This window comes from Macrotis lagotis, chromosome X (genome assembly GCF_037893015.1).
Source record: "Macrotis lagotis isolate mMagLag1 chromosome X, bilby.v1.9.chrom.fasta, whole genome shotgun sequence".
In the NCBI taxonomy this organism is placed as follows: domain Eukaryota; kingdom Metazoa; phylum Chordata; class Mammalia; order Peramelemorphia; family Peramelidae; genus Macrotis; species Macrotis lagotis.
This window is the reverse complement of record NC_133666.1, coordinates 1754481-1826391: the sequence shown is the minus strand read 5'-3', so window position 1 is coordinate 1826391 and position 71911 is coordinate 1754481. Positions and strand designations below refer to the sequence as shown.

General features: G+C 42.5%; 1 protein-coding gene and 1 long non-coding RNA gene across 8 annotated transcripts; one reads left to right on the top strand and one right to left on the bottom strand.

Annotated features, from left to right (window-relative positions):
- Positions 1–13842: 13842 nt before the first annotated feature.
- Positions 13843–56125, bottom strand: LOC141500689 (uncharacterized). Of its 3 annotated transcripts, XR_012472000.1 has the most exons (6): positions 55487–56125; positions 21734–21881; positions 19965–20078; positions 19116–19199; positions 14145–16242; positions 13843–14058 (listed from the first exon to the last, which is right to left on the bottom strand). It is a non-coding gene; the product is annotated as an uncharacterized LOC141500689 (long non-coding RNA). The 3 variants fall into 3 exon arrangements; XR_012471999.1 differs by having other exon boundaries at positions 13843–16242; XR_012472001.1 differs by lacking the exon at positions 19965–20078 and having other exon boundaries at positions 13843–16242.
- On the top strand, positions 54774–70870 carry LOC141500688 (selenide, water dikinase 2). 5 transcript variants are annotated; one of them, XM_074204088.1, is made up of 8 exons: positions 54774–55043; positions 57059–57162; positions 58272–58379; positions 61127–61281; positions 62610–62700; positions 63803–63902; positions 69331–69504; positions 69931–70870. In XM_074204088.1, exons 1-8 carry the CDS (start codon positions 54785–54787, stop codon positions 70152–70154), a joined length of 1215 nt encoding a protein of 404 aa, XP_074060189.1. In that variant the 5' UTR covers positions 54774–54784; the 3' UTR covers positions 70155–70870. The 5 variants fall into 5 exon arrangements, with proteins under 5 accessions (XP_074060189.1, XP_074060190.1, XP_074060191.1 ...); XM_074204086.1 differs by having other exon boundaries at positions 54940–55043; positions 69295–69504; XM_074204089.1 differs by lacking the exon at positions 69931–70870 and having other exon boundaries at positions 69295–69512.
- Positions 70871–71911: the final 1041 nt, after the last annotated feature.

Here is a 71911-nt window from a genome sequence, read left to right as displayed (position 1 = left end):
GGAAAAAAATGGGCTTCAGTCTGTGTTCTGATCCCATCAGCTCTCTCTGGGGGAGATGGCATTCTTGATCCCAAGTCCATCACGGAAGTTACTTTCCTGTTTTTCCGTAGCTGCACTTACTGATGGTCATTCCCTCCATCCATTCCTCCCCACTACCAATTATTCTATTTTCTCTCCTTATCCTCTGTCCCTCTTCAAAAATATACTGTGGGGCAGTTGAGTGGCACTACAGTGGACAGAGCACTGCCCCTGGGGCCAGGATGCCCCAAGCCTACATCCCACCTCAGAGACCCAGCAACCACCCAGCCCCTCGGTCCTGCACAGGCTACTCAATCCTAGCACCTTGCAAAAAGTAAAGAAAATGTGTTCTATCTTCTCCCATGATCTACCCTCTCTCCCCTACATCCCCCTCCCCTCCCCCATCCCCTTTCTCTCTTTTTTCTTCTAGATGTCTATACCCCATTGAGTGTGCATGCTGTTTCCTCTCTGCACCTCCATCTTTTGACACTGCTCATCACTTTCTCCCTGATCCTCTCTTTAGGTCTTGAGGACACCCTCTCTCAGTTCTCCATCTCCCTCTCTTGTGGCTCCTTCTCTGTCTCCTTTGCAGGATCGTCCTCCAGATCACACCCTCTGTGTGTGTGGGGGGGGTGTGATGGGGGGGGGGGGTGTTCCATGGTTCTGTCCTGGGCTCTTTTCTCTTCTACTCTCCCATTTCCCCTGGTGATCTCATCAGCTCCCCCAGATGTAAATATCCTATCTATGCTGAGGACTCTCAGATCTAGTTGCCCTGCCCCAATCTCTCTCCTGACTAATCTGCCATCTCCTCGCTCTTTCTCACTCCCCAGATCCGAGCTGTTGTTGAGGCCTGGCCATATCACTTTTGCTGCTTCTCTCCAATAGCCCCCCTCCTCTCCTCTGACCCTGCCCTGCCAGGCCTTCACCTCAGGCCTGGACTATTGCAGTAGCCATCGATGGGGCTGTCAGCCTCAAGTCTCTCCTCATTCCAATCCATCCTCCATCAGCCACCAAAAGGATTTTCCTAAAGCAAAGAGCTCACCAGGTCATTCCCCCGTTCACACTTGGTAAATTCCAGTGGTTCCCTATTGCCTCCAAAGTTCTCAGTTCGGCATTCAAAGTCCTTCCTAACCCAGCCCTACCTCACCCTTCCAGTTTTGTCTACCTTCTTCATCAACACATATTCTTCCATCCAGTATCACTGGCCTTCTGACTGTTCCACCAACAAGAACCTCCATCTCTTGACTGTACTCCTAATGCCCATAAAAACATATAGACAAAAATGGACACTGGGTCAGGCAGATTAGACTTGCAGTTTTTTGACTGAACAACCTCTTGACCTACTAGAGGAGCCTTGAATCATTCTCCTCCTGTCTTAGATAGTTAACATTAGATTCTCCCACCAGTTTCTGGTCTCAATAAGGAAACTCTCCCTACCCAGGCCTCACCTGACCTTGCCCCAACTTTTCTGCCACATCTGAATCTGATTAAGAATTCCGCCTCTTACATCTGGAATAAATTATTTGCTCTCAATCAATCCCATCTTCGGAGTAATCTTGTCACCTGAATCTCAACTTTAGGTGTATTCCCTCTCCAATACATCTCCCTTACCTTCTTGCTAGGTCATTTTCTTGCATTTATGGGAATTAACGTCTGTCTGTTTATATTTCTGTACAGTGTGTGTGTGTGTGTGTGTGTGTGTGTGTGTGTGTGTGTGTGTGTTAATACATTTTGTTTGTCTGCCGGTAGCACCATGACTGTTGTGTCTTCCTAAGTATCAGTTTTCCCCAAATTCCCAAACCTAGGTATTTGCTTTTACCCAAGCCATTATGGAGGTCATTTTGTCCCTTTTTTGGAATCCTCAGGCAGTTCCTTTTAAATGCCAGTCTCTACTGGATTCTGAGACAGCCAGCACTTCTCTCTGTCAAAATGGATGGAGATCTCTGAGACCAAGGGTAACTACCTTTCCACATCCATCAGCAGGTACCTCCTTGGTCATTAACCATTCCCATCATAGCAGCCAGAGCCTCTCCCTCCAGGGGATCCTTGTTGCAGGTGGGATTTGGACTGGCTCTGATACCTCTCCTGAACTCATGAGACCACCTGGACTCTTCATTTCCCAATATTTATTCACCTAAGATCAAGAGAGAATAAACCCAAAAGAAATAGGAACTCTGCATTCTGGAACATCCAATGACTGAGAGATAGGACAGCCATTTCATTTCATCCCACAGATGGCTTTTTATCATAGAAGGATCTTGGGAACACTGAAAAGTCTAGCAGATTTGGGACTTCCCATCAGGTTCCTACTCTTCACCACCAAGCCCTCCCTTAGAACAATGGTGTTTCTTCATTGGACAGTGAATTCAGTTAGAAAAGGCAGATCCAAGGCATTCCAAGAAGACTAGCAAAAAACTAAAAACACACCTCTAGGGAACATATTGAGAAGCTCAGAAAAAGATTTCCAAAAACTCTGAGACATCCTTTTGCTCCTCAAGCTTTCCCCTGGTTGTTGAGATGCACTGGGAGAAAAAAAAAATATTTTTTCTCTCTTTATATTGGAATTGAGCAGCAGTCTATTGTGTGTTGGTTTTCCTTAAAAGTCAGACCAGTTTCTTGGTCACAACATTTGCTTGTTTGAATGCTTATGTGATGATATGGTAGAACTGTATCTAGGCTAAGTATTGCCCCCTAATCTTAGAAGGGTGAATTTTGCATCCCTAAAATTGTGGTGCCTAACACTAAATCGGAAATGCTACTTTGTTCTTTCCTTTTAAGCAGTTCTAGATTGTTTGCCTTATTTGTGGCATGAGTCCCACTAGCTTATCTGCAGGTTAATAGCAGGTCAATAGGTTTGCTAGACTAGAAACCCTGAATAATCAGTCTTCAACACTTAATTCCTGGTTAGGAGCCCAGCATGTCTCTGAGGGGTTTGGATGTTTTTCTTCTAAGCTAACATACATGTTCTAATGAAGGATGATGTAGATACACTATTTGGATTTCTTTTGAGGATCCGGTGAAAATTGTGGGTACCATTGATAAAGGAATCCAAAGTCTATGTGCCAGGCATTATCCTAAGTGCTGAGAGTACAAAAAAAAAGGACTAAACTGTTCCTGCCCTCAAGGAGCTCACAATCTAATGAGGGAGACAGCATGCAAACAAATATGTACAAACCAGCTCTCTATGTAATGCACTAACATTAAGGGGAAGTTGGAAAAGACTTCGTGCAGAAAACAGAGTTCTAATTGAAACTTGAAGATAGTCAAGGAAGAATCCATGGAGAATAGTAAAGTATAAGATGGGAAAAGTAGGAAAAGGTCAGGTAATGAAGGGCTTTAAAAGCAAATTGGGGGGCAGCTAGGTGGCACAGTGGATAGAGCACCAGCCCTGGAGTCAGGAGGACCTGAGTTCAAATCCAGCCTCAGACACTTAATAATTACCTAGCTGTGTGGTCTTGGGCAAGCCACTTAGCCCCATTGCCTTGCAAAAAAAAAAAAAACACAAATCAGAAGATTTGGTATTTAACCCTAGAAGTAATAAGGAACAATGGAGTTTTTTGAATGAAAGTGGGGTAACACAGTCAGGACTGCACTTTAGGAAAATCAACTTTAATGACTGAATGGAGGATGGACTGGAGTGAGGAGAAACTTGAGGCAGGGAGACCCTCCCCTCTATCCCCACCCCCAGCAGCTATTGGCATAGTCTGAGTGATGAAGTGAGGAGGTCTGAACTAGGATCGAGCAGTGTGAAAGAGAAGAGGGTGTATTCAAGAGATGCTATAGAGGTGGAGTCGATGGGCAAGCACCATCCAATTTGGCATTGCTCCAAATGTCAGTGAATTCTTGTAAACATAAACTTGTAACTTTGCTCTATATGCAGGCTTTGAAGTTTCTAGTTTCCACCCATTTCGATTCAAGTAACTTCAGCTTTTGAATGAGGTAACAGATTTTGCTGTCGTTCTGGCCTCTGCTGGTCAAGCCAACCAGTAACACGTGACCATCATTCTCTAGGTTCCCAATCCCTCTAAACTGGAATCTGTTTGCAGAACAAAAGGCTGGCTCAGATCAGCCAGGCTAACCCTGGTACCTGCGTGAGGTGGCTGACTCAGACTGGTGGGCTCTTCACATCTGACTGTCTATTGGTCTCTGAAAGGCTGGGGTGATTTGGGGACAGTTCAGCTGCTTCTCTTTCTATTTTGGGATCTCCTCAATCGAATATACAAGTAAGGTCATTCAGTGGCTTAGCATCAAGGGACTTAGCAGCAAGTTTCTCACAAATTTTGGATATTCACCACCAGCCTAGAAAAGTCTTTAGGTCTCAAAGGTTCTTGGATGTGGTCCAGTCAGAAGGGTCTTCTAACCTTTTCTGGGTCAATACTCTGAGCTTTTTGAGATACAATATGACCCAGGGGCTTCACTGAGGCTACAAGACTGGCACTCATCAGTGAGAGAAGTGCAAAATCATTCTCTCCTGGCCAATCCAAAACTCTCATTAATACGTTGTTCCTAGGGATTCCCAAAGACAATGACATCATCAAGGTATCCCAACATTTACAAGTGGTTCAAGTCTTTTTCCTCTATTGGTATTTGGAAAGTAGCAGATGGCCTTGAGCTACCTTGGGGCCTTCCCCCCAAATTCATGCAAATCCAACAAGGCAGATGAAAACAGCATTCTCCTTATCTTCCCCTGGCATAAGGACCTGGGAACAGCCCGGGCATATGTCCAATACAGAAAACCACTGGTTGCCAAACAAACAATCAGGGTTTCCATATTCTTTGTGGACCTTTTATTCAAGATGTAGTAGGCATTATACACACATAGAACTTTCCTTTCTTCCGTACTGCTGTTTTAAACAATGCCTGGAAGCTAGTAGGCTCTACAATAATTAGGCAACAATTCTGAAGTGTTTCCTGGAATCTAAAGACAGAAATTTTTGTGGATATTTTCTGGAATGATTAAGAGTTGTTAAATTAGACATTATGAGTCACTCCTTGGGCACAACCTACATCCCATTTATATAGCAAGAAAAAAAGTTGCCGTCTTGCCAAACTTTTATCTCAATCATTCTTTCTGTTCCTCTGGTTCCCAGAAAATCCTCAAAATCAATCTTCAGAATCTACTTCAGAAGTTCAAAGTTCCCGGGCCTCGTGCCCTGTTCACCACGATCACTTGAATCTACACCCTGTTGACTTCCTAGGATGGTCAACACGCACAGCTAGTGGGTCCAAGTTCATAGCGGTTTGCTAGCGTCCTCATTACACAAGACTCGGTTCCAAAGATGACACTCCATTTGTCCAAGCTGGATTTGAGCACGCCAGACCCCCAACCCTCATTGTCTTCTTGATCCCAGAAATATCTAGTGACTTGCAGGTGTGCCAAGTGTAGAGTTTTTGTTAATCTCCCTAGGCAAAATGGGCATTGCTTCAGTCAAACTGAGACCTGGTAAAGACCCTACTCAAAAATACCAAGGTCTCCCACTGCATCCAAGGTCATCTCCAGTCATCCTGATTCACCTCTGGTCACTGGACCCAGATGACTCCTGAGAAGAAAGTGAAGCTGGGGACTTAGCACAGCTCCCTCATTCAAATCAAATTCACTTGCTTGTCATGATCCCTGACGTCATGGTTTTCTTGGAGAATGAAGGACAAATATCATCCATCAGAAGATGACATCAATGATATGATGGACATTGGTGAGAGTGAAGCAGGCCCATTCTCAGTTTTCACAGTCATCACCATATGAGGCCCAGGAGTCTTAGGGAAATTCTCTTAAAAATGGCTGAAGAAGTCATTATTAGTGCTTCTATGTACATTTGTTTTTTAGAAGAGATATATAGCAAAAAGAGCTAGAACAAAACACTTTCCCCCAAAACCACAAAGGCCATTGGGAGGGACACCTCAGACTCAATGTCCAATGGCAGTGAGACACAAGGCTTGGCATACACTCAGGGATGCTGGGGGGGGGGGGTTCCCAATGAATTCATGGAAATAAAGCACTTTGCAGACCTTGGAAAACTCTGTAAATGCCTGTCATTGGTTTATGGTCCCCAGGCCTCTCAGTCTTGTGATAAATTCATTCCCTGAGTCTTCTACTGCCCTCCTGTGGAACTTGGGCAATGTTGATTAAAGCAGTACAGGGGTATGTTGGTAAACATTTAGGGGGAAAAAATGTGTGCACACTTTTTTTTACCTTTTAAGTTTAATTTGCATTATTAACACTTTCTTAAGTCTAGAAAATCAATAAAAACAATTCAAATCTTGATTTGAAGTGATTTCTGAGATGCAAATACTCACACTGTAAATTTAACAATTGGATATCAAGTTGGTTAAAGCTGATGGAGGCACACACTTGAGTATACCCACTCATTTCTGGCTCAGGGACCCCTGAGTCATAAGTTCTTCTGGGGTCTGCACCCAATTTTTAAAAATTTTGGTTTTTTTAATTAACAAAAATTTTCTCTCCCTTCCTTTTCCTTGCTCCCCACTAGAAAAATAGAAAAACAAAAATCCAACTCTTGTAACAAATACACATAGTCCACCAAGACAAATTCTCACACTGGCCATATCCAAAACTGAATGCCCCAGCCCACATTTTCAATTCATTATCCACTTGTTCATCTGTCCAGAGGTAAGTAGTGTGTATCATCATTGCTCCCCTGGAATGGTGGCTGACCATTGCACTGATCAGGGTTCCTAAGGTTTTGAGAGATATTGGTTTTTATTATACTATTGTTAACTATGTAAAATATTCTGGTTCTGCTGATTTCACTTTGAATCAGCTCATGCAAATATCCCCAGGTTTTTCTGAAAGCATCCTGCTCATCATTTCTTATAGTACTATAGTTTTCCAACACATTCATGTACCATAACTTGTTCAGCCATTCCCCAATTGAGAATCCTTTCAATTTCCAGTTTCTGCCAGCACAAAAGAGCTGCTATATGACTAATAAGGAAATATGTTGAACCCTTATATCTGATTGCTCACTGCCATGGGGGTGGGGAGTGGAAGGGAGGGTGGTAGAAAAATGTAGACCTCACAAACTTACAAGTGGATGAATGTAGAAAACTACCTTTGCATGTAATTGAAAATAAAATAAACTTTGAAAAAACTGACAAAAAGAATTGCTATCAATATTTTTGTCTATATGGGTCCTTTTCCTTTTTCTTTTATCTCCTTGGGGTATAGACCTAATATTACTGGATCAAAGTGTTTGAACAGTTTAATAACTTTGAAGGCACAGCTCCAAATTTCTGAAGCCAGTTAGAAGAGTTGTTCTCATCATATAATACCAGCCTGAACCCAGGCTGAGAATAGTTGTGCACGTATCTCATATCGACCCTCCTGAGCCAAGAGAGATCAGCTATTAAATCATAAACAAAACATGCAGGGTTTGATCAGGGTTGATCACATACCAGGCCAGAAATCAGGAAGATTCATCTCCCTGAGTTCAAATATGATCTCAGACACGTTCTAGCTGTGAGACCCTATTTGTCTCAGTTTCCCCATTTGTAAAATGGGGATCATAATAGTACTCACCTCCCAGGGTGGTTATGAAAATCTAAGGAGATCCAAAGAGATTTGTAAGCCTTAAAGAGCTCTGTAAGTGCCGGCTGTGATTATTAGTATTTCCTATTAGATTTGATTAAAGGTTGATTAAAGTACAGTTAGATAGCTGAGAGGAACCATGCCCCACTCTGATTAGAGTCCCCTCTTCCCCTGTAACTCAGCAGAAACATATTCTATGTTCAGTAGACAGCTAAAGTCCACCAGTAATCACTCTCTACCACCCCCATTTGCCAATTCTCTATCTCCTCAATCCAACCAGGATCTGGGTAGTGGGCTACCAAACTCCCAGATGATACCTGTTCCTGCTTCCTGCATTAGTTCAGGGATCCCCTGAAACTTCTTTTTGCTCAGGTGCCTATTCTGTGCTGTCTTTCGATCCTGGGGAGCTAGAATAGTCTGTATTTAGCACACTCCTGGTCAAATCTTATCCCCAGTGTTAACAGACCTCTATGTCTCTTCCCTTTAAGTTGATTTGAGCTGGAAAAAGAGAGCATGCTGTCACTTTCTTGGGTTTTCTGCAACAGATCTTTGTGGAGGAAGTTTGGTAGAGAAACTAGGCCATGTCCTTCTTCCTTCTACTCTGACATTTTGGCTTTGACTTTGTTTCTTTTTTTAAGTTTTTGCAAGGCAGTGGGGTTAAGTGGCTTGCCCAAGGCCACACAGCTAGGTAATTATTAAGTGTCTGAGGCTGGATTTGAACTCAGGTACTCCTGACTCCAAGGCCAGTGTTCTATCCACTTCATCACCTAGCTGCCCCATAAGTGTTTTGTGGAATGTAGCTTTCTTTCAGCATTCTTTACAGAAAGTTGAATTCCTATAATGCTAATTCAGGTAAAGCATGTTCCCTAATACCATTTGCACTTTAAGTTTGTGTCAAACTTTCCTTCCCTTTACATGTTTTAGATCATTTATGGGTGGGTGAGCTCCATGCTGAGGCAGAGGGAAAAGCAGGGAGTGCAGAGGAAATATTTGTGTGCTATACCTTTTATAAGAGCTCATTACATTTACCAACTGATTATCAACAGGAAACACGCTGATGGGGGCTTGTGGGTTACACTGTTAGATGTACTCAGCACAAGTTACTACTAGAACACAAAGTAATGGCCATGCCACTGGGGACCCAAACGTTTTATGCAACTGCAAATTATGTAATAAATGAAGCGGTACGACACCAGCACATAGCAGCATGGGTCTGGTCCTAGGTGGGTGGAAGGAAGCTTGTGCTTGTGTGGAGTCTCTAGTCCCAGAAACTAGAAATCGATGCTTTGGGCCCCACATAATTGCTGCACATGCTCACATCATATATTGCCTGCAAATGAACTTCCCCGACCTAAAAGATGCAGCAAGTGGGGTGCTGAGAGATTGCTAGCAGAAGCATGAGATGTAAGCAGATTTATGCTCATCCACATGTTCCAAAAAGGGGGGTCACAGATAATGTTCTTGAACCCTAACATCAAGTGGAGATGAAAGGAGATTTTTTAGTTCCTAGACCTATCAATCACAGAGTCTTTTCCTCAAGCCAGAAGAAAGGAGATTTCTGGGCATCCTCAGCTCAGACCCAAGTTTAAGGTTTGGGACGCTTGTTAGAAAAGAAAATATTAGTTCCCACCTTTCCTGAAGAGGATCCAGCTTTGGTGAAAGTGAAGCACAGTAGCCATATTTGTGTAATCCCTGTATAGAAGGGGTCCTCGATACCTTTCTGGGCCCCAAGAAACTCCTCAGAAATATAACTTTGGCTAGGAGCCTTTGGGTCTGAAAATAATCTGACAGGATCCAAATGCTTGGCTCTGGAGGTCACCAACATACCATAAATTTGTCCAAGATTCACAAAACCCCCTTGTTAGCCTCATTATCTGGCTGTATCTGTAAAATTCCTGCTTCCTCCCAGGACTGCCTCCCCTTCCCCAAATGCGACTGGAACCATAAAACAGTAAATTTCCCTCCCTCAAACCTGTGGGAAGCCCTGGAATACGTGACTCCCTCCATCTCAGGAAATATGTTCAGACAGAACACAAAGACCCTGACCCTTCCCCACTCTGTCTAGTCCCCTATCTATCCTGGACCATATGTTTACATATGTTTGGAGTAGTATGACAAGAAAATACATCTAACTGCTGTCTTTGATTCTGGATCCTGCTTGCTCTCAGTACCACCCCCAAACACTCTAAAAACCCTCACCCCTGAACACTAAGGGACTGTCTGATTTGGGGACTTTTCATCCCCAGGAAATGAAAGATCTCCAAACATATCCAATGTTGGTCTCCATCTCACTCTTTGGGTTCAGCAAAAGAAGATCGCCTATAGGATCTCTGAAGCTGCAGAAATAAGGTAAGGACATAGTAGGGCGGGGGAGAGAGTGGAGATAATTGGTGAACCCTCTGGGCCTCGTTTACCCTTGCCAATGTATAGAGGTCAGTGGGAAAGGAATTGCTTGGTCAACAGTTCACAATCACATTCCTTTTCTGGTGAGAATGTAAAAGACAAAATGGTACCTGGGGTTTTGTAGAAGACCATGCAGGCAAGCTGGGCTCACCAGAATGGAAAAAAAGTCACCCCACTGGCAACTCCCTTCCCTGTTTCCTGTTTCCCTGAATACTTGTGGCATCTCTCTATGGGCTCCTGTGACTCTTGGGTGTTTCTATTTTCTGGCGAGTGAAATGAAGGCTGCCTCCTACCTGCTTTGGATTGGCTCACTTTGGGGTTTATCCAGTAGCTGGGGAGTCTGGTACTCAAATTTGAGGAAACTTTTTTCCCAACTATACCTAAGCTATATTTGGAGATTTTCCTGCTTTCACTGTTCCAAGTAGGAACAATGACCCAGAAAGAGAAACTAACCCTATGGGGCCAGGGTCCAAGATCAGACCTAGTCCAAGTGAGTTCAGAGGTTCTGGGGGAGGAAGGGGGAAGGGGAGGGGGTGTTCTGGCCTGGGCCTGATTCCAACAGTCCCTGACCATTTATGCTCAATATTAGGAAAAGAGAGACATTTAGAGGTCAATCAAGAATTTTAAAAAGATTTAATTGGCCCTAGCAGGGAAAGTAGGTTCAACAAGGATAAAGCACCAGAGCCATTTTGAGTGCATTTAATGGAGCCATGTTCCCTAGCCTTTGAGTAACCCATGATCCTCTAGCCAGTTCTCCTGGAGGGCCTGGAGAATGTGCTGGTTTTAACCACCAGGAGGTGATATCAGCATTCTTAGTAAACTTGTAGTCCTGTGAGGTGATCCAGTATCAAGGATGCATGGGAGGAAGAGGGGAATGGGGAAAGGGGAGGGATGGAGTTAGGATACTGTACCCACCACAGAGGAATTTTATGTCTATAAAATAGGGAATGACACAATCTATAAAAAATGCAGAAAAGGGATGGGACAAAGGAATGAGGAAGCAGATTTAAAGAGCAGGAATTGAAAAGGTGCTAGACCGGGAGGAACCTTGGGCAGCTGGATTACATAGTGAATACAGCACACTGGGCCTAGAGGCAGGAGGATCTGAGTTCATATCCAGCTTCAGACACTGGCTAGCAAGTCATTTGATCAGATTTGACTCCATTTCCTCAGTTGTAGAATGAGCTGAAGGAAATGGCAAACCACTCCAGTATCTCTACCAAGAAAACCTCAAATGGGACCACAAAGAGTAGGACTACCAGAAACACCGCACAGGAGAGGACCCTTACTCTCTCTAGATAAACCCTTTCTGAGCCCCAGAGAGGGAAAGGGACTTGTTCCCAGTCCCAGTCCCATAATGACTTAGTCACCTGACTAGAATGAGATCCAGCCCCCTCACCCCTTCCTCAGGTCAGGCCTCTCTCCATTGGGTAGAAGTTCTTCTATGGATGCCCTGAACTGAGATCACCATTATTATCTCATGGGTTAGGAAGGCCTCAATGATTATGAGAATTCTTGATGGTTTTTTTAATCCTTTGTTCAACGAAGGCCATGCCATCAGGGAGGTGGTGCCAGGAAAAGCACATGAATTGGATTGGAGTGAGGGGGGACTGGGCTAAGTCCCCCACCTCCCTTTCTCCTCCAGAGCCATCTGAGTCCAGTGTCCAGATAGGAATCAGGACAACTGGAGATGGCCCTGGAGATGAGGCAGTTTGGATTAAGTGATTTACCCAAGGTCACACAGCTAGGAAGTGACAAGTGTCTGAGACTAGATTTGACCTCAAGTCCTCCTGATTCCAAGACCAGTGCTCCATCCACTGAAGAAAATAGCAGGAATAAGTTTTTCAATTTAACTAACTCCTTTCAGTTTTATTTGTGACAGAGTTGTTTTAAGAAGGTAGTTTTCTAATCGGTTGCTTTCCAACACTAAGAGAAGCAGTCGTGGGCCCTGCTGTCCTAAACAAGATGCATGTGTTCTCAAATAGCTGGTAAGCATGTGTGGCCCTGATGATAAGAAAGGTCGCCAAGAGAAAATGATTCTAAGCAGCTTTATCAGTAGCTCATGTCATCGGTGATGTGAGAAACAAGCCAGAAGTTAGGGAAGCCATTGGAGGCCCTAACTGGTAATCTGCTATGGCAGCAGTGGGAAAGGCTCTCAAATCACCCTGTACCTAAGACCAGAAGTGGCCATGTGTGCTGGAGGGTGGAGCTGAGGACCTGAGTGACTATCATTTGCTCCTGGTCTATGTGGAAGGGAGCCACATTGTCTCCTGGTATACCTCTGTCTTTTACTCCATAAAGGGAGAAAGAAGCTTCTGGAAACCTCTAGGCTGGTGGCTTGTTCTTAGAAGAGGGTGTTTCTGTTGTTTGTCTACATAGACTAATAAAGTTTGGCTGAACCATTAAGCAGTCTGAGTCTAATTGGTGTTTCTGTTGTAGTGATCAGCACATATAATGGGAAAGAGTTCTAAATGCTGTAAATTCTTAAAAACTTGGGGTTCAAATAATCTCAGTGTGCACTCAGTATCAACTGTCCAGGTCCAAAATGTGGGAGGTATATGACTAGCAATAGCTCAGCTGAAAAAGATCTGTAGGAGGGGTAGCTAGGTGGCACACTGGTCCTGGAATCAGGAGGATCTAAATTCAAATCCAGCCTCAGACCCTTAATATTTATCTAGCTGTGTGATCTTGGGCAAGTCACTTAACCCCCAAACAAAAAGATCTGGAAGTTTTAATGAACTGCAAGTTCAATCAGCATTGGGGGCAGGGAAGGCAGCCCCCCAGAAGAGCTTGCAAATCTGGGGCTCATTGGGAGAAACCCAATGCCTGCCTACCTACAATGGCAACAACATCGAATGCTGTTCAGATTCCCCAGAGTCCTGATAGACCGGAGGGGACAACAGCCAAGATATCCAAGGACTTTGAGATCTTGTCCTTAAAGGACAGGTTAAAGAAACTGGGGGTGTTTATTCTGAAGAAGACAGGATGAAGAAGTCTTGACCCTGTCAACCCTGGCAAGGAGGGGGAATCTCAAAGGCTAAGCTAATGCCAGGAAAAACTTTGTATCAATGAAATCTGTTCCAAATGGAGTGGGCTGCTCTGGGAGGGGGCGGAGGCAGGATCACTTTGTCAGAATGTCATGAGGGTTCTAGGGTCACCTTGTCAGAATGTCATAGGGGATGCTAGCTCAGATGTGGACTGGACAAGGAGGCCTCTTCCTCCTCAGAGGATGGATGGTTCCTATCCTATGATCATGAGTAACTGGCCCACAGTCTGGGGAATGAAGTTTGGGTTCATCCTCTGTGGCCTAGCCAGTCCAGGGCAAGACCAGAGGGAGGAGGCCCAGGTTGAACTCTACTCAAATGTTTTGTTTTCTATTCTCCCCTCAGGCTCAGGGCATCCATTGTAAGGAAATACTAAAAGTTGCATGGCTTCATTAGCTTGGGATTTGGCATCTGGAGGGCTGCCTGGGACCTGGAGCTATTGGCACACCCTGTTTGGGGACCCTCTCTCTGCAGGCAATTCCCAGGTGCCAAGGAAAGTTACTTATAATGAGGCCTTGCAGAAGGCCTTATTAAACCATTGCAAAAGTTTGAGTTGAAAGAGGCAATTAAAGCCTTGCTCCCCCCCCCCCCCCCCCCCCCCCCCCCGGGAAAGAAGCAATTAGAAGTTTCTGTCACCTTGGAAGGTGCTTGGGAGCTTAGGGAGAGGGGAGGGGCAGTCCTGTGGAATCACCTTTGATTTATGTTTTCAAGTTAAACCTCTGGAGAAATCAGTAGCCTCGTTCTTATTTTCTGTTTATCAGACTCCAGATGATTGCAATCAACTCCCCGCCCCCCCCCCCCACACACACACGCACGCACACCACCAAACAAGGCTCATGCTCTCAGCACTTTTCAGTCATAGACACACTTTCAAAACGTGGGTCCCACATGACCAGAGTCAGGGAGAGTTGACATTCTGTAATGGACCTGGGTCTGACCAACAAGAAAAGGAGGGAGGGAGGGAGAGAGGAGGGAGAGAAAGGGATGGAATTCTACCTTAAAATATGGTGGCCACCTTTTTCAGGACCAGAAGCTGTCCTCACCCACCTGGAAGGGATAAGACCAAAGGAGAGTTTAGGGATTTGGTTTGGGTTTTGCATTAGAAAGATACTTGGACTCATTGCAGGTCTCACCTGGTCCCATGTCCCAGATTGGATTTGTCCAAACACCACCAACTAAAGCAAAGGAGCGAGGAAGTCAATTTGATTGAAAAATTCCTTGTTCTGAGATAGAATTTCCTAGTATTATCTCTTAGAATGTCTTTTGAGATCCTCAAGTCTAAGTCCCTTGTGACACAAAGGAGGAAACTGAGGTACCAAGAGAGGAAGAATCTTGCCCAAGGTCACACATCTAGAAGGGAGCGATGCCAAGATTTAAATCTCAGTTTTCTAATTCTAAATCTGGATAGTAATGTGTGACACAAGAGAATTTAGCCTATAAAGGACACGGTTGAGACTCTGCCTAAGAATTTCCAAAACATGGCTCCTTGCTGCTGCTGAGCAAAGGGAGCAGAGCCAAGAGAACATTGTCCAAATGAACAACAACATTGTGAAGTGATCCACCTGGATGGATGTAGCTCCTCTCAGAGTGACTACGGACGCCACTTTTCACATCCAGATGAAGAAAAACAAACCAAAACAAACTTTGTTCACTTTTTGAAGTGACCCATCATCCTCAGCGTCCCCAATATCAGAACTTATTAGTGTAAATCTTAAAAATCTAGGGTTAAAATAAAATGACAGAAAATATAGGTTAGACACGAACTTTTATTGTCTAGGATTTACTATAAACCTATAGATGGAGGTCATCCATCCAAGATGACCACCCTAAACCAAGAGAGAAGGGAATACTTATCAAAAACAAAGGATGGGAGAAAATTCTTATCGTAAAACCCCTTGGTGGTCTAACTCTGAAGCTTGCACAGTATTAAGTTGCCTAATTGCTCGTCAAAGACTATCATCCTTATACAAAAACTTGTTAGCTCTTCCTAGACTTAAGGTATCATGAGGGCAGGACAAGTTTTCCAGCCTCTGATTATCATCTTCCTGAGTTTGTAATTAGCATAGAGGAAGACATTCATGGATCTGGACTTCTTACCCATTGGCAAAGGTAACTGTAAGTGAAGGCTGAGTATTGTCTAAAGAAATCAGTTTTCCGGGGCACCTAGGTGGCACGGGGGATAGAGCACTGGCCCTGGAGTCAGGAGGGCCTGAGTTCAAATCTTGTCTCAGACACTTCATAATTGCTTAGCTGTGTGACCTTGGGCAAGTCACTCTTAACCCATTGCCTTAAATAAAAAAAAATTTTAAAAAAATAAAAATAAATCAGTTTCTTACCTGTTCCGCCCATTGGCGCTTTTTTTTCGGGGGGGGGGGGTGTTAAATCAGGTGAGGTCCAAGTCATTGAAGTGCAGTCAGGTCCAAAGGTTGACTGAGGGTGGGAAATTCTAGAGATAATTGTGATTCTTTTAAGACAGAGCTCTCTGACTCAGGGGGAGCAAGAAAAGACATAAATTTTTAATTCATAGATTTTCTTAAATTCCTTGTCCTGCAACAATATAGAGGCCAAAGAATCCATCCTTGAACTAGGCAAGCTCCTGGAAGCTAGTGGATATGACACTGACTTTGGAGTCAGGAGGACAGGAGTTTGAATTCAGCCTCACACACTTGACACCTACTAGCTGTTTGACCTTGGCCAAGTCACTTCACCCTGATGACCATACATTCAGGGTCATTTCCAATTTCCCTGATTCCTATCTGTCCACTGGACCCAGATGGTTTTGGAAGACAACATGAGGCTGGTGACTTAGGCCAGCCCCCCTCACTCCAATGCTTGTCATGGCATCACATGTCTGATGTTGTGGTCTTCTTTGAGAAGGAAAGACAAGCATTAGGTAAGCTCCTCCTGAGGAGATGGCAATGGTAGGGAGGGAGAAAGAGGGAAAGAGGGGATAGAAGTCAGGAAGAGAAAGCTTGTTTGACATTTTAAGAAGATAGTCTAATTTTGAGGAAGAGGGATAGCCCTCTTGAGCATTTCTCAAGAGTTAGATTAAGGCCCTACCATCATTCCTGTGGTACTAAGGAGTATACCCATTAACTTGTCCACATTCAGGTTGTTTCAAGCTTGTCTCACAGTGCAGAATGTCCCCTGGGTGGTGAGAAGCACAAATGGAGAAGGCTTTAACCCTCTCTTAGGAGAATGGGTCTTCAGTCTGATGGTGGTGATGGGAACCTAAGGGTGAAGAGTTAAGGCAAAGAAAGTCATCATCTCAGTCCCGCTCATGATGAAATCTCCAGTTGGTTGATTCTTTTCTACGGGTCAGTAGTATTCTCTTGTATCACAGGAAAAAAGGTTACTCTTTTGGGGACCACAGCAATTGAGAGAATGTGGAGGATGGCATTGAAGAAACCAGAGGCCTAGCCTTGGCTGCCAGTGGTGGCATCCAATATCTCTTCCTATTCATGAGTATTCCATGACAGTAGCTCACGATGTGGATAAGCAGCATCGTAGACCACCAATAGGAAGCAGGATGAGTTTTTTCTTAGGTTTTTGCAAGGCAAATGGGGTTAAGTGGCTTGCCCAAGGTCACACATCTAGGTAATTTTTAAGTGTCTGAGGCCGGATTTGAACTCAGGTACTCCTGACTCCATGGCTGGTGCTCTATCCACTGTACCACCTAGCCACCCCAGGATGAGTTTTTTTTAATTAAGATGTTGTCTAGGCTTAGGAACAGGACTGGGAGAGCATTTTGAATAGCATCATATAGACTACATCCAGGCAGGGAAGGATGAGGAGAAGCAAATGTCAGGACCAGTCCCTGCCTTCCTGGAGAGTCAGCCCTGGGCTCCTGGCATCCTGTTGTCAGAGGGAGGCCCCTTTCTTGTCACCTGTCACCAGTTCCACAACTCTTGTCTCCTCTCCCTCCAACAGCCCTGTTTGTAGCATGTGCAGGGACTGATAGGCTTTTATTTGTATTTCCTTTATAGAGGGTTGACTCCTGGACTGTACTTAGCATGGTGCCAAGAACATAGTATTTCATAAATGTCCTGGGTTACAATGGGGCTTCAGACATTGACTTGCTGGATGTCCCTGGGCAAGCCAATTCCCCCTGTCTGCCTCAGCATCCTCATCTGTAAAATGATCTGGAGAAGGAAATGGCAAAACTGCTCTAGTATCTCTGCCAAGAAAACCCCAGATGGGGTCACAGAGAGTCAGACATGACGGAAATGCATGAACACCATCAACAATGTCTATTTGCACTGGAAGGCTTTCTTCTTTCCCTTGCCAGGTCTCCCACCCTTTTAGCCTTTGCACACTTTTTGGTTTTCTGAAGCCTAATCGAGCACTCATCTTATATTGCCCCCTCAAATAACCTCAAGGGTCTGTTGGGCCCACATTTCCCATAACTCCCATGACTCTCATCACGACAGACGTACAACAGACAAATGGACGTCATGTGCAGTTATCCCAATTGGACATGCCAGGGAAATGGCATATGGCAAATACTGACTCCTAGCACACAGAGCAGGAAGGGAATAGGTATCTAAATGGTGCCTACTCTGTGCTGGAAAGTGCTCTACACTCTACAAATATTTCATTTGGTCCTTGCAGTCATCCTCCTCTTTACTTTGGGCTCCTCTGATTAGCTTCTCCCCCAGGTCCTCCCCAGGAGCCTTGGAGCTCCAGCCCATCCCTCCCCTCTGTCCCTCTGATTGGAGGGTGGAGCCATGAACTGAAACCCTTCACTGAAGTAGAGAGCCCTTTCCTACCCCTCCCTCACTCAATCCCTTCCCCCATTAGTAAGCTAGCTCCAGAACCTAGCCCAGGCCCTGGGAGCTGGAAGCACTCTGCTGTTGTTTCTGAGTCATGTATGAGCCAAGTCCATGGGGTTTTCTTGGCAAAGAAAATTGGTTTGCCCTTTCCTCCTCCAATGTGTCACCATTTTAAGATAAGAAACTGAAGCAAATGGGGCTTAAGTGACTTGCCCAGGGTCATATGGCTATTAAGTATCTGAGCCTGGATTGGAACTCAGATCTTCCTGACTCCAAGTCCAGCATCCCATGCACTGCAGTGCCACTGACTCCCAAGATTTAAGTAATAACTTATGCAAATTTAAATAAAAGTCACTATATTAAATCATGGTAAAAAATATCATATACCATAAACACACATACTGTATCACACAACAAAATCCATTGTAGTGGCTCAGCAAGACATGCGTGTTTTTTCAATATTCCATCTATGTATGTGTGTGTGTGTGTGCATCCCCACTCTCTGAGAGTAACATAGGTGACATTTATCTCTTCCCCCAGGGTTCTCCAAGACCTTTAAGGAGATTTGAGGGTGTCTAGTGTCTCTGCCATTGGCTTCAGCCCCAACCAGCAGTGTTCCCTTCATTCTAAGAGTTCCCTCTACTCCGATTCCATTTGCTGTTCTTGTGGTTTATCCTTCGTTTTGGAAGAGGACCAATGACATCATGGGGTGACATCCTGATTGCACGTGAATAGGATTGAAGTGAGGCCAACTGCACAGTCATCCACCTCACTCTCTCCCAATGTTATCAAATTCCAGTGGCAGGACAAAAGTCAAGGTGACTGGCACTGACTCAGGATGCACTGGATGACCTTGGCATCTTCAGTGTCAGACCAACTTCTAGGTCCTCCACAGCTCCTGCTGCAGTCGCCTTCATGATGATTGGAACAAATTGTTCTCATCTGCCCATTTCTCTAAGGAAAAGTCTTCACATGCTTGGGCTAGCTAGACACCCCTCCACCAATATGTTTGAGGTTGAATGCTTTACAGGGGGTACCCATTGCACGTGCTCTAGCTTCTTGGAGCCATGGCTGAGAATTAGGTGCCAGAGGGGCTAGTCCTCCCTGAGCACCCCTCTATCCCAATTTCATTCAACAACTTAACAGGTCAGCTTTTACAAAGAAAGATTTCCTTCAAAGAAACAGTGGGACCAAACGACCCCTGATATCTATAGGGTTCCATTCCTGGCATGCTCCCTCATGCCACCTCAAGCTCTGAGGAAGAAGGTGGGAGTTCAGTTCACAGTTTCACTCAGTTTCTGAGTCCCACTAAGTTCCGAGTCCCAAACTGACCTCATTTCCAGGAACCCTGGCTTTTCGAGGCTTCCAGCTCATCTGGCTGCAAGGGCACCACCAGTCAGGAGTCCAGACCTGCTCCTAGAAGAAAAAAGCAAAAACAGACCAGAGTAAAGCCCATACCCATCCCTGAGGCCTACAGGCCCTCCCTCAGCTCAGGTCACTGCACCCTTGTTAGAGATAAACAGGTCCTCGCCCCCTCTGGAAAGAAGGAGTAAGAGTCTGGGGTAGGTGGTCTGGTGGTTCTAAAGGCAGTTGCTCGCGGTGGCTAGGTTGCACAGTGGATAGAGCACTGGCCCTGGAGTCAGGAGGACCTGAGTTCAAATCTGACCTCAGTCACTTAATAATTACGGAGCTGTGTGGCCTTGGGCAAGCCACTTAACCCCATTGCCTTGCAAAAAAAAAACTAAAGGCAGTTGCTCCCAGGCACATGGCAACTGATCACTGGTATCATTTGGCCATGCCTCCTCCCCCTCCCACATCTTGTGCACTTGGAACCCAGTTTTGGTCCCCAGTTCAGATGGGTCCTTGGGGGTGGCAGAAGCAGCGGCCTTTCTCTTATATCTCCAGGGTCAAGCAGAACTCTGCAAACATCATCCTACACAATCCTACACGGACAAATGAAAATCACATTTATCTCTTTTATCCCAGACAAGCCTCGCTCCCTGGTGCACCCCCACCCTATCCCCATCTGAGAGATAAGTCTGTAACATTTCAGCCTTCCCAGGTTTCTTCTCAATATGTTCCCTCAATCCTAGGAGCCCCCTACACCCAGGTCCATCTGATCACTTAATACTGAAATGACTTTTACTTCAAAGGCATTCCCCACCCTCAGGTCATACTCACCCCTCTTCCAGCCTCACTTCAGTCTCTGAGTTTCCCAGTTTAACTTAGTCCTAGCTAGAACACAATCCCATCTAGTTCCAAGGCAGTTAGGTAGAACTGGATAATGTGCCAGGCCTGGAATAAGGAAGACCTGAGTTCAAATCCAGCTTTAGATACTACCTAGCTATATGACTTTGAGCAAATCACTGAACTGCTGTCTTCCTCAGTTTCCTCAACTGCAAAATGAGAATTATAGCAGCTACTTCCCAAGCTCTTGGTGGGGTTCAAATGAGACAATAAAATAAATGCTTGCTCCTTTCTCTTCCCCCCTCTCCCTTCCTAGTCTGAACCCCAGGACCCTGAACTCAAGTTCCAGTCACCTTTGCTTCATAGGGCTCCCATGTGGCAATATCCAGCCTGGATATTCCTTGGATTCCTTGGATAATATCCAAAACCCAAGGTCATCAGGGTTCAAGTCCAAGTCCAGTGGGAATTCCACCACCTGTGCCCAGAACTAACTACAAAGGACAAATGAAGCTGACCGGCTGTAGGACCTAAAAATGGGCAAGGTTTCCTCTCAACCACTTCAGTTCATGGCGCCTAATCTTCAAATGAATAGGATCTTTACTTTTTTCAAACAGTCAGAAAGAGCAGAAGATTGTCCCAGGCTGGTATTTGTAAAGTTTTAACTCAAAGGCCAACTAACCAGGAGGAGACTCTAAAGGGAGTAAAGAAGCAAGAACCTTAGAACTGGGAGAAATGATGACTAATAGCCAATGGCTTGGGGAGATCCAGAAGTCTTCCCCTTTTTCAAAAGTCTTCCTTTCTAGACTGTCACTAAAGGACAAGACTGATGATAAGGGGCAGCTAGGTGGTACTACAGTGGATAGAGCACCAGCTCTGGAGTCAGGAGGGCATGAGTTCAAATCCAACCTCAGACATTTCATAATTACCTAGCTGCATGACCTTGGGCAAGTCACTTAACCCCACTGCCTTGTTTAAAAAAAAAAGACTGATGATAGGATGAACATTCTTATCACAAGGAATTTAATCTAAGTTGTAACTCTGACCCACTGTGTTCTAATCAGATTTGGGTGTGGGATATAGATCCATGGTCTAGATTCCCCCCAAGACTGGAGATGATTTGGAAGAAAATGGCATGATCAAAATCAATCTCTTAGCCCCTCACTGGAATAGGTCCACCTCTCATTGTAATATCCATTCTCTTATTAATTTTAAGCAATCAGAATTGATTGTCAGTCTCAAGAACTGCGAGCCCACCATCGTGATTCATCTTGGTCCAAGACAGACAATTAAGTGATCATCTGTATTATTAATCAAATCAATCCTCACCCAGAAACTTTATCTCTTGAACTCTAAACATCATGGAGCCTGTGAGTTAAAGGAAAAATAACTTGCACTGGGATGGTTTAGGGAAAGAGTTTGGCTTCTTCACATGGGGGACTTGGGGCCTGATGCAAGGGACTTCTCTCTTTCCTTAACCCCTGTAATCTGGTCTCTACTTCCCCAGAAATCAGTTGAAAGATCCCTCTCCAAGGCTCCTAACCACCTTGTCGTTGTCAAATCCCACAGCTTCGGCTCAACCCTTCTTATTTGGCCACTTCCTTCTGGATTATCTCTCTTCCCTTGATGTCCAGGCACTGATGCATCCCAGCTCTCCTTCACACTCCCTGGGTCTCTTGCTGGTTCTTCTTCCTCCCCTTGCCCTCTAAATGGAAGTTGTCACCAAGGTCCTTTTCTCAGTTCTGTTCTCACTTTCTCTCTCTTACCTCCTTTGGTGATCAGATCCACAGCCACAGCTTCAGCAATCCTCATCCTTTAACCAAAACAGCAGACCCATATTTCTTTTTTGAAATTGGGTTTTATCTTTTATTGTGATTAACTTGGAAAAAAACAAACAAATATGAGAATCTCCACCTACAAAAAAAAAGAGAAAGAATATAAATGGAACCTTGACTTGGGTCCATGAGGTTAGATTTATACAACAAGGCTTGAATTCACAGTGATTTCACTTATTTGTAAAATGGTTCCTGCTTGTGGTCCCAGTAAGCCACAGCCTGTGCTTGGAAAGATCCCTCCTTTCTGTGTGACCACAAAGAGACACCTAGAAACAGAAGGACAGGGTTGGTCATAGGAATTTAGGAGAAATAATCCAGAAACTCTGTTCTTAAAGAAAAATAGAAATGGAAGTAAGGCTGGGGTGGGGTCTAGTCTGCCCATCATTTCTCCCTTTGCACTCCTGCTCCAGTTGAGTAACCCTCAGTAAATCACTTAACCTCTGTCTGTTTCCTCATCTGTAAAATGGGGGAGAATATAGTCCCCCACCTCTCAGAGTTCTGAGGATCAAATAAGATACTAATCATGAAGTACTTAGCACAATCCTTGACCCATAGAAGATGCTTCATAAATGTTCGTCTTCCCTTCCTTTTCCTCAAGTGTTCCAAATTCCTACCATTGCCATATTCCCCCTTCCAAGGGCTGCTCAAGGGTGAAACTGCAAATTGCATTATCCAGACTTTGATTTTGGATTGAAGTCTTTAAAAACCCATCTGCTCAATCCAACATGTTGGTTTCAAGGCTCCCCTGCATGTCTTTGTTTCCTTCAGAGTCTCCTTCTGTTCTATTCTGGGCATTTTTCACAAAGTTTGTCTCCCTCTCCCCTACACCTCCTCAAAAATCAATTTTCCCCTTGTAACAAGTTCCCATCTAGGCAGAGAGAACGTACCCACCTATTGTCTATGGTATGTCTCCTTTGGTACCTGTCAGAGGCAGAATGGACCAGCATCATCACCTCCCTTCTCAGAAGGAGGAAGACTCATTACCAACCTTTTAAAATTATGGCAAGACATTGCATTGAACAGAATTTCAAAGTTGTTTTACTTTAAAATGGTGTAATCATTGTTTAGCTGGTTCTTCCTCTCTGGTTTGCCTAAACAACTAGGCACCTCTTGCCTCTATTCACCACAAGGAGTCTACGCAATTTGCTAAAGAATATCCTGGATTTTTCTTGACATCTCAGTGGACGTGATGGCCAAACATCACCCAGGCTGTCCAGCTGGCATCACACTTGGGGAAGGTAATGGAAATAGGTTAGTTTTTCCATTATATCTTTCTTTTTTAATTTTTTTTTAAGTTTTTGCAAGGCAAACAGGGTTAAGTGGCTTACCCAAGGCCACACAGGTAGGTAATTATTAAGTGTCTGAGACTGGATTTGAACCCAGGTACTCCAGACTCCAGGGCCGGTGCTTTATCCACTACGCCACCTAGCTGCCCCCCATTATATCTTTCTCTGAAGTCAAAATAACATTTATTCCTCTTATTCAAAGTTCTTTATTTGTTGTATAGCATAACCGGTTTACATCCCCATGTACTTCTCAGTGATGACTCCTTTAAATGTGAGGTTTCACTAAAGAGTAAGTTAAAAATTAACTGAAATAATAAAGTCAACAAAAGCATAGGATTTTAAACAAATGAACCTCATTCCTGTAGACTACCAACCAAACCAGTAGACATAGAAATTCTTTTCAAGAGCATTCTAGAATGTGGAGGTCCTTCAACAAGACACCTGGGACTATAGGAATGCAGCTACCAGAAACATTAGGAGAGAAATGATCATTAGGAACCAATGATTTGGGAAAATCCAGAGCTTCCCCCTCCTTTTCCTAAAGTTCTAATGTTATAAGTTCAGTCTCTTGAAGGAGACTGCTTGAAGGAGTCAGTGGTGAAATTGAACTAAGACCTTACCCTGGTGGGAGCTATTGTGTCTGCTCAGGCTTAGGTGAGGGATCAGTTCTTTGAAGAGATTGTCCAAAACTGGGGGTGGTCTGAGTATAGAAATAGTCTGTCCAAAGGTGACATGATGTCTCTCTTGGCTCACTTCCCATGATGTTGCCCAATCAGAGTTGATTGCCATTGCTACTGCTCAGGAATAACTACTCTTCAAAGGGTATATCAACTGTGAGGCTGATGCCATGATGGGCTTTGATCTAAGATAGAGATCATCCTCTTATTGGTAACATGCTGGTCTTATTCATAAATGATTAAATTACCCAGAAACTATGTTTTTCAAACCTTTTTAATCATCACAATGGCTAGGTCATGTCAAAACAATAAAAATGACATTACTGCCCAATTTTGTTCCCTTATTCAATGATATTCCATTTACATTACCAAAGAACTGCTTTGTAGATCTAGGAAAAAAGAATAATGAAATTCATCTGAAGGAATAAAAGGTCAAGAATCTCAAGAAAAATAATGGAGAGGAAAAGTAGAAAGGGGGTCTGGCAGTGCCCATGCTCAACAGTTGAATGATCTATAAAGTATAAAGAATAATAAAAGATTTGGATCTGCTCCAAACCTGGAGTGGCCAAGCAATGGAATAGATTCTGGTGTAGCAATCAGAAACAAGCACAGCAACTCCTGGGGGAAGGACTAGGGCCTGGGACAAAAACTCTACAGAGATGCAGCATCTCAAACCATCTACCAGAAAATCGAGGTAGCTAAGAGCTGGCTTCCTATATGATATATGTTTTTCTCACAACACTCAAGTCAAGTCAGTAAACATTTAGGAAACAATTACTAGGTTCTAGGTGCTCGACTAGGTTCTGGGAACACAAAAACAAGCAAAAAGAGACAATCCATGCTATCAAGAGCTTACATTCTGGGGCAGCTAGGTGGTGCTACAGTGGATAGAGCACCAGCCCTGGAGTCAGGAAGACCTGAGTTCAAATCTCAAACCCTTGATATTCACTAGTTCACTGCAATTGCCTCACCAAAAAAGAGCTTATATTCTATAGAGGAAAACCAAATAAAAAAGGAAGCTACAAAGGGGGATGAAGATGTTCTCTGATTCCTTCAGAGAAGAATAAAGGAGTGAACATGGCTGCCCTAAGCAGAAATGCAGGTTCCAGGAAGAACTGACAGATTAGAGGAAGGGAGGTCCCAGGGATAGAGGTACCCACGAGGAAGTTGTTACTCCATACCTACATTTTACACATGAGGAAACTGAGTCGAAAGAGTTTAAGTGACTTGCTTAAGGTTGTACAACTAGTAAGTAGCTGAGGCAGGATTTGTTTGAACTCAGGTTCTAAACCCAGAGCTCTCTGCACTATATTCCTGGAATATCAAAATTAAATTAGGAGTAGTAAGAAAGAATTTCCCCTTCAGATATGAACTGTTCATAAATTTATGGAAGTATGAAGCAGGTATACCCAATTCTTTGGGCACTTGCTGGGAGAGACCATGAAGTGAGGTTTCACTCAATTTTAATAAGACCCAGGGAATGGAGCCAAACAGCCCAAAAGCTGCAAAGACAATTCTCCAAAGGGTACAGAGACAGAGGGTGTGAGTACAGGGGATTGGGTGATGAAGAAAGGCAAGCCATGTGAGGAAGAGGAAGGGAAGAGGTGAGTCTAAGGGCTCCTAAAAAGGAGGGTTTTGGGGGAAACAGACTAATTTTTACCAACATACCAAATCATCTCAAAATTGTCAGTAAAACTTAAAAGTTTACATGCTCACAACTTCTCAAAATGTTCAGCCCCATTTCTGTCCTGTTGCTCTTCTGGAATAGGCTTGAAATTCATTTTAGAGACTGAAATTATAAAATACAGAACCTCCAGAGACGTGTAATTCACTACTTCAACACTGTCATTTGAAAATACTTTCTAAAATGCCAAGATAGAGTTCTCTGTTTCCACACATATTACTGGAAGGGGTTTGGGGGTTGATCTATGATAACAACTTGGCCATGATGCTCCTTTGATCTTTGATCTGTGATAACAATTCGTCCATGATGCTCCTTTGATGTTTGGAATAGTTTGTACAGGACCTCCAGGGGCCTTTGAGATTTTACTTCCTGCTATTACAGTTTTATATTAGCTACTATAGTGACTAGAAGGGGATGAGGGACAAAGGGACCAGAACGAGCTGCAATCTAAATGCAAGATCTGTGGATAGGGGAGAGTTCTTGGCTGAACCAAGTACAAAGAAGGGCACAAAAGCTAAAAGGGACAATTTTAATTATAAAAAAATTTAAGAGGGTTGTAAAATAAAGACCCATGTCAGGTCAGCTGAGAAGTCTGCATTCATAACCGTAACTTTGTTATTGCTTTTGTGTACCAGGCTGGAAGATGAACCAGAAGACACTATAAACCAACTTCTTTAGTATTATCAATGAACTTCTTTAGTATTATCAATGAAGACCTTTCCCAACCAATGCTCTCTGATGAGGGATAAGGGCTGTGTCCTGGTATATATTTCAAAGGTCTGGGATTATATTTGACAGAGGACAAAATTAGGAATAAGATGGAAAAGTTCTATATGAAAACCAATTTGACCTCCATTTAAGAAAGTATTTTCAAATGACAGAGTTGAAGTAGTGAATTTCACTTCTCTGGGGGTTCTGTATTTTAGAAACTATAGAGACACATTCTTCAAATATGTACCAATGACTTAATACTCCTCATCCAAAACCCCTTGTTCAACAGTTGCTGAATTTTTAGCCATATTTGACAGCTGTAGAGCATCTTAAAATCTACCAAGTGGTTGGCAGACATTCCCATCGACACAGTTGCACCACAGTGACTCTTGTATAGGTATAAGACTGAGAGCAGTGAAGAGACTGACCAGTGGTCACACAGACAAAACAATAAAGATACCCTGTTGGTCTTCATAATACCTGCCAGGCCCATCGCAAGCTAGGAATACCCAGGCTTGTTGCTTTTGCATGCCAGAGAGGGATCATTCTTCTTGTAAATACACTATTTGTTCTGCAGTTGTACTTCCTGGAGTTGTGAGCTATGGGCATTTTCTTCCATAAATTTTTAATATCAAAATAAAGTCAGTGACAGAAAAAAGAAAACAGCAGAATCCGACAAAAAAACTGAAGAGGTTTCCAATGCACAAATTCAGGGGAGTTAAAATTAGAAGGAGCAAAGGGAACTGGGAAAAAAAACACCTTTGCAGCAAGTTTCTTTGCAAAGGCCTTTTATCTAAGATAAGACTTTCTGGCCTTGCAACATTACAATTACATAATATGTCTGTTCCTAATGTGGGAAATAAGCTAATAATTATTAAATTTGTTTTTCCAGGATCAGAAGTAGGATAAGAAGATTAGGAATAGATTTAGGGAGAAAACAGAACCAGGAACAGATAGTATTTCTTGTTTAGAAACAGAGTAGGGGGGGGCTAGGTGGCATAGTGGATAAAGCACCGGCCTTGGAGTCAGGAGTACCTGGGTTCAAATCCAGTCTCAGACACTTAAAAATTACCTAGCTGTGTGGCCTTGGGCAAGCCACTTAACCCCCATTTGCCTTGCAAAAAAAAAAAAAAAGAAACAGAGTAAGGGCTGGTGCTCAGGTCCGACTTCATGACAGCGATAGCTTTAGTGTAATCCACACGCATTGCAAGGTCTAAGTAAGCTTAAGAAGACGGATAGTGACAGTTTGGACAGTTGAGAGCTAGACTGGAATCTGAAATTGACTCCTGACTGGTGACATCAGACAAGGAAGACACTAGACATACTCAACTTTCCATCGATGATGGATTTGAAGTGTTCAATACGAGGCTCCTTCCCTAAGTTTGACCTATTGAATGAAGCATAGGAGAAAATTCCACAGACAAGCAAGGTGCCCAGGAATATTTTGTACTATGAAAGACAGATTGCAAGGACATCCCAAAGGTCTGTTACATGCTTCAGGCTAAACCCAACAGCAGAACTGCCAGTGCCAACCATGCTAGCATGTCCAACTCCACCCCTATGTTAACAGACCATCCTCTGTCTCCCTGCATGGCTCTTCAGGAAGACCCCTATACAACCAGGAGCTGGGGTGGGGGGTAGTACTGTCTACTGAAAAAAACAAAACACAATTTCAATGAGCTCATTCTTGGTCCTGGTCCTGATCCATAAATAAAGCAAAAGAGAAAGGAAACTCAACACAGGATAGGTCTTACAGGATAACAAGTAGGAAGACCTAATTGGGTGGCTCCTTGGACATTTGTAACTCAGACAGCAGAAACAACATCATACAGGGAAGTCAACGGTAAAATCTGAAATAACAGTGTGGAGTATAATAAAAGAGACTGAGGCAGAGCTCTGACTCAAAGGCTCTTTATTAAAGTTTCCATGTTTCCCTCTAATGAAGTAGATCTCAGATCTTCCTCATGATCTGAGAGACCCCTGGTTCCTGGGAGGCATGGTAAAAGAAAGAATATCATTGGGTGACAGACTTTTCTCTTGAAGGCCAAAATGACATATTAGCGTGTCTCAGGTTGGGTGAAACTTGGGGCATCTTCACTGACCAAGAAGTCCTAAGATGATCATGTGCTTATGTTAGATAAGAGAGGGTGGTCTAGAGGCATAAAAATATGTTGGCGGACTTTCCAAAACATCAAGACATCCTACTCATGCTGAGTTTGGATATGAAATTTGAGCAAAAGAGGACAGAGAGAACTTTGTCAGCATTCTTGTGGTTGTGCAAGTGAGTTTCATAACTTGGCAAACAAGTAATGAACATTAAAGTTTGAGGTACACTTTAAGAACCTATCAGGGTGCCCAAGTTAAATGAAGAAAAGATCAAATATGTAAACAACCGTATCTCAGAAAAAGAAATTCAACAAGCCATCATTGACCTCCCTAAGAAAAAAATCTCCAGGGCCTGATGGATTCACAAGTGAATTCTACCAAACATTTAAGGAACAACTGGTTCCAATTCTATATAAACTCTTTGGAAAAATAGGGAAACATACATGGAACTCTGCCTAACTCTTTCTATGAAACCAATAAGGTGCTGTTACCTAAACCAGGAAGAGTTAAAGCAGAGAAAGAAAATTATAGACCTATTTCTCTGATGAATATAAATGCAAAAAATCTTAAATAAAATCTTAGCAAAATGATTACAACAAGTCATCACCAGGATAATACAATATGCTCAAGTAGGATTTATTCCAGGAATGCAGGGTTGGTTCAATATTAGGAAAACTGTTAGTATACTCAATTATATCAACAACAAACCTATCAGAAATCATATGATCATATCAATAGATGCTGAAAAAGCTTTTGACAAAATACAGCATCCATTCCTATTTAAAACACTAGAGAGTGTAGAAATAAATGGACTGTTCCTTAGAATAATTAGCAGTAACTATCTGAAACCATCAACAAGCATTATATTCAATGGGGAGAGGCTAGAGGCATTCCCAATAAGATCAGGGGTGAAACAAGGGTGCCCATTATCACAACTACTATTCAATATTGTATTAGAAATGTTAGCATCAGCAATTAGAGAAGAAAAATAAATTGAAGGAATTAGAATTGGGAAGGAAGAGACAAAACTCTCACTCTTTGCAGATGACATGATGGTGGGGATGTAAATGAAGGAGGATAGGATGGACCATGGGGGGAGAGTGGTCAAATATAACACATTTTCTTTTTTACTTCTTGCAAGGGGCTGGGATTGGATGGCCTGTCTGGGACCATAGGGCCAGGTGGATGCTGGGCCTAAGGGGTGGTATGGGGGCTCACGGCCTCTTGGCCCCAGGGCCAGGGATCTGTCTGCTGTGCCACTCAGCTACCCTACAGCAGAGACAGAGTGAAAGGAGAGAGAAAATATAGTACATGGTAGTGGAGATATATGAAAGGAGGGAGTTGCAATCAGCAATGGCAATAGTGGAAAAATATGGAAGCAACTTTTGTGATGGACTTATCATAAAAATGTGATCCACCTGAGACAGAGTTGGTGATGTTGGAACACAGACTGAAACACATTTATTATTATTATTATTATTATTATTATTATTATTATTATTATTATTATTATTGGGGAGTACAGGGCAAACGGGGCTGGGTGACCTTCCTGAGGCCTCATAGCAGGGTGATCATTGGGTGTCTGAGGCCAAATTTGGACCCGGGTGCTCCTGGCTCAAGGGCCAGTGCTCTGTCTGCCACCTTGCCACCCCTACTATTATTACTATTTTATTTTATTTTGGGTCTTTTTTTCATTTTTGCAGGGCAGTGGTTTGGGGTGGCTTACATGTCACACAGCTGGGTGATTGTTGAGTGTATGGGGCTGGATATGGGCCTGGCTCCAGGGCTGGTGCTCTGTCCACTGCGCCACCTGGCCATACCTACAATTCTTACTATTATCTTTTTTAATTTTAATTTTTTCTCTCCCCTTTACTTTATCACTCAAACGAGTCTATATTTTTGGGGGAGGGCATATTTTGTTTACTCTTAAACAAAAATATTTTATTAATGTATAAAAAATTATTTGTACAAAATGAGAATAAATATTAAATTTAAAAAAAAAACAAAAAAAGTAAAATCAGCCAAATGGAAAAAAAGAAATGAACTTCAAAAGAAAAAAGTGATCAACTCATCAAAAAGTAAAATTATCCAACTGGAAAAAGAAAATAGTTGAAGAAAATAAAACTCGGAAAATTAGAATTGGAGAAATGGAATCTAATGGTTCTATGAGACAGCAAGATTCCATCAAACAAAACCAAAAGTCTAAAAAAAAAAAAAAAAAGAAGGATATATATATATAAAGTATCTCTTAGGAAAAATGACTAATCTGTAAAATAGATTCAGGAAAGATACTTTATCAATTATTGATCTATCTGAAAACCATGATCAGAAAAAGAGCCTGGAAAATATCATGTGAGAAATTATCATGGAAAATTGACTTATTATCCTAGTACAAGAATATACTTAATCCTTGAAATATTACATTAAAAACTCCCAGAAATAGATCCCAAAATATGAACGCCAAGGAATATTGTAGCCAAATTTCAAAATTTTCAACTAAAGGATAAAATACTGCAAGCTGCAAAAAGAAGCCATTTAAATACCAGGGAGTCCCAGTCAGGAACATACAGGACTCATCAGCTTCAATGCTGAATGATCAGAGAGCCTGAAATATGAGATTCTGGAGGGCAAAGGATTTTGTTTAACTACCAAAAATCAACTACATTGAAAAATTCAGGTGGTATTTCTATTGGGACAACTGGGGAGTGTACCTGAACAAAGGGTGTTGAGTATAAATTGATTTTGATGTGATGATATTTATAGCTTTTAAAATCTATTTCTATCAAGACAGTTGAAAAGAGTAGACTTTGACAGAGCATGGGGGGGGTAGAAAGACAGGTAGAAAACAAGTAAGATGATAAAAGGATTACGCTGGGAGAAGAAAATGGGGGCTTGAAGAGTTAAAAAAGATCTATTATAGTAGAGGGAAAATAGGGAAATAGGTGAAAGGACATGGTGAGATAGCTAGAGTGATTTCTGCAATGATCTGTCCATTCTACCATCTCAATTTAAGAATTTAAGGAAAAGATGGTAGAAAATATGTGTATGGATGTATTTATATAAACATATGTATATTTGTAATATAATATGGACTTGCATATATATTGTATATGGAATATATGCACCATATATTATATGTTGAATATATTAAATTAAATATCTTATACACACACAAATACAAAACTACATACTCTCAAACTGTTTCCCTAAATATTTTCCTTTCAACTACCTTAATGTGCCAGGGTAGTTTTCACTGTCTTTTATAGCACAGATCCATACTGCATTTAACACTACTCTTTTATTACATCTGTAGTGAGTTACAAGTCTGTATTTTTGTACTTAATTCTAGCTAGATTTTAAAAAATGAATTCTGAGAGATAACACAGATGAATTTTATTTAAAAAAATTATTGAATACCTAAAGCATATAGTACACTATGGTGAAGAGTATATAGAATAAAAAAATGTAAAGTATAATCCCAATCCTCCAGGATTTCAGAATCTAGTTGAAGATAAAGAATCCAAATCTGTGGACCAGTTATATAACAATGCAAGGAGGGATAATCCTTGGTTACATTCAGAACAGTGAAACTTGACTGTAAACTCTATGAAGGCAAGGTTTGTGTCTTACATATAATGTGTTTCTCTGCTAGGATTATATCACCTCTAATTAACTGATTAATGTTATACTTTAGCAATATTTTGTATATACCTCAGTAATCAGAGAGGTAGAATGTGAGTGTATATAGAGGGATAAATGTGAAGAAAGGCCTGAGTTTGAATTCTACATCCATGTGAACCATTGTGGGCAATAGAATTAAGACACAGTGGAAGAAGTGAGATTTGAACTGTGCCTAGAAAGAAAAGAAAAATTTAGAAAGAACAAGTGTTAGGGAGAATGGCTTTTCAGGAGAGGAGAAAAACATAAGTAATGACTGGTGTTAGATGTGAGCAAAAACATATCCACTTGTTATAAGAGTTGAATTGAAAATTATAGCTAGTTTTTAAAAAAAAGATAAAATACAGGCATTCTTTAACCTACAGGTGCTTTGTATTATAAAAATACAAATTGTATTATTTCATTTGTCAATTAGTTGTTTATAAATAAAAATGCATTTAAAAAAAAAGAAGCATTTGGACTCAATGGTAGATCCACTGTTACCAAAATAGTAACTTCAGTTGTTGGAAATCCATCCCTAGTATCATTTACTTCTCCTGAAGAAGGAGTTTGCTGGAGACACAGCAATAATATAGTTCCTGGGCCAGGTGGATATGGAAAAACTTGATCCCAAGGGACACATACATCATATGTCAGCTTCTCTGCCGGGAATGTCCCCCAACAAATCAATGATTACTTCCCTCGGTGTTATGGCTGGAAGCCCAGCTCATGTCACTGCAGGACCCTTTAGAAGTTCTTTCCTCCACCATCCCCAAACACACAATGTTCACATTACACCATGAATTGGGGCTATTCTTCAACTAGTCCTACTCAGAAATCTTTCAGTCCTGAGCACTGATATTTATGTAGAGGTAAGATGGCATTGTTCCTTCAACCCCATGGTTTTAAATTTAATTTTTGGAAGTGATAATCGACCCTCAAATGAGGCTATGAGCTCTATGAAAAGAGAACTAATGACTTGACCTATTTGGATGAGCTAGCCATAGTGAATAATAGATGGGCAGGACTACCTATTAATGGGACAAAACATGCATTCTTATTGATTGGTGGCCAAAAAAGAATTCCAGGTAATACCACGGATGTCAGAGAATATATATATATCTGTACCCCAGAATTCCACACTACAAATGTGGTTAGTGATTCAGTGATTACTATGACGTCTGATTAGGACTCCACAACTAGTGTGAAACCATTACTCTGGCAGAAACCAGATGCAGAAAAATTTTTGTTTTACCTGCATCCTTTTTGACCCTAAGAATGGCAGAGTCCCCCAAGAGAACCCTCAGTCTCTTGGATAGAACAAGCAAAAAGCATAGAAAGAGCTAGCATGGAACTCCTGTATCTCCCCTATAAATTGGGAGGAGTGAACTTGCTGTTGCTGACTGTGGCATTCCATATTAGACAGAGAGCTCATGGGGTGAAACTGCCAGCCTCGACAGACCCGGGCTGGCTTTTCCACTGTTTCCTCAGTGATATGGTAAAGAAGAGGACTGGGCCACAGCAGCCAGCCACAGGACCTGGTCATTTATTTGAATAGCTATCTGGAGGAGGAGTTTGGCAAAGAGGGCCCAGTCTTTGGCTGGCCTCTCCCCAGTTGTCCACAAAGATATGAACCCAGTGGGGCGGGGGCAACCAAGATAGTTTTTCTTTTTTTTTTTAATTTTTATTTATTTAAAGCAATGGGGTTAAGTGGCTTACCCAAGGCCACACAGCTAGGTAATTATTAAGTATCTGAGGCCAGATTTGAACTCAGGTCCTCCTGACTCCAGGGCCGGTGTTCTATCCACTGTGCCACCTAGCCGCCCTCTAGATATTTTTTTAGCCCAGGATTTTAAAGTTGTGTTTAGACCATTTTAAAAGCAATAGCCAATCAGTGTAAAGTGTTGGTCATCCAGAGGTTGCAATTTGGAATGGATCCTTTGTGGGTAGGCAGCCTGGCATTTTGTCCACAAGAGGGGGAGGTTAGAATGGAACCAGGAGGTCTGGCCTGGGTATGGGATACCAAATGAAATGCTGCTCCAAGTTCTTTGCCACTGCAATCCCTCACTTTCAGAGTCCCAGAACAACAGAGGTTTGGCCAAAAATGCTCTGCTCCAGGATTGGAGAAGACCTTGCAACCTGATTTGATGATCTTGCTCAAGCATGTCAACTATGCTGTCTCTAGAAAGAGAGACCCATCAACTAGTGAGTCAGTATCTAGCTCAGGTAGTCTCCAGAGTGGGTGGTGATGCAATAAAAATGGGGACTGGGGGAGACTAGAATCCAACCAGTGACTTGGAGATATAGATATAGATGACAGAGAGAGAGAGAGAGAGAGAGAGAGAGAGAGAGAGAGAGAGACAGAGACAGAGACAGAGACAGGGAGAACTAGAACAAGAAGAAAGAGGAGGCAGAGGAGAAAGGGAAGGAGAAAGAGATCATTTCACTAGGGTGAGAAATTATACAGAGTAAATATAAATGAAAGATTATGAGTGTCTTTGGGGAGGTGGAGGGTCAGCTAGATGGCACAATGGATAGAGTGCCAAGCCTGGAGTCAGGAAGATTCATCTTCCTGAATTCAAATCTGACATCAAACCCTTATTAGCTAGGTGGCTCTGGACAAGTCATTTAACCCTGTTGGCCTCGATTTCCTCATCTGCAAAATGAGCTGGAGAAGGAAATGGTAAACCACTCTAGAATCTCTTCCAGGAAAACCCCATATGGGATCACAAAGAATGGGATCCAACTCAACAACAATGTCTTTTTTATCATTTTAATGGGCATGAACAATTTTATTCTCTTAATTTAAGAAGCTAATGATAATTTTCCTTAAAGATGGGGTTGTTATAAAAATGTGCATGCCCTTTGATCCAGCAATACCACTACTGGGTCTATACCCTGAAGAGATCATGAAAAAGGGTAAAAGCATCACTTTATAGCAGCCCTGTTTGTGGTGGTAAAGAATTGGAAACTGAGTGAATGTCCATCAAATGGGGAACGGTTTAACAAACTGTGGTCTATGTATGTCGTGGAACACTATTGTTCTATTAGAAACCAAGAGGGACGGGAATTCAGGGAAGCCTGAAGGGATTTGCATGAACTGATGCTGAGTGAGATGAGCAGAACCAGAAAAACACTGTATACCCTAACAGCAACATGGGGGTGATGACCAACCTTGATGGACTCGCACATTCCATCAGTGCCACAACCAGGGACAATTTGGGGCTGTCTGCGATGGAGAGTACCATCTGTATCCAGAGGAAGAACTGTGGAGTTTGAACAAAGACCAAAGATGATTACTTTTAATTTAGAAAAAAATAACCTTAATCTTATTATGTAATTTTACTATCTCTTATACTTTATGTTTCTTCCTTAAGGATCTGATTTCTCTCTCAACACATTCAACTGAGATCAATGTATACCATGGATACGATGGAAAGAACAACAGAATGCCATCTGTGGGGGTGGGGGAAGGGAAGCAAGATTGGGGGGGAGAAATTGTCAAATTCAAAATTAAATAAATAAATTCAAATTTTACCAAAAGGCCAGGGTGGTTGTTTAATTGGCTTGTTTGTAGCTCTTTTACATAGAAACATCTACTAACAATCTACGTATAGGGATTTTCCATTTGTGCTGAAACGTTTTCTTACTGCCACTTATGTTTTATTCGGAAAGCTCAAAGATGAATCATGGGGTGGAATACTGAAATGCTGCTATTTTTTAAATGTTAAGTGAGTAAAGGAAAATATCCATGAGAACTGTTACTTGAAAACCAGAACTTGGTTAGTGATAGCAACCGATAGAATCAGCATAAAGGCTAGCCAAGCCAGCGGAGCAGCATTGTCTCTCTGCTAGAGCAGATAGGGTGGGTTTCCTGCCAGGCTGGCTGACTTTGATGACCATTAGGAAGTCTGGGACTGGTCAAAGAAGAATACATTCTGGGTGAGTCTGCCTGACTTGGGAAGGGCTGCATTGTCTGGGTTTCCTGAAGAAAATGTTCCTTGACTTGACATGTCCCTGTGTCTCTTACCCCAGAGGCAGTAGCTGACAGAGAAGGAGCTGGGGGAGAGTGTGTGGCACCCATGCACCAATATCCTCCTCCCCCTATGGTGTCTAGTGGCCTATGAAAACACTTTTTGCCAGTCCCAATGGCTGAGGGGAAAAAGAATCTCCAAGATGGCAGAGTAAAACAGCCCAATTCTTTCATACAACTTCTCTGTTAAAAAGGAAGAAAGAGCACCAAACTGATCAATGATGAAGAAAAAGGAGAAACCAAGGCAAATGTATTTTCAAGTCCATGTCCATACAAGGCCACTAGGGGAAGGGTTCAACCTGAAAAGTCTATCTTAAGGAGATCATATCAGGGAGGCTTTTCAGCACACAGAATGACCCAGGAAAATGTTCAACTTCCGCTACATAATTGAAGGTAAGAAAATGGAACCTGGACACTTGGAGCCTGCAGATGGGTCACTCTGATCTCAAATTGAGGGTCAGGAGCTTTGGGGTTCAAGCAGGGGAGAATAAAGCACAGTCATGGTACCCCTCCTGCATCAGATCATGCACTCAGAACCCATTGCCCTAAGCTACCTCTGGGGCCCTGGAACACAGCACTCATGTTCCAGAAGAAGCAGTGATAAGACCCCAGATCAAACAGGTCAGCACCAACAAAGGAGCCATCATTCCTTCCAGAAATGTGGAGCCTGAACCTCATACAAAGTCCCTATTCAGTAAGTAAGACTGGAAGATAAGTTAACAAAAGAAAGCACCATGTACAAAAAAAAAAAAAAGAAATGGTCATGGGTCCTCAAGACACCAACCCAGAAAAAGAGATTAACTCCATAGCATCTCCAAGCAAATTCTCAGAGAAAAAAAAATGGCTTCTCCCCATGTACTATAAAAATAAAAGATAGGAAGCAATAGTTTTTAAATGATATGAATAGAGGGAGAGTTCTAGAGGAAAGAAAGGACAAGAGAAATATACTCAAGTCACCAACTCTTTGAAAACTGGATTGGACAAAACAGAAGTGAATGACTCCATGAGACAAGAAATTCTAGAACAAAGTTGAATGACTGAAAAAAGAGTAAGAAAATGTAAGGCATCTAATAAAAAAAAAAAAAACAATTGACCGGGAAAAGAAAAATCATTTAATAATTACCAGACTAGCTTATAAAACATGACACGCACTCACAAAGACTAGATTCCACATTTCAAGAAAACATGAACAGAAACTGCTCAGACCTGTTAGAACCAGAGGGCCAAATGAAAATAGAAACCAGTCTTCTCCTGAAGGAAACCCCAAAAGGAAATCCCCATGTCTATCACTGCCAAAACCCAGACCTTTCAAGTCAAGAAATCTACTGAAAACAACTAGAAAGAAGAATTCAAGGACCAAAAAGTCACAGCCAGGATCACCCAGAACCTGGCACCTACGACTACAAGAAAACTTGGATTGTGCTATTTCAGAAGGGAAAGGATAAAGGTTTGTAACCAAAATTAACTTATCTGGAAAGACTGAGCATAAGTCTATTAGGAGGAAAAAATGGATCCATATCAAATCGGAGAAGAGAAATTTTGAAACTCAAGTACAAGAGTCAAAATGAAATTAAAAGTAAATGCATAAACGTGAAGTAAAGAGACTCTGGAAACATTAAACATAGTAACAGCAATATCATATGAGGAGGAATTGTGAATGACTTAGCTTTTCCCAGCAATGCAATAATCCAAGACAATTCCAAAGGGCTAAGGATGAAACATACCATCTGCTTCCAGAGAAAAGACAGATACTTACTGAATACAGTCAATTTTCACTTTCTTCTTTCATTTTCTTTTATTCCAGTCTTCTTATACAAAATGACTAATTTGGATATGCTTTACACAAATGTGCATGTGTAACCTACATCAGAATGCTTACCATGTTCAGACACGGGGAAGGGGGAGGAAGGAAGGGAGAAACAGAATCTGGAACTCAAAACTTAAAAAAATAAATGTTAAAAAATATTTTAATATGTAACTGGGTGGGAGAGGGAGAAATAAAATATACTTTAAAAAAATGTTAAAAGACACCAACATACAAAAAAGTAAAATGCATATGAACCTTTGTGAAAATTGGGTTGGTCAGTCAAATAGCATTTATTAAGTGCTGAGTGTGTTCTAGGTACTTAATTAAGCATTAAAGGTACAAAGAAAGTAAAAAATGAAAAAAATGAAAACTAGTCCCTGTTTGTGCATAAGAACCAAAAAGAGCTATGTCACCAGCTCCACCAGAGGCTGGTGCTGGTGTTCCCCCTTCATTGTCCAAGAGGACTAATGTTGTCAGGCTCCTCCTCTCCTCCAGTTTGTCATGGCATGGACAAGGGAAGCCCTAGGGGGCTACAGTTGGCAGGTACTGTACATTGGGAAGTTTCAAGGGCCTAGAGGGAGACAGTAAGACAGAGGATCAAAGAGTGTTTTTATGATGTTTGGATGATCTTAAGAGAAGAAAAGGGAAAAGGAAAAAAATAGAAGGGAAGAAAGAGGGAGAAAGGGGAAGAATTTCTATTCTTTTATTTAATTTTATTTATTAATCAATTTATTTATTCTTCTAACTATATACAAAGATAGTTTTAAACCATTATTTTTTTGTTGTCTTTCTTTTTCTTTTTTTCCATTAATTTAAGGTAAAGGGGTTAAATGACTTGCCCAAGGTCACACAGTTGGGCAATTATTAAGTTTCTGAGGCCATATTTGAACTCATGCTCTCCTGATTCCAGGGCCAGTGAGCTTTATCCACTGCACCACCTAGTTGCCCCTCAGCCATTAATTTTTGTTAGGTTTTGAGTGTCACATCTTTCTCCTTCTCTTCCTTTCCCTCTTCACTAGATAGAGAGATTTCTTTTGTAGGCTATACATGTGTAACTATGTTAAACATATTTCCATCTTCATCATGTTGAAGAATCAGAACAAAGAGAAAAAAACATGAGGGGGGAAACCATAAAACAAATTTAAAAAATTGAAAATAGTCTCCTTCAGGATATGATTTCTCTTTTATCACATTTAACTTAGATTAATGCATACCATGGAAACAATGGAAAGAAAGACTGCTTTCTATGAGGGGTGGGAGGAGTAAAGCGAGATTAGGGGAAAAAATTGTAAAATACAAAATAAATAAGTAATTTTTTTAGGTTTTTGAAAGGCAAATGGGGTTAAGTGGCTTGCCCAAGGCCACACAGCTAGGTAATTATTAAGTGTCTGAGACCGGATTTGAACCCAGGTACTCCTGACTCCAAGGCTGGTGCTTTATCCACTACGCCACCTAGCTGCCCCAGTAATTTTCTTTAAAAAAAGAAAGAAAATAGTCTGTTTTGCTCTGCATTCAGACTCCATACTTTCTTCTCTAGATGTGCCTGGCATTTTCCTCTCAGGATTGTCCTTGATCATGGAACTGTTGAGAGGAGCTTAGTCCATCACAGTTGATCACAAAATAATATTGCTGTTAATATATATAATGTTTTCCTGGTTCTGCTCACTTCATTCAGCATCAGTTCATGTAAGTCGTTCCAGGCTTTTCTAAAGTCTGACTGCTCATGATTTCTTACAGAGCAATAGTAACTCATCATATTCATATACCATGATTTTTTCAGTCATTCCCCAATTATTTGCTATCTTAGAGCAGGGGAGGGAAGGGTGAGAGGGAGAAAACTTTACAAATGCTGAAAACTATGTTTTTATATAATTGGAATAATTAATTATTTTTTTAAAAAAGAAAAATAGTAAAAATCATCTGGATGAACCCAAAGATCAAGAATCTCAGGGTAATAATGCAGAAAGTTGGGAAGAAAAAAGTTAGTCAACAAACATTTATTAAACACTTGCCCTGTGCCAGGCATAGTTTTAAGCACTGGGGATACAGAAAGGAGCTCCCAATCTAATAAGGGAGAAAGACTACAAGCAAGGGAATATGTAAAAACAGGAGAATTAAGAGGGGTCGGGAAAGGTTTCTTGTAAAAGACAGAATTTTAGTTGAGACTGGAAAGGAGCCAATAGATGGAGATGACAAGAGGCGCACTCTAGTATGAGAGGAATGCTAAAGAAAATACCCAGAGTCAAGAAGGCCAGCTAGGAGGCCAGCTAGATTTAAGAGTACAATATGGGGGTGGGGGGAGTTGTACTTCTCAAAGAGGACAAAAATAACATGGGGTCAAGGTACAGTTTATGCAACTGTGGCTAATCAAACCAATGAGTTTGGAATGCTGTACCACAGGTCAAGCACAGAGTCCAAAGGAACATTTGGAGTTGAAATGGCTCTGAATTGGTGCATTTCATGTTTCTTTTGATATACTGTAATTCTGCTTTGCTCATAGAGCATAACACCTTCTTTAATGTGGCCACAATTGTGCTGGGCATAGGCTGCTCATGACATCTCCCATGTTGTAAATCAATTGCAAAGTTCTTCAGAAAGACCATGAGAATGACCTTGCATTGCTAGAGAAATTTGTATCAGTATTTAAGAATGAGAGTTGTTGAAAGTGAAAGAATTCACATCTAGCCTTGGAGTTGAAATAAGTCAGGATTTATTTCATAAGCCTGCAAAGTTGAGAGAATATGCTAGTAAATCCTAGTAAGGAAAGGAGGAAATAACAAAGTTTTAGACAGAGCTGTCTGAGAGTAAGGAAGGAAGGAAAGAAGGCCATAGTTCTCCAGAAGCCTAGGTTGGGAGAACCTAGCTCTAGTTTAGAGAGAGAGAAAGAATATGCCCATTCTTGTACAGTGAAAGAAGGGGGAAAAGAGCTTCTCTTCTAGGTACCCTGACTTAAATGTCCATAGTGGATTGGACAAGGGTGGTGCTTGGGAAGCAGTTTAGTACCTGGCTCCCGGTACTGTCCAACATACATACCACAGGGGGCAGTCCTCCAAGGACAGGCCAAAAAAGCATTCATTGAGCATGGGCTAGGTACCAGTCCTTCCTGTCCAAAAGTGCATGACCTTTAAGTCCAATATGTCATTTCTGTGAAAGATGATTGTCACGCTTACGTCATCAACCATAGCCAAGGTCAGAGTGAAAGTAAAGGGGAAGTATTTTCCTCTGCCCATAATTCTCTGCATCACTTGTATCAGAAGACCTCAACTGTGAGTGCTGGTCTTGTGTGAGTTTTCTGTAATCAGTCTTTTGAGGTAAGCATACTTTAGACATTAAACATCATGGCCAGCCCATCACAGTTACATTCTCTGCAATACAGTTTGAATGTTTGGCAGTTTAGGATCTTCTCCTGCCAGGTGATCTTCAGAATCTTCCTAAGACAATTTAAATTGAAGCCATTCAGTCTTTTGGCATGGCACTGGTAGACATTCCAGGTTTCATAGGCATATAGCAATGAGGCTGGCACAAGGGCTCTGTAGACCTACAGTCTGGTAGTCTAATACCTCTTCTCTCCCACACTTTCTTTCATAGTCTTCGAAATAATGAGCTAGCTCTGAAAATATGAGTGTCAACCTCATTGTCAATGTGTAGCTCCCTGCAAAGTGCACTACCAAAGGAAATGAACTTATGCATAGCATCCAAAACTTCTCCATGTCCTGTAATGAATGGTTCCACACATGGATGGTGTGGTGTTGGCTGATGCATTACCTATGTTTTCTTGGTATTCATTGTTAGGCCAAAGTTAGAACAAGCAGCAGAGAATTGATTCAGACTTTATTATATCTTAGCCTCAGAGTTTACATTAAATATACAATCATCTGCCAACAAAAAGTCATGCACCAACTCACCTTACACTTTAGTCTTGACTTGTAACTTTGTCGTTAAATAATTTATTGGTAGTGTAATAGCTGACCTTGATACTGTTTTTATCCTTGTTGCAGGTATATGAGGAAACTGTAGAAAATATACTAAAAAAGCATGGGAGCAAGCACAAAGCCTTTCTTCATTCCACTGTGACTAGTAAAACTTAAGGGCACCATCATTATCCAGAATTCAAGCCTGTATCTCATCATGAAACTGATATAAAATATTGATGAACTTCTCAGAATGGCCAAATTTATTTTTATTTTAATTATGCTTTTTTCCAATGACATTATAAAATTTTCAGCATTCATTTTTTATAAGATTTAGAGTTTCACATTTTTTCCCCTCCTTCCCTGTCCTCCCCGCTCTACATAACATCAAGTAATCTGATATGTTATACAAGGATTATTATTATTAGTCATTGTTGTGGAAGAAGAATCAAAACAAAAAGGGAAAACAAGAGAAGGATGTGTGAGCTCAGAATTGTGTGTAACACCATTGGTTCTCCTTAAACAGAATAATCAGAAGACCCAGACCAGAGAACACAAAAAGGAGTTTATTTTCTCTTCAAGAAGACGGCACGACCTCCATAATCTAACATGAGTTACAGCTCTAGGAGGAGTGCAAAGTATGAAGGCATGCAAGCTTCTTTGTATCCTAATCCCTAACACAGTCCCATCCCTCTGGCCCTCTACCTATTGGCTAGATAGCTGGGCTCACAATCTTTCCATGAATATCTAGTTATTCAAAGCATTTGAAGCCCTGTTTGTATAATTATTCAGGTTCAGTTTTACTCTATCAGAGAGATAATTATGTATCCTTCCATATATGGGCTCAATCAGCACTGTATAATCTTTGTTAACACCTGACCTTGGGGAAGTGAAAACTTTGCAACTCTTTTTTTTAAGGGTTTTTTTTTTTTTAGTTTTTGCTAGACAATGGGGTTAAGTGGCTTGCCCAAGGCCACACAGCTAGGTAATTATTAACTGTCTGAGGATGGATTTGAACTCAGGTACTCCTGACTCCAGGGCCGGTGCTCTATCCACTGCACCACCTAGCCGCCCCCCAACTTTGCAACTCTTGCTGACATCGCTTTACAAAAAAAGAAGACTCATTTAAACCATAAGGGGGGGCTTCACTCAATTTTGGTTCCACTCCAGGACAAAAATATACAACAAATTTTAAAAAGTTAAAATACTATGCATTAGTCTAGGGCAGGGCTGTCCAAAATGTGCATGGGTGATTTTATGCCACTTCCTGTGGGTTTACTAAATGCTTCAGTAAATGAAGCTAAGCTATCACAGAGCTCTCACTAAAATGTCAAATCAAAATATATTGTCTATTATTTAAATAAAAACTTTTAAAAGGAAGACTGGATAGCTCTGGTCTAGGGCAACCAACTTTTGCTGTAATTTTCCACAAGCCCTCATGACTAAGTATGAAATAACCCACTAATATCTTGTGCAGCTCTTTGTTCTGTTCCTGGCATTTTTCTTGGAGTTGTAAGGTAGCAAACACCATATCATGGCTTGACTTTCAGGTAGCCCAGTAATCTTTAAATTGTCTCTTCTAGATCTGTTTTCCAGATCAGTTGTTTTTTAATGAAATATTTTGTGTTTTCTTCTAGTTTTTCATTCTTTTAGTTGTGTTTTATTGTTTCTTGATTCCTCACAAAGTCCAAATCAACCATTCCTCAACACTTTGTGAAGCTACACTGGCTTGGTGTAACCATCTTCCAGTTGAAGGATAAGCCCATTAAGGAGGACTCTGGCAAGAATCTTACCAGCAATGACTAAGAGAGAAACCCTTCTCCCACCCCCATGATTGTCACAAAACAATCTATTTCCCTTTTCCTTATAGAGATGGACAGTGAAGTCATCATGGCACTCCTGTGAATTACCTCCTCTTGCTGTTTAACATGGAAAATTTCTATAGTCAACTTTTGCATAGATAGTGGACCCCTTGACTTATAAATCTCAGCTGGAATAGAATTAGCACCAGGTATTTTGCCACAGGACAGGAGTCTTAATGACATGCAAAATGCTTATTCAGTTGGAAGTTTCTCTAGAAACCTGGAAAGACTTGCACAAACTGATGCTGAGTGAAGTGAGAAGAACCAGGAAAACATTGTACACATTAACAGCCACATTGTGTAATGATCAACTGTTATGAATAAGAGGATAACTCCTCTCAGCAGTTCAGTGATAAAAGACAATTCTTTAAGACTTGTGATGGAAAAGGCCATCCACATCCAGAGAAAATACTTATGTAATCTGAATGCTGACCAAAACAGACTATTTTCACTTTTTAAAACTTGTTTTTTCTTTTTCTCATGATTTTTTTCCCCACTGAGTTCAGAGTCTTCTTCCACAACAAGACTATTATAGGAATATGTTAAGATATATGTATAACCTGTATCACATTACTGGCTGTCATGGGGAGGGGGCAGGGAAGAAAGGGGAATAAAAAGATATGGAGGCTTACAAAAAGATGAATGTTGAAAACTATCTTTGCATGTAATTGAAAAAATAAAGTAAAATAAGATTCAGCCCCCCCCCCCAAAAAAAAATTTCTAAAGCACATATAGTTCTTTGCTATGATCAGGAGAGAGACTTTCATGATAAAGAAGCACAGGAGCCTTGAGAGTGTTAGCACTACCCTACCTCAGAACACTGGTCCCACTTATAGCCAGCCTTACCAACTGCCAAACAACTGACACTTGCTAGGGAGTCAAACCAGCCTAGCATGAAGACACCCTGAGGGAAAGACACAAGTCATACTACCACTACCACTTCAACTACCCTCTTTCCAGCAGACCCTGATGGAAACAGCTGTAGTTAAAAAAAATATTCTATATGAGCTTTTTGACCACTTTTCATTAAGACAAGTCACATCAAATAGTTGGAGTCTTCAAAATCATGCTGCAACATCAGTTTTGTTCTTACAGCCTTATGGTTATCTGGTGAGTTTCTTCTCTGTCTGCAAATTCCAATTAAATTCCCTAGTATTTGCTGATCAGGATATTAATTTATGTGATATAGATCTTCCCCATCCCCTATCAGTTCTGGGACATGTAAATTTTTACATTTTCCTTTGCCCTCTACAAAATTTCAAATTGACTCATCCTACTGATAGAAATATAAAGTTGCTGAAAATGTTATTTGGGGTCCTTTGGTTTTTGTGTACCATGGGACTGTGCTCCAAGAATATAATAATCCAGTTACTAAAACACCTGCAGATTGATATGTATGAATCCCTATCAATGAATCCCTGAAAAATTTTTATATCAAATTGATGAACCATGAAAGGATAGCAATAGATTAGAAAGATCAAGCCTTCCAGTCCAGAAGCCTTCTAGTGCACACAAGTTCAGTTTACCTCTGGAAATTTCTGAGCAGGGACATTCTACTAACTACTAAAGTTACTTTTCCTTCTAGAAAATCAAGAGACAAGTTACTGTTCTGTGTTCTTCTCTGCATTGTCTGTTTGCCTTTTCATAGTCAAACAAGCCTCTGATTGACTTATTTGACTTGTTTGGTTGATTGTCATTTGTAGTTGCTCTTTTCCTTGGCTACTCTCCCTGTCTAAATTCATGGGGAGTCTTATTCTGGTCTGGATAAAAACTGACATAGAAGCAGAGGCTTTGATTGGCTGGTAATCAATTTTGGACTCTTACAATTCTGGTCTGTTTAGTTAAAAGAAAACGAATAGGACATAAACCTAAATTCTATATTAGAAATAACTTTTGGGAAGGGAGGCTAACTTGACTTTCTTATTGGGCTGTCATTTGTAGATTCTGTCGAGTCTTTTTTTAATTAATTAATTTATTTATTTTGAATTTTACAATTTTTCCCCTAATCTCATTTCCTTCCCTCGATCCCCCGAAGAAGGCAGTCTCTTAGTGTTGACATTGCTTCCATGGTATACATTGATCTCATTTGAATGTGATGAGAGAGAAATCAGATCCTTAAGAAAGAAAAAGAAAGTAGCAAAGAAAGATAGCAAAATTACATAATGGTTTTTCCCCTAAACTGATCTTTGGTCTTTGTTCAGACTCCACAATTCCTTCTCTGGATACAGATGGTATTCTCCATCACAGATACCCCAGAATTGTGCCTGATTGTTGCACTGATGGAATTAACAAGGCCATCAAGGTTGATCATCACCCCCATGTTGCTGTTAGGGTGGACAGTGTTCTTCTGGTTCTGCTCATCTCACTCAGCTTCAGTGCATGCAAATCCCTCCAGGCTTCTCTGAATTCCGGTCCCTCCTGGTTTCTAATAGAACAATAGTGTCCCAAGACATACATAGACCACAGTTTGCTAAGCCATTCCCCAATTGAAGGATATTTACTTGATTTCCAATTCTTTGCCACCACAAACAGGGCTGCTATGAATATTTTTGGACAAGTGATGTTTTTGCCCTTTTTCATCATCTCTTCAGGGTATAGACCCAGTAGTGGTATTCCTGGATTAAAGGGGATGAACATTTTTATTGTCCTTTGGATGTAATTCCAGATTGCTCTCCAGAAAGGTCGAATGAGTTCATAGCTCCACCAACAATGTATTAGTGTCCCAGATTTCCCACATCCCTTCCAACACTCATCATTGTCCTTTCTGGTCATATTGGCCAGTCTGAGAGGTGTGAGGTGGTACCTCAGAGATGCTTAAATTGGCATTTCACTAATAATTAGTGATTTAGAGCAATTTTTCATATGACTAAATATTGACTTTCTTGATCACTGAGTAGTCAAGTAGGTCTAGTCTGGTTACAATCAGACATAAATCTCAACTCTGTCTTTAGTGTTCAGTGATCTAATAAATCTGGTTTGTGGCAATTGTATACGGAATCAGAAATTCAATCAATAAGTAAACATTTTTAAACACCTACTTTGTGGCAGGCACTGTGCTAAATTATTCTTGGTAGGATCTATTCCTGATACAAGAGGTCCAATCTGATTAAACTCTGAGAAAAAGAAAAATGCACGATGAACCTCCTTGATGTGGAAAGGATTTTTTAAATTGAAATTTCATTTCGCTTCACTTCGGTTAAATACCGAATTCTCTTAGTTCAGGTTGTTTGTGGTTGCTGCAGTTCTGATGCTAACCTCACCTTCCTACAACTCAGCCACTTCCACTAACCCTTTGGTAGAACCAAAATCGAAAAAGACTTTCAAGAACTTGTAAGAAAGTCTGAGTACTTTATTTCCATTCTTTTGCTCCTTATTCTGGTCAAGTTAGGAGTATAAGGAAAGGTGGCAGAGTGGGGAAATGAGCTTAAGAGGAAGGCTTCTCCTTTGTAGAAACTAAGTGAAAGAAAATGTGTTTACTGTGCATTAAATTTCCATGAAGATATGGTTTGATACTGATGAAAGAGCCTAGTGGGTTTGGGGGTCAGGAAACCTCTTAAATTCATGATTTCCTTCAGAATAGGAATGCTGGGTAACTTGCAGACTGAGGTCTCACTTTTGCAAAACTTTATAACCCCTCTGATCTCCAGGGAGCTTCCATTTTGATCTGGGGGAAAACTGGAATGGTATGGTGCTCATTTGCAAAGCAGAGATTCTTTAGATGAAGGAAACTAGTTCTGAGAATAGTTTGAGATACCATTGGGAAAATTACTAATGTGAGGGATTGAGAAAATAATGGTAAATTGTTAAGTAGATAGGCCTTTAATCAAAGTCCATAGGCAAAAAGGGAAAATAAATTTTAAAAATCTTTGGATCTCATTGAGACCAAAGAAGAATAGGAATATTTCTATGCCTGTAAATCTGTGAACCCTATTTGGTGATATGCTTGCTACAATGAATTTTGAGGTGTCTCACCAACTCTAAGTTTTATTTCAGCTATTTAGATACTCTTATTGCTATTGGAAAATAGCTGGAATCATAGAATGATTTAGGTTCTGAGGGGCGGAGCCAAGATGGCGACAAGAGAAGATCATGTCTTAGGCGCTCTCTCATAAAACTTATAAACTAAGAACTCTAACTAAATTTTCCAGAGACAGAACCCACAGAGGGACCCAATGAGGCAATTCTCCTAGTCAAGGTAACCTGGAAAAGAGCAGAAATAAAGGCTCTGCTCCCCGGGGCTGGAGGGGTGGCCCACCAGAGGGAAAGAACTTCAGCCTCCCAGAGGCAGCCCCAGGGCACTGGGAGCTGCAGCTCACAGAAGCAGGGGAATTTCCTGACCTACGTCCAGGGGAAGCACCTGGCACAACTTGGGGGACCAGAGGGAATACTGGAATACCTGTTAAAGTCATGATCAGGAAAAGAGCCTTGACATCATTTTCAAAGAATTACTACAGGAAATTTTCCCTGATATCCTAGAAGCAGAGGGCAAAATAGAAATGGAGAGAATCCACTAATCCCCCCCAAGAAAGAGATCCCAAAAAACAACCCCCAAGAATATTATATCCAAGTTCCAGAACTCCCAAGTCAAAGAGAAAATATTACAAGCAACCAGAAGAACACAATTCAAATACCATGGAGCTGCAATCAGGATCTCACAGGACTTAGCAGCAACTACATTGGAAGCTCGTAGGGCTTGGAATATAATATACCAGAAGGCAAAAGAGCTTAGAATGCAACCGAGAATCAACTACCCAGCAAAACTGAATGTCCTCTTCCAGGGAAAAAGATGGACTTTCAGTGAACCAGGGGAATTTCAAATGTTCCTGTTGGAGCTGAACAGAAGGTTTGATCTTCAAATACAGGACTCAGTGAAGCATAGAGATTGGAGGAGAAGGGGAAAATATGAGGGACTTAATGATGATGAACTGTATGTATTCCTGCATAGAAAAACGACACTGATAATACTCATATGAACCTTTTCAATTAACAGAGCAGGTAGAAGGAGCTTTTATAGATGAAGCACAGGAGAAAGCTGAATTTGAAGATAAAATATGGTGTAAAAATGGAGTCAATAGAAAAAAGGGAAATGTAATGGGAGAAAGAAAAAGGAGAGGGGGAATAGGCCAAGATAGTTCATATAATAAGATTTTTCTTTATTCCAATGAGCTATTGCAATGATATGGAAGGGGGAAAGACAAGGGGGAATGAGGGAATCTTCGCTCTCGTCAGAGGTGGCTAGGAGAGGAAACAGCATATATATATATATATATATATATATGTATACATATATATATATGTATACATATATATATATATATATATATATATATATATATATATATATATATATACTCAATGGGGTATAGACATCTGAGGGGGACATGGGGAAGGGGTGGGGACGTGAATGAAGGAGGAGAGGATGGACCATGGGGGGAGAGTGGTCAGATATAACACATTTTCTTTTTTACTTCTTGCAAGGGGCTGGGATTGGATGGCCTGTCCGGGACCATAGGGCCAGGTGGATGCTGGGCCTAAGGGGTGGTAGGAGGGGCTCAGGGCCTCTTGGCCCCAGGACCGGGGATCTGTCTGCTGCACCACTCATCTACCGTACAGCAGAGTCAGAGTGAAAGGAGAGAGAAAATATAGTACGTGGTAGTGGAGAAATATGAAAGAAGGGAGTTGTGATCAGCAATGGCAATGGTGGAAAAATATGGAAGTAACTTTTGTGATGGATTTATCATAAAGAACGTGATACATCCATGACAGAGTTGGTGGTGTTGGAACACAGACTGAAGCACATTTTTTATTATTATTATTTTGGGGGGTGCAGGGCAAATGGGGTTGGGTGGCTTGCCTGGGGTCGCATAGCAGGGTGATTGTTGGGTGTCTGAGGCCAGATTTGGACCCGGGTGCTCCTGACTCAAGGGCCAGTGCTCTGTCTGCCACCTTGCCGCCCCTACTATTATTACTATTTTATTTTATTTTGGGTCTTTTTTTCTTTTTCTTTTTTTGGTTTTTGCAGGGCAGTGGAGTTGGGGTGGCTTGCATGTCACACAGCTGGGTGATTATTGGGTGTATGGGGCCAGATATGGGCTCGGGTGCTCCTGGCTCCAGGGCTGGTGCTCCATCCACTGTACCACCTGGCCATATGTACAATTATTACTATTATTTTTTAATTTTATTTTTAATTTTTTTCTCTCCCCTTTATCGCTCAAGCGAGTCTATATTTTTTGGGGGAGGGGGTATTTTGTTTACTCTTAAACGCGAATATTTTATTAATGTATAAAAAACATTATTTGTATAAAATGAGAATAAATAAATATTAAATTTTAAAAAAAGAAAGAAAATCATAGAGTGATTTACATTTGGCAGAATTCTCATGGGTTATATTTGCCAAGTAAAGCACTGGCCTTTTCCCTTCTCTTACAGAATAAAGAAAGCTGTTTCCTTTGGCCTTGGATAACTAAGAAACATGGAGTGCATTGAGTAGATAAGTCAAGGCAGGAGTAAGAACTTGTAAAAAGAGAAAAAGTAATCAATAGTTATTGTTAAACATTTTAGTCAGAGATTCACCTAAACAAAGTCAGAGATTCACCTTGACTAAGCATTTCCACATACATTATTCATGTTGAAACAGGGTAATTCTGGGCACAGAGAAATGTACACTTTTGTACTGGAAAAAAAATCCTGTAATTTTTTTTGTATTGTTTTTGTCCCTGTGAATTAATTTCATCATTAGCAGTAAACTCAATTTAATCCTAAACCACTCTGGACCCAACAATAGTTAGCCATGTGCCTGACCTTGATCACACCCTGAGGGCAAGTGAAGCAGATTCCACCTAACTACAGCAAAAGCAGTAATCAAGCCCTTGGAGTAAGCCAGTAGATTTTACTCCTACACCAGTGTTAATCACTCTTTACATTCCACTTTCCATTTCTTCCACCACAGAAAGTGTATTCAAAGAGGGTCTGACCCTCAGGCTCTCTTCCTTTTCTTGTGACTACACCCAGGCTACCCAGTTTCCTTTCCCCTTCCTTTCTCCATGTGGGACTCATGTGGTCCCAGCCCTATTTAGCTGGATCCTTGTTGATCTAAGCCCAGGCACTGTCTCATGGCTGTTTCCCTTTACCCTTTAACTGTCTCTTTTTGCTTAACTTTGTTATCTTCTTAGAAACTCACCTTTTTTGCCTTGTTAAAGAACCATAGTATGATTCCTCACGTGGCTACTCTTTCTCTCATTAGAGATCAGTGATTTCCTGCCTTCACTTTTAGCCTTTCTTTCCCTCAGCTTCTGCTAATCACAGCCTGCCTTTAAGTCTCTCCCTTTAGCTCAGAGAAATACTGAAACTCACTATCTGGCTGCTTCTCCAAAGAATCTGACTCATGAACTTTTTGTAGTATCATGTAAATTTTTGTGCAACCTGTGAATTAAAGTCTATGACTTTTCTTACCCTCCTGAATCAGAGAGCCTGGTGATTTCTCCACCCAAAATGAAACACAGCTGTCTTTCTTGGATTTCCCAACCCAAGTTGCTCCAGCAGCAGTGTCACCTTTTACAACACCATCAATATGTTTCATCCAGTTTACAGCTGAACAAGATGAGGCTCCCAAGAGGCAGAGTAATGCTGACATAGTTTTATTTTTTTCCCATACACTTTCAGCAGTTCTATCTCCTGTCAACTCAATAGCACAGCATCTGTTTGTCTCCTATTCTGTTTCCAGCTGTTCTCTCAGTCTCAATGTGTCATTGATCCATTTCCTTTTCTGGTCCCAAGTGACTTCATATCACCTATACTACTACAACTACTACTACAGTGAAAGTCATTGTTAGGCCATCATCACGATTTGAGGACAGGTCATAGATGTAGTTTGGACTTGGAGTCAGGAAGACCCAAGTTCCAGTCAGATCTCAGACACTAGCTAGGTGATCCCAGGCAGATCACTTCAGCTCTCTTAGCTTCAGTTTTCCCATTAGAGATGATAATAGTGCCTATCTTAAAGGATTGTTGTAAGAATAAAATGAGATAATATAGATAAAGCCCTTTGCAAACCTTGAAGCATTATAGAAATGTTAGCTCTTCTCATTACTTATGCCTATCAAGCATCTTTCCATTGTCTTTTGCATCACTTGGAATCTAGAATTCTATGCAAATGCAAGAAGTTATTTGTAAGAATGGTTAAGGTGCTTCCTTTGACTAAGGCCTAGCTGCTCTCTCATGATGCCAGTTTCAGTATTATGACTGTCCCAAAATCCCCTGGAGTCACATGCGTCTTTTCAGGTAGGACTCTTTTGCAATCTCTTGCACAAGAGAACAGAATCACTTATTTTTCCTTCCATCACCTCACTAAGAAAATATGACTACAGAAACACATGGTGTGGGGATGGGAGGGGGGGATTAGTAAGGAAAATCAAAACAAGAATTGCACAGTAGTAGTTAGTTGCTTAGTGCTGACCATGAGCATATACCTTTAATGAGTCTCATTATTAGATTTTTTTAAAATCTACAATAAATGTTAATAACACCATTTTCTTAAACCCTGTGAGGTATATAATATAAGCATCAACCTCATTTTACAAGGGAAGAAACTGAAACTGAAGGTTGAGATGACTCCTCCAGAGACACCTAGTATGGCAGAGCTCAAATCTAAACCCTAGTTTCTTTCTTCCAGATTCAGTTTTTCTTCTAACTGTCATAAACCTTAGAGATCATCTAGTACAGAGCCATCCTGCTACCTTTAAAAAGCACCAGGTGCTTTGCCACTTGAAAGGAGTCTAAAGGCATTCCAAATCTCTTCTTCAGTTGGAACTTCATCTAGGGGCTGATTGACTTCAACTTAAGGTAAATGATCAGTGACTTCTGCACTGATTGATAATGGTTTGTTAAGAACACTATGGAAGGGGCAGCTAGGTGGCACAGTGGATAGAGCACTGGCCCTGGAGTCAGGAGTACCTGAGTTCAAATCTGGCCTCAGACACTTAATAATTACCTAGCTGTGTGGACTTGGGCAAGCCACTTAACTCCATTGCCTAGCAAAAACCTAACAAAAAAAACCCACTATGGAAGTGTTCAGCCCATCTCTCTAGGATCATGTCCCTAACATAATCAATGTGGCTCCATTAGCACTGAGTAGTTGAGATGCGCCACATATCTTTGACCCATAAATAGCCTTCAGGGTATCATAAAAGCATTTTGGATTGTTATTATCTTCATAAAACTGAATTTCTTCTGCCTTCTTACTGAGCCAAGAGTCCTGTATCTCTGCAAAATTTGTATTTTATTTTTGATGGGATTAAATGTTGCGTTCTTAGAAATGGATGAACTCTCCTGCTGTAAAACCCTGAGGAGTTCTCATTTTTCATTTAACAGCTTCTGTATTTACCATCATTTTCATTAAACTAGTCGATGTTTGAGTGTTGTGGCCCAGATGAGCAAATGCAATGCTGTGCCCCAGATCTTTGTAAGTTGCCCACTCTTTTTCTGCTCCACTGTTGCCAACTGTGTGTTTGGTTTTGTTTTCTCATCAAGTGAGCCACAAATTGTTCCTGCTCAGAGAAACACTACTCTCTTGCTATTAATTCTTCTAGTAGTCATTTTGCCTTGGAGCCACCACTTTGGCTGAGTGTGAATATTTAGGTTGGAGAGGATGAGTCTGTGATCAGTGCAGCAGTGTACAGCACACTAGCCATGGTGAGAGCCTAGGCATTGATGATGGTGGCATGGTGTTTTCATGGTAATGGCAATTTCTTTGTCAGGAGCCTGTCTTTCACTCCTTTGGGGAAGCAAACAAGCTTGTTGAGTAGATTAATTTTGATTGAGAAACCTACCCCAGTGTCACAGAGTTCCCTTTCATTGTGGTTACTCCAGAGAAACATGTATCCAGTTCTGACTTCAGTAAAGTGGCTTACATTTGCTAGCCTTGTTTTCCTCAGGACTGTTATTTGGACAAGATGCCTGCTGAGTTGTGTTGCAACAAGAGTTGTCTTTGGGTCTATTGGATCTTGTCTTGTTTATGTGTGTGTATGCATGCTCTTTGTGATGATGGTGAGTGGAATCTTTTTGGAAAAAGTTTTTGTAGGTTTGTGCCTCAACCTCATTGTGGTATCCCAGCCTGCCATGGTAATCAGACCAGGGTTGGGTAAGGAGATGATTTTTAGGGTGCCTTTTCTAGCCCCTCCATCACATCAAGAGGTGAGCATTGCAATCATTAAAAGGGCTGCTCGGTCACCCCGGGGGCTGGTGAATCCTGCTTTCAATAGGGAAACCATGACCTGGGCTGCTTGTTGTATGTGGGGTTTTGACTACAGTTGTGACGTATCTGCAGATGCTGCTTTATCACCTGCCTGTTGCCACAAGACTGAGTAATGGTAAAGTGTGGGTGCTGTCTTTTGATGCATGAGTAAATTGGATTTGAGTGAGGTAGAGTTGTATAAACTCACTGGCCTTCCTCTCTCTTCCAAAGTCATGAGGATCCAGCATGGTAAGGGAGAATCAAGATAACTGATGATGTGGGTAGATGCAGTGGATGACCTTGGCATCTTCAATGCTTCCTCAAGTTCTACATTGCCTGTTTAAGCTATCTTCATGGCCTCTGGAATAAAATGTTCTCATTTGCCCTTTCCAAGAATGGAAGACTACAGGTGTTTGAGGCAGACACTCCCCACTAGTCACGGATGAGTTTGGGACTCCTTCAGTTACCCTGCACCTGGTTTAGCCCCATGTGATGAAACGGTTTACCCGGGTGTGGCCACTGTGCTTACTATAGCTTCTTGGAGCCACAGGGGAGAGTTAAGTGACTCAGGTGGAGATCCAAGGTAGAAAGCAGCCCTGAACATGACCTGGCAACCTTCACAGCAGAGGTACTAGTGTTTCTTGAGCACAGTCTACACTTCAGATCTGTTGGGTTTTTGTGGTCTGTGGGAGTATGTAATCTATCAGTAAATGGCTTTTGCATGTTAATAAGCATGATTGGTAGCAATTACATATCAACAAATCTCTAAATAGTTTTATGTCATTGTCTGGGACCCAGGACCTTCGGGGGAGGGCCCTGTCCCCCAGGGCCAGGCGGGAAGGCGGAGCCTCGGCCGGGGAGGCCCCTGGGCCGTCCGGGCCCCGATTGGCTGTCGGCGCCGGGGCGGGGCGGGCGCGTGACGCGGCGGCGGGGCGCGGCCGGGCCCTGCGTTCGGCGCGGGCTCGCGGCGAGAGGCGGGGCCGCAGCCGGGGAGCGAGGGCCGAGAGCGAGCGTGCCATGGCGGCCGCGCCGCCGCCCCCGCCGCCCCGCGCGCAGCCCCGGCGGGCCGCGGCCTCATACCGGCCGTTCGAGCCGCAGGCGCTGGGGCTGAGCCCGGGCTGGCGCCTGACGGGCTTCTCGGAGCTGAAGGGCTGAGGCTGCAAGGTCTCGCCGGAGGCGCTGCTCACGCTCCTGGCAGGCCTGGCCCGGCCTCCCGGGCCCTCGGCGCCCAACGGCGGCCATGGCGGGGACCCCGGGCCGCCTCCGCGGGCCCTCGGTGAGTGGCGGGGGAGGGGGCGGCCCGGGGAGGCGGCAAAGGCAGCGCCTGGGAGTGCGGAGGCTGAACTCGAACCCAGGGCTTCCAGCCCCTCTGCCATTCTGGCGAGAGCTCGGGGTCCCGCTCCCCCTGCAAACAGGAAGCCAGAAGCAGACAGCCTCGGGGTGGCCAGTGCAGGGAGCCCCGAGTTCCAGCCTAGGAGCAAAGTGGACCAGAGCGGGCCCGGAGTCGGGAGGGAGGGAGCCGAGTTCGAGTCCAGCCACAGACACGGGGGGGGGGGGGGGGAAGGGTGCCGCCCCTGTCTGATGAGCTGCAGCCGGAAACGACCCCCAGGGCGGTGGCAGAAGGTAGAAGAGGCTCACGCGGCCACCTCTACATCTGCATGACCCTGGGCCAGTCTTTTTTTTTTTTTTAATTTAAGGCAGTAGGGTTAAGGGGCTTACCCAGGTTCACACAGCTATTCTCTGTGGTCACATCCGAACTCAAGTCCTCCTGATGACGGAGCCATTGCCCTATCCACCGCACCACCTAGCTGTCCCCTTGGAGCAGTCTCCCATCCCCTGAACCGAAAGATGAGGAGGCCGATAGCAAGATGAGTTCGAAGCTGCCAGCCCGCTCTAATGCCCAGAATCCAGGCCCTTTCTCCTTTCCCACGCAGACTGCAGAAAGTGGCCCAGAGGTCGGCGTTCTGTGCCAAAGGTCAAGTTCATAAGCAAGCCCAAGGTCTCAGGTCACCAATACATCAGATGTGGAAAGACTGAACTGAGGCCATTGCCAATGAAGGCCAGAAGGCAGACTCCTTGGACCCGAGCAGATGAATGCCAGTCAGTTTTTACCTCCACCTTCCACAGGCCAGGATGCAATGAGTCTGGCTCCTGGTTAAGCTAACTCCAGAGCCCAAAAACTAGACCAGAGCAAGAAGAGGCTGCCCTGCACACGGGACAGAGTACCTAGCTCAGGGACTCCTTACACTGACAGTATTGGACAAGCCAGCAAACTGCCCTAGGCCTCAGTTTCCTCCTCTCTAAAAGAACAGGGTTGGACTACATGATGACTAAGATCCCTTCCAGCTCTGAACTCTCTAATACTAATAAAATGGTTTCTGTTAGCTGTCACTCACCACACTGCCACACTCTGGTGATAGCCCAACATACAAACTAGATACACGGTCAATGGGAAATACTGAACCAATGGAAAGCCCTGTAATGAAGAAGACTTGGTTATGAACAAATGTGCCAGGGCAGCTAGGTGGCACCAGCCCTGGAGTAAAGAGGACCTGATGTTTTTTTTTTAGGTTTTCACAAGTCTGATGGGGTTAAGTGACTTGCCCAAGGCCACACAGCTAGGTAATTATTAAATGTCTGAGGTCAGATTTGAACCCAGGTACTCCTGACTCCAGGGCCGGTAATTTTATCCACTACTCCACCTAGCTGTCTCAAGGACCTGATTTCAAATCCAGCCTCAGACACTTAAGAATGACCGAGCTATGTAACAGTGGGCAAGCCACTTCATCCCATTGCCTTGCAAAAAAACCAAACAGCTTTTTCCCAGTTCTTTAACTCTTCCCTTCATTTGTGCAGTTTGTTTAAAGGCCAAATCTCAATTTCTCCCTCAAGTATTTTCAGTGCCTCTTGTTTACAGAAAACACTTATTCCCCCTTTTGGCCTTGGACTTGGCTAGTCTTGGCAATCTTCAAGGACGTAAGAATGTACTTAGTTGTTTTTATAACTGGAAATGAGAGAAAGAAGGAAGCCAAATGCATCCTGTAGGGTGACCTTTTGTTCTGAATCTCCAACTGTCAATCATGATACCAAAGACTACAAAGAACTTTCTGGAAACGGGTATGGAAAATGGGCTTAAGCCTGCCAAGGATCGAATATCTTAGTCTTCTTGGAAGCAAGCAAAATCTACTCAAAAAGAGAAAAGAGAAAACTAGGATTAGGCCTGGGCACAGCCCAGGAGCCCAGTGCAAGAACTTTACTTCCTGCCATTGAAATTCCTTCTCTCTCATGTAGGGATAGGAATGGATTCTTGTGTCATTCCCCTGAGACATGGAGGCCTCTCACTCGTGCAAACCACAGACTTCTTTTATCCTTTGGTTGAGGATCCTTACATGATGGTAAGTCAGAAAAAGAAAACAAACTTGTAGCCAGGTACCCACACTGGCCTTAGGCCAGAAACTCAAAGCCCCATCCTTGTACACTGTTCAGTGACCCCTTGTCCTCTGCCCTCCTTGTAACATGGAGTTCTAAATTCTCTCCTTCCTCCTCCTCCACTCATGGAGAAGGTAAGAAATACAATACCCATTATACATATGAAGTCATGCCAAACATTTCCTGATTAGCCATCTTGGAAGGAGTGAGAGGGAAAGGATGCAGTGCAACAAAGAAAAAGAAAAAGAAAAAAATCTGCTTCAGTCTGCACCCAGACTCCATGTCCTTTCTCTGGTGGTAGAGAACCTTTCTGTTGATCAACATTGATTACCGTTAACAATGTTCCAGTTTCCCTCCCTTCCCTTCAGATCAGCTTACTTATGTCTTCCCAAGTTTTTCCTTAAATCATCCTCTTCATCATTCCTTAAAATGCAATAGTATTCCATCCCATTCATCTACCACAGGTTTGTTCACCATTCTGCCTCAAGTTGATGGGCATGCCCACAATTTCCAGTTCTTTGCCATACAAAAAGAGCCACTGGTACTATTTTTGTCAGTGTGGGTCCTTTTCCTCTTTTCATTGATCTCTCTATGATATAGATGTACAATGCCTTTGGTGGACCAAAGGGGATACAAGGTTTGATACCTGCCCCTTTGGGTCTAGTTCCAAATCCTTCTCCAGAATAGTTGGATCACGTCACAACTCCACCAAAATAACAGAAATTTTTCAGGTCTTATCTGCCCACAACTTTAAACTCACAATCTGGGGTGGTGGTGGATGAAAAAAAGAGCCCAATACAAGCCTGAAAATTAGGAAACTTGGGGCCTCACCTTGAGTAAACAGCCCACTGTCTGACCTGGACCACATTTCTTCCTCTCTAAAACAAAGGGGTCAGCCTCAATGATTCCAAGGTTTGTTCCAGCTCCTTCTACCCATTTCTGTCCATAAAGGGCCAAGAGTTTTGCAGGGCTAGCCCCAGGATTGAGAACGTTTTTTGGTTAACGAGTCACCTTGGTAGCTGCAGGTCATATATGCCCCAACTCCAGCTGACTGGCTGCATGCTTCTTTTTCTAGGGACGGATTGCCTGTGCCAACGTGCTCAGTGACCTCTATGCCATGGGCATTACTGACTGTGATAACATGCTGATGCTCCTCAGCATCAGCCAAAAGATGAATGAAGAGGTAAAGGGGGGAGGAGAGGGGGAGGAGAGGGACACTGGTTGAGGTCATGTGGCACTGCAGCATGTCAGTGGGGCTTGGATACCTTGGTTTGGGTACGTGTAGTACTCATTGACTCAGGAGGACCTGAGTTCAAATCCAGTCTCAGACCTGTGATACTAAATGTGTGACCCAGGGCAAGCCTCACTTCTGGGACCATCTCCACCTACTGGACCCAGATGGCTCTGGAGGAAGAAATGAGACTAGAATACCTGAAAGTCATGATCAGGAAAAGAGCCTTAACATCATTTTCAGAGAATTACTACAGTAAGATTGTCCTGATATCCTAGAAGCAGACGGCAAAATAGAAATGGAGAAAATCCACCAATCCCCCCCAAGAAAGAGATCCCCAAAAAACCAACCCCTAGGAATATTATAGCCAAGTTCTAGAATTCCCAAGTCAAAGAGAAAATATTACAAGCAGCCAGAAGGACACAGTTCAGATATCGTGGAGCTGCAGTCAGGATCTCACAGGACTTAGCAGCAACTACATTGGAAGTTCATAGGGCTTGGAATATAATATACCGGAAGGCAAAAGAGCTTAGAATGCAACCAGAGAATCAACTACCCAGCAAAACTGAATGTTCTCTTCCAGGGAAAAAGATGGACTTTCTATGAACCAGGGGAATTTCAAAGGTTCCTGTTGGAATGGCCAGAGCTGAGCAGAAGGTTTGATCTTCAAATACAGGACTTAGTGAAGCATAGAGATTGGAGGAGGAGAAGGGGAAAATATGAGGGACTTGATGATGATGAACTGCATGTATTCCTATATAGAAAAATGACACTGATATACTCATATGAACCTTCTCAATTAACAGAGCAGGTAGAAGGAGATTGTATAGATGAAGCACAGGAGAAAGCTGAATTTGAAGATAAAATATGGTATAAAAATGGAATCAATAGAAAAAAGGGAAATGTAATGGGAGAAAGAAAAAGGAGAGGGGGAATAGGCCAAGATAGTTCATATAATAAGATTTTTCTTTATTCCAGTGAGCTATTGCAATGATATGGAAGGGGGAATGAGGGAATCTTCACTCTCATCACAGGTGGCTAGGAGAGGAAACAGCATATATACTCAATGGGGTATAGGCATCTGGAGTAAGAAGGGGGGGACATGGGGAAGGGGTGGGGATGTGAATGAAGGACGAGAGGATGGACCATGGGGGGAGAGTGGTCAGATGTAACACATTTTCTTTTTTACTTCTTGCAAGGGGCTGGGATTGGATGCCTGTCCAGGACCATAGGGCCAGGTGGATGCTGGGCCTAAAGGGTGGTATGGGGGCTCGGGGCCTCTTGGCCCCAGGACCGGGGATCTGTCTGCTGTGCCACTCAGCTACCCTACAGCAGAGACAGAGTGAAAGGAGAGAGAAAACTATAGTACATGGTAGTGGAGAAATACGAAAGGAGGGAGTTGTGATCAGCAGTGGCAATGGTGGAAAAATATGGAAGTAACTTTTGTGATGGACTTATCATAAAGAATGTGATCCACCCACGACAGAGTTGTTGGTGTTGGAACAAAGAAACGAAGCACAGTTTTTATTATTATTATTTTGAGGGGGCGGTGCAGGGCAAATGGGCCTGGGTGGCCTGCCTGGAGCTGCATAGCAGGGTGATTGTTGGGTGTCTGAGTCCGGATTTGGACCCGGGTGCTCCTGGCTCAAGGGCCAGTGCTCTATCCACCATCCGTCTGCCCCTACTATTATTACTATTTTATTTTATTGTGGGTCTTTTTTTTTTTTTTTTTTTTTTTTTTTGCAGGGCAGTGGGGTTGGGGTAGCTTGCATGTCACACAGCTGGGTGATTGTTGGGTGTATGGGGCCGGATATGGGCTCGGGTGCTCCTGGCTCCAGGGCTGGTGCTCTGTCCACTGAGCCACCTGGCCATACCTACAATTATTACTATTATTTTTTTAATTTTAGTTTCAATTTTTTTTCTTTCCCCTTTACTTTATCGCTCAAGCGAGTCTATATTTTTAGGGGGGAGGAGGTATTTTGTTTACTCTTAAACAAGAATATTTTTATTATTGTATAAAAAACATTATTTTTACAAAATGAGAATAAATAAATATTAAATTTGGAAAAAAAATATCACTGAATCCCACCTGAAAATTTTCCTAGCTGGATGACCCTGCACAATCCCTTGACATTTCTGGATCTCAGTTTCTTTTTTTGTAAAAGGAGATTGTTCTCTCTGACTTTTCAAATCTCTTCCAGCTCTGTCTGTGCTCCTATGATTTTTCAATATGAAAGATATTTTTTGGATGACCTAAACTTGAATTGTTTTTCTCCACCCCATCCCCAGTTATCTTTTCCCACCCAAGTAGTCATCAAACATCTCAAGGAAGAGGCCTGAGAATTCTCCCATTCCCCTATTTTGTTTTTCCTATCTGACATCTTCTACATTCACTGAGGTGCCTATGGAAAAGAAGTTCCTTGAGGGCAACGTACCTTAGGACTATACCACTGCTCACTCTAGGTTCCTTACTGCCTAGGAAGGGCCATAGCTGGGTCTGTCATCAGCTGTGATAAATAACTTCTTTGTGAGACTGAGGAACCATGCTGGAGAGAGATGAGATGAAAGCATTAAGTTGGCAGAGAGAGAGGCACCAGGCCATCCTGGGGTATAATTGGTGAGAAATAGCCCCAAGCTGTTGGCAGAGGGAAGACAGAAGCTATTCCCGGTGGAATCAACCTGATGGACTTCTCTTCCAGGAACGAGAAAAGATCATGCCCCTGATGGTCAAAGGTTTTCGGGATGCTGCCGAGGAAGGGGGAACCTCAGTGACGGGAGGACATACTGTGATAAACCCTTGGATTATCATTGGAGGAGTTGCCACTGTGGTGTGTCAGCCCAATGAGTTCATCATGTGAGTAGACGTATAAAAAGCTCCCAAACCAGAAATGTTTGTTGCTTATTGAGTTGCCAACTGGAAGGGATTTGGGTACCCAGGTCTGCTCTGCTTAGAGAGCAAGGCTCAGCCTGGCCCTTCCCTTTCTCTTCGTTTTTTAGGTTCAACTTGTGTTCTGTTCCTTTCTGGTAGTAACATGACTTGCTCCCCTCAGCTTTCCCACAGTACCTCCAAGAGCCCTGAGGCCTTTACTCTTATGGTCCCTTTGCTTTATTTCAGTTAGAAGATACTAGACTTGCACCAAGAACGCCTGGATTCAGATTCTTCCTCAGCAAATTGTTTAGCTTCTGTCAGGTTCAGTTTCTTCATCTGTAATCTCAGGGTCATGTGAGACCCATTCCATAAAGAGGTTCTCAAGCTCTTGAGAGATGCCAACCTCACAGGATTGTGAGGAAATCACCATCAGGAATCCCCTTTCTAGACAAAGCCCATGGGTCTTTGACATTGTTGCCCTCAACCTTCTGGGGAGCCACTAGCAACTCTGTACACAGAGCTTGGGCCTAGAGTTAGGAAGATCGGAGTTCCAATCTGCCCTCAGATCCTTACTAGCTTTGTGACCTTGGGCAAACCGCCACCTCACCTCATTTCCTCATCTGCAAAAATGGGGATAAGAACAGCACCTGCCTCTCAGGTTTGTTGGGAAGCTTAATGAGATCGAAAGCATGTGGTAATTGCTATATAAATGTTAGCTATTTTTGCTTTGTGTATCACAGGTCAGGGCAGGATAAGCTGCAGAGTTTGGCATGCCAAAGTCATGTTCGTGGACCCTCCCTGGACTAGGGAATTGAATCATCATTACTGGAATTGAATTGACAAGCACAAACTCAAACTTTGTGGGTCACTCTGTTGCCAGAGGTAGAAGGCCAGTAGGCTTTAATTCCTAGCCTTGCATGAAAAATCTAAGCCTTTGGGGGTTCACAGGCCTCTTATCTCCTTTTCCTTTTGGTGTTCAGCTGTTCCTTTTTTTTCTAGAGATTGCGGTAAGCTCGGACTTAGCAAGGCAGAATCAGGGACTCCCAGCCCATGTTCTATCCTCTCTGCTCCCTGATGACCTCATCTAGTATTTTTTTGCCTGTGGAAGGCCCTCACTACCCAGATTTCAGCACTTGCATACACAGCTTGACCATGACTTAACCCTCATTGGGACTGTAGACTCCCCCAAATCCATTCATTTGTTCACTTAGATTTGTCGATCCAAAGCACTGGGCTAGCCTAGCCTAGCCATCGCAAGGATCCCTGAAGCAAAGATATATTCTGGAAGCAAACAGATGTGCTCTCTTTTTCAGGCCAGACAATGCAGTTCCAGGGGATGTGCTTGTGTTGACCAAACCATTAGGAACGCAGGTTGCTGTCAATGCCCACCAGTGGCTGGATAACGTAAGCATGGGGCACCTAGGCTGGCCTCCCAACAAAGCTGGGGTATTCACATCCAGGTGGACAAAGTACAAAGTCAAGCAAGAAGTTGTGAGTTGCCCCAGCCTACTTACTAGACCTTCAGAGGCTGGCTATTTAACGGGAGGAGCAAGAAGCTTCAGGGTTTCTTTTAGGAAGCATTTGCTATGGACCAGGCACTGGGTTCCAGTGGGGGGGGGGAGGGGAAGGGAGACAGAAAAAGCCAAAAAAAAAAAAATCCTGCCTTCAAGGAGTTCATCTTGTATTGATAGACTCCAATCATTCTCACCTTCGCCCTTCAGATCAGTCAGGTATGTTCTTCAGGTATCCACCAGCCCAACAGATACGTGATCAGACGTCATGAATCTTCTTGAGACTCACCAAATGGTCTCTGGACAACTAGGAAATCATTACTAAAGGTCTCTGGCTCACATGGAATTCAAACCAGAACCAGGGATTCCACCCCTTATAGCTTATTGGCTTCCCTCAGTTTATGGTGATGCTACTAAGAAGCCTCCCCTCCCCCCCATAGGAAGAGGCCTTCTAACTTAATAGTAAACAAAAGCATGGGTGAAAAACTCCCACTTGGACTTTGGCACAGGATTTCTGGCTTTGTCATTGTACTATTCCAACCTTCCGACTCCCTGACCCCTAAAAAAGATATTGCCCCTAGCATCTCAGCCTTGACACCAATGAATCTGATCTGATCATCCTGAGAACAGAAATGAGGCCTATTCTTGATGAGTCCTTGGCATAGGTATCTTAACACCCTGGTCTCCCCCACCCTCACTTAAAATGAGGACAGACTATCATTAGTTCTTCATCATTTGTGCAGATGGGGAGAGAACAGGCAGAAGTCATGGAAAATTTACTCAGATTTTGGAACTTGGGACTGACTCATTGAAACATCTCATGGAATTGGAGCTGACATCTGAAAAGCTGCCTGTCATCTCCATACCTTACATGATTAAGGACATTGAAGTCATTCTTGGAAGCAGGGAGAGTCTAAGATGGGGCCATTGTTGCTCATACCATGGGGGAAGTCAAATGCTTTCAGTCTAGGGATGATATTATCTTTCTTTTCCAGCCAGAGAGATGGAATAAAATAAAACTGGTGGTATCCAAAGAAGATGTTGAATTAGCCTATCAAGAAGCAATGTTTAACATGGCGATGCTGAACAGAACTGGTAAGAATTCTATAACTCCCATCTCCAAAGCACTTGGAGCTTTAAAGAGCACTTTCCTTCCAGTCCTGTAAGGTAGCTTGGATTCAGTAGTACCATCCTTATTTTACAGATGAGGCAGTGAGCTCAGAGACATCAAGGAAATTGGCCAGGGGCAGCTAGGTGGCACAGTGGAAAGAGCACTGGCTCTGGAGCCAGGAGGACTTGAGTTCAAATCCAGCCTCAGATACTTCATAATTACCTAGCTGTTTGACCTTGAGCAAGTCACTTATCCTCATTACCTTGCAAAAAAACAAAAAAAGAAATTGGCTAACACAGCTAAGGATTGTTGGAACTGGGACTCAGTCGGGTCTGCCAATGTTCTTTCTGCTGTTTTTCATCAGAATCCTAATTCAGAGCTGGAAAGCACTTCCAAGGTATAATTTGATCCCCATTTTAGAGCTTGGAAAACTCAGCTGAGATCCAAAGAAATACCACTTGGGGAAACTGAGACCCAGGGAAGGGAAGTGACTTATCTGAGATCAGTGACTCACCAAGTCCTCTCATCTTTCCTTCCTCAGGCCCATTGTCTAGCTTCTTCCAAGAGGAAGCTTATCTCACGCTATTAATGACCCTTTGTACTGTAGGACTCTAACTCACTTTGACCTGATATTAGCCTTTTTTTAAGCAAACTTAAATTTTTTCTCCAATTTCAAATTCCCATCCTTCTCCTCCTCCTACCCCATCTCCCACCCAACAAGAAGACAAGAAAAACAAAACCTATTGCAGCTGTATGTAGTCATTCAAAACACATGTCCACATTATCCATGTTTGGGAATATGGGGGGCAAGGGGGGAATGGTAGGACAAGAAAAAAGAAAGGAAAGAAATCTGTCAGTCTGCCCTCTGGGTCCATCAGCCCTTTCTGGAGGCAGGCAGTATGTGTCATCATCATAAGTCCTTTGGAATCATGGTGGTAATTGTGTTGATCAGAGATGCTTTTTTTTGTTGCTTGTTTTTTAGGTTTTTGCAAGGCAGTGGGGTCAAGTGGTTTGCCCAAGGCCACACAGCTAGGTAATTATTCAGTGTCTGAAGTCGGATTTGAACTCAGGTCTTTCTGACTCCAGGGCTGGTGTTCTATCCACTGCGCCACCTAGCCACCCCCAGAGATGCTTTTTTATTGATTCCTTTTATTTAAGTAATTTCAAACCCATTCTCCACCCCACCCATAGCACCAGATCGACTCTTTCCCCTGTAAGAGAGAAAAACAATTAAACATTCAGTAGGGAGCACATCTGATTAAGCATCCATCATTCTGTTCCAGCAGGCCCCAGCTTCTGTGGTGGAAGGAGAGGGATGTTGATTTTACTCTCTGTTCCACAAAATCTTCCTGGTCTTCTCATTACTCAGGAGTTTAATTTGAGTGATGTTTTTGGTTTACATTATTGTCATTGTTTATATTTTCTCGTTTATTCTACTATGCTGCACCTCAGAACTTTCCATGTTTCTCTGAATCATTTGTATTTGTTGTGTCTTACTACATTTCACAAACTCCTAAGTTTTTTAGCCAAACGATGAGTGTCCAGGTTTTTTTCAACCACAAAAAATGTTACTCTGAATATTTTGATGCATTTTAGACCTGGAATTCTGTCTTTGACTTCCTTGGAATATATGCCCATTGGTGTGAATAGCAGCCAGCTGTCTTGCCTAATTCCAAAGTGCTAGTCAGAACAGCTGAAGCACATCCCAGTGCCCCCCAGCAATCCATCAGGGTGCTTGTTTCTCCTATAACCCTTCCAATAGTAACTTTTCCCATGTTTTGGCATTTTTATCCATATGATGGCTTAGGGATTTGGGAATGTGTGTTTTCTTCATGGTTCCTTAGGTTGGGGGGGAACAGTATCTCTCTTTATTGTTATTATGGAATGGCTATCTGTCTTCTGTATTGATGTCAATTTCCCATCAATTTTGGATATTAGACTAATCAATGATGTTTGCGGCAAATTTTTTTAAACTGGGAAGCGGTCACATTATTGTCTCTTAAACGTTGCACTCTCTAATCAGCTATCTTAGTTCTTGGTCCAATGTTGACCTTGTACTATACAGTGAAGGCCTGGTCTTTGGATGATAATGATAACTAATACTTAGCTAGGCCTTTATTTACATGAGAGACAAGAAGGCTAATTTTCCTAGGATTTTGTTTCAGTTGATACATTACTAACAACTAGCTAGCATTTCTCTAGAGCTTTGCTGTTTGCAAAGTCTTTTAGAGTGCTCTTTTTTATTATCCTCACAACAACTCTGAAAGGTGGGTGCTCTTGTAATCCCCATTTTACGCATGGGGAAAACCATGGCAGATTGTAAGGTGACGTAACTTGCCCAGGGTCACACAACTAGTGAATGCCTGAGGTGGGATTTGAACTCAAAACTATCTGTCTCTTAAGTTCAGTATGCTCTTCCATTGTCCCACCTAGCTATCTCTCTGGAATTTGAACAACAGTCATAAGATTATTTCCAGGATTTTGCTCAGACCACCTCCATTGCTAGAGATAATCCATAGGGCAGGGACGGTGGGGAAGTGGAGGGAAGGTGAGGTTCTTCGAAAATGACAAAACATTAAGATTCTTTAACCAATAAATGAATAAACAATATGAAAAGGTAGCTTTCAGAAGACAAAATGTGAACTAGAAGAAAAGACTACAAATAGCTAATTAGAGAAATGTAAATTAAACAGGTTGTGCCTCATACCTCATCCTAACATACTTCACTTCCCAGCTGTCCTTGTGCCAACTCTGTTCCGCTTGTCCCACCAGATCCCCCTTCAAATCTAGCCTCCTTCCACAATGAGCAGTCATCTTTAATCTTTTCCTTTCTCCCTCCTTTCATCGTTTCCAGCTCTTGATTCACTATTCCTCTTGGTGGTAGAGGGAGAGACCCTGGAAATAGGGAGTAGCCCCTCAGCTAGACAGTTGATCAAACCACCTTGTTCGTGGTGGTCCACTTCCACATCCGTGGATTGTGATCCTAGGTTTTTCTGTCTCCTGTAAAAATCCCTAATCCTGTTCTTTGCCTCCACCTCAAGTGCTCCATTTTCTGCCAAGTAGGTGCTATTATCATCCCCGTTTTATACTTGAAACTGAGGCAGGCAGGTTAGGTGATTTGTCTAGTCACAAAGCTAGTGAAGATCTGATGCAAGATTTGAACTCTGAAGTCTTCCCGACTCCAGGTTCAGTGCCATATCCACTTTGTCCCCTAGCCATTTCTTCTTGTCCTCTGAGTGAACTAGACTAACACTACCCTATTCCCATCTCAAATCCCTTGTTCGGTTATCTCACCCCTACTTATTCATGAAATTTCTTATTTTAGATCACATCTTTTTTTAGTTTGTTTTTTTAATAATTTAATTTTCTTTTCACTCTCACATCCTCCCCCTCCCACCCACTCCTCCCTCAGCCACTGAGGCCAAAAAAATAATGCCTGTTACAAATGTGTATAATCGTGCAAAACCAAATCTCTCCCTCCACCCCCACCCTGAAAAAAGGTAAAGAAAATATGCTTCAGTCTACACCACTTCTTACTGCCTAATGATAATGTTGCTTTTCTTGCTCCTGCTCACTTTATTCTGCATCTGTTAATATTTCAATCTTCCCAGATTTTCCTGAAACCATCCTCTTCTTCATTTCTCATAGCTCAGTAGTATCCCATCACATGCCTAAATAATATAACTTGTTCAGCCATTCCCCAGTTGATGGGCATCCCCAGTGTTTTTGTATATAGTGGTCCTTTCCCTTTGATTGCTTTGGAGTATATATCTATAAACATGCCCATGCCCCCCCCCCCCACTTCAGAATTGTCCTCTATATATCTATCTATCTATCTAGATACAGAGATAGCTATATCTCCTCTCTTTCATGGCAAAACTCCTTGAGAATTCTGTCTAAAAGAGATGCCTCAATTTCCTTTCCACTCTCTTAACTCTAAAGTTTAGCTTCTAACTTCATTTAACTGAAATGACTATCTCCAGTTACTGATGAACCCTTTGAGAACTCTACAATGGCCTTTTAGCCCTTATATGTCTTGATCTCTTCTCCTGAATGCTCTCTCCTTTAAGATATTGTTCTCTCCTAGTTCTCCTCCTGAGATTGGATTGCTCCTGCTAAATCCCATTTGCTGACTGAGTTTCAAGGATGTCCTGGCATGCATCTTTTTTTTTCTCTTCCTGGATGGATCTCATCAGCTTCCCTGGATTCAGTTATCTCTATGCCTGATTCTCAGATCTCTCCTGACCTCCACGATCTTAGATCTCCACCTGAGATGTCTCTGACACTTTAATTTAACATGTCCAAAACTCCCCTTAAGCACTCTGCTCTTCTAAATTTCCCTTTCTTATTGTTGAGGGTACCCCCAACTTAGGTGGCATCCTCCAATCTTCACTTTCTTATCCAATCAATTGCCAATCCTTTCCATTCTGCCTCTGTAACATTCTTGATCATGCTTCCTTCTCTCCATGGTGCAGGCCTGGATTATGGCAATAGCTGCTGGGGGCTCTGCCTGCCTCAAGTCTCCCCACTCCATTCAGTCCCCAAAGTGCAGTTCTGAATAGGCCAACCCCCCAGTCATGGCTTTTTCCTATCTCCGGGAACAAATAGAAAATCATTTGGCTTTTAAGGCCCTTTGTAGCCCAATACCTTCCCACCTTTCCAATTATCTCTTGCTCGGCCTTGAACAAAACACCCATCTTAAAATATTTAGTTGCATTTTGACTTGTGCCCCTACACCTAGTGTTCTCTTTCCTTCACTCACCCCTTCCCCCCTACCCCTTTGAGATTACATCCAAGTCAAGAGTGACAAACTAGAGCAGTGGGCTAGTTTGGATTTGGCTTTTGGGTCGTTACGTGGTTTGTCCATACTTGCTGATCCATGTTTCCCCCTATTAGACTGAGAATTACTCTTTCCATTCTTTTTCTCTCAAGCCTAGTGCAAAGTAAACACTCAATAAAAGACATACTTCTTGGGGCGGCTAGGTGGTACAATGGATAGAACACCAGCCCTGGAGTCAGGAAGACCTGAGTTCAAATCCAACCTCAGACTCTTAACAATTACCTAGCTGTGTGGCCTTGGGCAAGCCCATTGCCTTACAAAAACTAAAAAAAACTAAACTAAAAAAACTAAAAAAAAAAAGACATGCTTCTTGCTTTAGACCCATAAAATTAACAAAGATGACAAAAGAAGTCATTGGCCGTTATTGAAGGAGTATAGATGTACAGTCAAAAGCCATATAATCCATTCTCTTTGCTACTCAAGAGGATTTAAAGGGCAGCTGGGGTGAGAGAAACTTAAATTTAAATGTCTTGCCAAGTGAGTTTTCTGGCAATTTCCAAACTTTTTTCTCCAAACAACAATCTCTTCTATTGCAGCTGCAGGCTTAATGCACACATTTAATGCCCATGCAGCCACTGATATTACTGGCTTTGGAATCCTGGGACATGCTCAGAACCTTGCAAAACAACAGAAGAGTGAAGTGTCCTTTGTCATTCATAATCTGCCCATCATTGCCAAGATGGCGGCAGTCAGTAAGGCCAGTGGGCGTTTCGGGCTTCTCCAAGGAACATCAGCAGAGACCTCAGGTGGGTGAGAAAAATCTTTTTCATGCTGTCAGGGTCAGGTGTCACTCTACCCTTCTTTCCCATTCTCCCTTGTGAGCCTCTGTAGTATTTAAAAGCCCAGAATTCCAGGCAGTGAAGCCCACAGTCTCAATTCCATCAGGACAGATACCTTAGCACTTCTGCTACCTCTATGGCATCAAACTCAACCTGAATGATGGCCTCCCATGGGCAGAAGCCAAATGGCATCTGAATAAAAATCTTCAGGTGCAGCCCTAGAAAGGGCTAGCTAGCTACAATGGCCAAGGGAAGCCCAGTTAGGCCCGAGAGCCAAGGTGATGGCAGTTCTGAGTACATGAAACCACTTTTGTAGATTTGCTGGCAAATGATGCTGCACAAGAGCTTAGATTAGGTGGGAGGAAGGCCCTTTGTGACCAGGCACTTTTACAGGAGGGCTGCTGATCTGTCTGCCTCGAGAACAAGCAGCTCGCTTCTGTGCTGAAATCAAGTCTCCAAAATATGGAGAGGGTCATCAAGCATGGATCATTGGCATTGTGGAAAAAGGCAACCAGACAGCTCGGATAATTGACAAGCCACGCATTATTGAAGTGATGCCCCGGGGAGCCAGTCTTCATCACGACAACTCCAATACCAGCCCTGAGACTACTTCATGAAATGGCCCGCTTGTTTGAACCTCAGAGAACCCTGGAAACAATCATGAATGACTGTTCAGAATGAGTCAATGATTTAGTTTGGGGAAGGACAAATTTACAAAGAAACGTGATTAAACTGGTAGATGAATTACTTATTCTAATAAGACAGTTAAAGAAAATAGCTGCTTTTACATGAGTTTCAAATGAGTTCCTATCTCACATTTTCTACTTTATGGGGAAGTCTGGCCCATATTGCCCTTTCTAGTCAAGATGAGGTCAATTGCTGAAGGATTTTTCTCACAACTGGGTTTCTAGAGAGGACACGTGATTGAACAGATTCCCGTAGAAGAAACAAGGTTATTTACTTAAGATCAGGCGACTTAGACAACCCACTTAGATCATTAGTGACTAAGGCTGAAACAAGAACTCTATTAAACCTGGAATGGGAGATCTGGTGTGCTTAGGAGTAATTTGGGGGTGTTGATTTTTGCCTCTGAAGCTATCAGTTCTTCCTCATTCTGGCCAAGAATTGAGCAACTTGCCCAGAAATGGGGAAGGAGACCCCACAGCAGCACAAGCCTTGGCTCTGTTTATGATGCTTCTCCCATTAAACCTCTCAGAGGGCTGGAAGAAGCTGAGCTGATTTTCCAGAGTCCAGGTTTTGGCATCATTAAATCTGTGTGTAATCTTAGGTTATGGATTCCTGGTGACTTAATAAAAAGACTCATTTCACAGTAGGTTTGCCTTCTATTCTTTCAGCATGGCCATGGCCCCTAAACATACACATCTGAAACGACAATAAAACTATGGAAAGTAACAGTCATTGTTAATTCATTTAATGATTTTCACAAATACAGAAGTTTTTTTCCTATGATCCACAGTAGTGGTTGCTTAAGGGGGAGGAAAAGAAAAATTGCAATGCAGTTCCTCCCGCTCTCCCTGTGTTGCAGTTGTCATATTAAACCGTTGAGTCACAGTGGCAGTTGGGGAGGACCTCAGTTTCTGCTCTGTAAGATGGGGGAAGGGAGAGACTGTCTTCCAGTCTACAAAGCCAAGGCATCTCAAATGTGAGAAGGCTACTGGGGTGGAGGTAGAAAAGTGGATAGCAGTCTGGAGTTGGGTCAGATGAATAGACCCACCCAGCGGTTATTGGCATAAGAACACCCAGTATAGAAACTCTTCACCAACAGAGCCAGCAACCCATCTGTGGTCTAACAGTCTTAGAGAAGACTGTGGATTAAGTATTGACAGCAGGGCAAGAACCCAGCAGATTCCAGACTCAGTGCTCTAACCATTTGTTCCATATCATCTGTCAATTAGAGTTATTGGAAATTATGTAAGATTTTTTTTTAATATATGGAAGCTCTCCTGTAATTAGACAATCGGGTGGGGGGATGGGAAATATTGCTCTTTCAAAGCCCTAAGTGGTAAAAGTGGTTTCCTGAATTTCTGGAAGACTAGACTCCCCAAGCAGTAATCCAACAATATTTCAGTACTGTGCTTAGAAATGGTGCTGCAGGGGGCAGCTAGGTGGCGCAGTGGATAGAGCACTGGCCCTGGAGTCAGGAGTACCTGAGTTCAAATCTGGCCTCAGACACTTAATAATTACCTAGCTGTGTGGCCTTGGGCAAGCCACTTAACCCCATTTGCCTTGCAAAAAAAAAACCTTAAAAAAAAAAAGAAATGGTGCTGCATTTGTACTAAAGTGCTCAGTGAAGAAGTTGGCTTTGACAACCTGATTCATCCTCTGTTGGCCTTAAAGTCTTGGTGGGGGAAGA

Excerpts from the sequence above, each read along its gene's own strand:
- LOC141500688 (XM_074204086.1), top strand. The coding sequence starts at position 57,067 with ATGGATTCTTGTGTCATTCCCCTGAGACATGGAGGCCTCTCACTCGTG. Across the intron at positions 61,282-62,609 it reads CAGCCCAATGAGTTCATCAT|GCCAGACAATGCAGTTCCAG; the intron begins GTGAGTAGACGT and ends TCTCTTTTTCAG. Across the intron at positions 62,701-63,802 it reads CCCACCAGTGGCTGGATAAC|CCAGAGAGATGGAATAAAAT; the intron begins GTAAGCATGGGG and ends TTTCTTTTCCAG.